Raw genomic sequence first — 72,089 nt, 5'->3', positions numbered from 1 at the left:
TGCAATATACAATATGCATGCACTGAAAAATATGGAGCATTAAATACAAACACAATAATATATTTAAAAGATGTTCGTGCTTCCATCTTATGTACACAATTGCACACGTTTCCCTCTAAAAGTATCTTTAATTAAGATGGTCGCTGCAGCAAGGCCTTTGCACGGCTACTTTACTTTTATTGGGCCACATATTTCATCGGGAAAAAAAGACTCTGTTTACCTTTAACTTATTATCGAGTATCAATCAAGAGCCTTTTAAATTTCCTGGAAATTTGGCTTAAAATTTTATTTTATCGTTTATTTAAGCAAACCATTTTTTAACCCATTGGCCAATCAGACAAAAGCATGGAATAGATAGTATTTTATTAAAATAATAATATAAAATTTATTCAATAAAATTTTATTAAATTAATTAACGGAAATTGTAAATAAATACAAATAATAAATATCTAGAAGTGTTTAATAAATTTTATTAGAGAAGAAACTTTTTGAAAAAACCTTATTTATATTTTAAAATTTGATATATAAAGACTTTAAAAGCAGGTTCTACATAAAGCTGTAAAGATCGCTTTAATTATAAGTCTATATAATTATTTGTGTAAAGTTTTTGTTAACTTGTTGATAGGTTGAATTGATTATTAAAGTTTTAGCTGACGGATCCAATTTTCAGATATAAAATTTACAGACTTAAATTTTATTTTTCAACCAAGCTAATTTAAAAAGCTTTTTAATCCGACCCGGGTAAATCTTTATCCGAAACAGTTTATGTATATTGCTGGCATTTTCTTAATATTCAGCCTCGTAAATTCCATGCTAATTGTTTACTTTAAGATTCTTAAACATGTTTACTTTTAAATGCAGGCTAATTAAATACTTTCGCTATCTTTGTACACTCACTGCGACCTAGTAAAAGTTTTTGTTTGGATGCATTTCCGTTGATGTAACTGCAAATACAACATCCACAACAACATCAACAACCACAACAACAACGACAACCAATCTGATGTATAAATAAACAGCAGTGAACCGAACTTAAACAAACCATTTGTCGACGTTCGCCCAATCGCCGTTCAATGTGACGACGCATTGATTACAGGCCTCAGTTATTTGCCCCTCGCTGCAGCAGCCAGAGTCACAGCTCGTAGACTTAAATAAAAAAAAGAGTGACTTCTATGACTGAATTTCCTGGATAAGATCGCGTACATAACTCATTACAGTGTAGGCGATATGATAGAAGACGCACTCGAGAGGTCTCTACGAAATCGAAAATCAGTTCAAAACTGTGAAACAACTGCAAAATAAAACGGGGCGTTGTTTTTATACACTACCCATGGATAATTATTAATTATTATTAATTCTCTAGAGTAGTAAGTAAAACGAATAACTGTTTTATATTTACTAGTAAAATAATCAATTTTATTTATTATGATATTTTTTGTTATACATTAAAACATAAAAACTCTCTCTGTTTTTAATTTAATTCGAATTTATATATATATATTCTGGCATGTTATATATATTTTTTTATTATTGGGTATAGTTATTTATTATATTCTATATATTTATTTATATTTTAATAATTAACCAAGAAAAAAATATTTCCCTTTTTCAGATATGACATATTTTTTATTTAATGAAATTTAATTTAATGGAATTAACCAACATTGGCAGACTTGGGTAAGAGTATTTAATATTATATTTTATATATTTTTTAATTATTAATTGTTCAATAAATAGAATTCATTTTTCAAATATCTTTAACCTTTATCTATAATATTTAAAATTACTTATGTAAATTATTTTTCAATGTTAGAATTTCTTCCCTATGTGCAGTTGGAGTATTTCACATTCGTTGTGACAGAGTCCTATTTTCCTGTTTGTTGTCAAATGCATTGGGGATTTGTGGTTGTTGTTGCATGTTGTTGTCCGCTGGCAGCTGATAATATGATTCGTGTCCAATGCGATGTGAAGCGTCCCATTGACAGCCCTGCAATCTGCGGCGCTGCGGCTCGCGCTTCGATTCCACACGCCGTTGCTGGCTGCAGTGTTTGTTGTTGTTGTTTTGTCACATTGCATTTGTTTGTGTTGTCACACAGATACAGATATATACATACATAAATACAAGCGCACGCGTTAAGCACACAACTACGCAGACAGTCAGGCATTTGGAATTTGCTGGTTTTGGTTCTTGGTCTGCTTATGGGTCTGCGTCTGGGCACATGGGCCTACTAGCACTGTCGTTTCCGACAGCTCCATTTTACACCGAAATTAGATAAACAAATAATAGAGCGTAGGGCCGAATTCAATAAACAAACACAATACTTTGATTGCACTGCACATACTCGAAGTTTACTACACACGGCACGACGACAAATCAAGTCTTATGTGGAAGACAACGCTGACAACAACTTGTTCGCAGCTTTTGAAATGCACTTATAAAGGGTATTGACAATTTGTAATGGAATATGTAATGCATTAAGCATATTCATAAATTTATAATTTTATTTAAAAATGAACAAATATGTATCTTTAAAAGGTACAAGAAATCGATTAATCTGAACTGATTATAAACAGTTCGAATATATATATGATTGTTATTTATAATTTAAATTATTTCCATTTATTTAATTTTATTTTACTTTTCTTGATTTATTTTCTCTCACTTCGCCGTATGTTTAATAATAAATATGGGATGTCAAATATTTAATATATTTACCAATTGCTTAGCCTAAAATAATTTATAAAGAGTATTAAATGTTCGTTTGATTTGATTTTTCTGGCTGACTTAATGACTCAATTTCACTTGCATGAGAAAATTTTAGTGGAGAAAATTTGATGACTGCTTGCTAATATGCAAAATCAATAGCAATAACAAACGAGAGCTCACATGCGTGTCTATGCGGCTATATAAAAGTATTAGTATGTATGTGTGTGTATATATATATATATATATATACATATATATGAGTAGAGCTATTGAATTTCTCATGTGAGAGGTGTTATTGGAGCTCTCGGCTGCCACTTGAATTTCATTTGCCGCACACTTAAATGAATAATTAATACCGTTCGATTATCGTTTGCAAAAAGGTAATTAGCTAACTAAATAAATCAATAATTTTTGGAGAGGGTGCAAAAGAATGCTAAGAATTGTTGACAGTTATTGCAATAAATTCATAAATTCATGGCACTGCATAAATTTTAATATAATAGCCAAATGGAATTTAGAGTTGCGGTTAGGCCAGATAATAAATGGGAAATTAATAAATAAGTGTGAATAAATGAAATATGTATAAAGATATTTTTTCTTTCTTTTTTTTTTTTGTAACTATAATTTAATTATTTACCTTATATAAATATAATAGGTAATAAATATCTTGTAAAGCCAGTTGAGTTCTTTATCAATAAGTGTCGACCCATATTTATTTTATTGCTAGATTATCACTCCGTTTACATATATTCTGTTATTTGTTATTTTGTTATCAGTTTTTCACACTTATCACTTGAGTACGTGCCACAGATCCTCTTGATAACTTACACACAACATAAATAAATGCTTAGTGAGAGGCCTCTTCTAAATGTGCGCTTGTAAATTCACAGCTCAATAACAAATTATGTTTTAAATCTTAACAAGATCTTTAGGTGAAAGTTTTTGGCTATACACAAAACCTAATATATACGGTGTATAACAAATATATATATTTATTATTAATATAAACAGAATATATGTTTATTTTAAATACATAGAGAAGGGACTCTGGTTTGCATGCTGTAGTTTTTTTTTTGCTGTTCGACGCTTGTAATTATAAACAAGTTAATGCTTCGATAAGTTGACAGGGTAATGCCTGAGATGAATATTATTTATATGAACAATAATCGATATTAACCTCGAGCAGGACAGCTTAATATTGATAGTAATTGCGCATTATATTTAAATATAAATTAAATAGTATTTGCGATGCAATGACAGAAGTTTTTTAAATTTAAATCGAATTAAACTGCTTTTAGATACGTCATATCTTCTACTTTGCTGCTTAATTTATTTTAAATGTTTAATTTTTACAGGGTATCATATACTATACTTTAAGCTGACAATTATTGCATCATATAATCTGTAAAAATGCGAATCAAATCTTACGCAAAACTATAACAATTGCAATTGCATTCAATAACTTTTGCAATCATAATGAAAAAAAGAACAACATCTACCAACCAACTGCAATACAAATCGAATGGCTAAAATGTGGTTGTTGTTGTTGTTGGCCTGAGTCGAAGTATCTATGAAATCGCCATTTGAATAGATTGCTAGTTGATGGCTAGCACCATGGGTGGCCTTCAAATGGGTGGGCGGTTTCGACTTACTAAAAACTGTAAAACGATAAATATTTAAAGATCCAAAGCACCGTGGGCGTGGTAGACTAAAGAGAGCTCCAATCTCCCAAGGAGTCTGACTCTTTTTGTCTGTGTGTGTTGGCAATTTAGATAAGTATTATGACATATTTGACACCCTCTTTCATATGACCGAACGATTTCGTGTTTATTTACTGAGTAATGAAAATGAAAATTGTGCAAAAGGCCGGCCCAGACAGTTGGCAGCTTAAAGGAAAAATCAATGAAATGCAATTACGGCAAATGCATTGTCAGACAGTTGGGCAGCGAGGCGTTGTTAGATTGCGTCCGAGACGGGAAAGGGTGCATTGCGACTTGACTTTAGCTCGCTTATATTGCAATGCATATAAGTACATTATAATAACAATTGTTGTTATTGTTATTGATGTAAAGGGCGGGCGTGTGTGTGTGTGTGTGTGTGTGGCGATGTAGCTGCATGCACGCACCACACACTGCTGATTTCTCTAAGCCATAAGCATAACTGATAAGCTGCAATTACCTGCATTGATAATTCAGAATGTATTTTCATATAGCAACAACAACAATTATCATAATATTGTGCCACAAAAGCCAAATGACATCTGTCGTTTCCGTCGGTCCTGCCTGTGACCCCCGCCATAGTAAGCCCCAAAGCCCAACCTAAACTCTCCTGCCTGTGTGTGTGTGTGTGCCCTGGGCGCACCCATAATTGAATAGCTGTTCGCGCATGTGTGTGTGTGAGATTGCGGGTGTTTGCTTTGGTTTTCATTTTGACTGGGTTTGGTTTTTGGTTTTGGGTCCTCTGTCTGTGGCTCTGTCTCTGCCTGCCTGTCTGTCTGTCGTAGCTATCAGTCCGATTGTCTCCTCCCTCCCGCCCCACACACACACACACACACACACACACACACACACACTGAACGCCTTTGCTATGTCTCCTTTTCAGTTGCTGTTGCATGTTGCATGTTTGCTGCGACTCATGACACCAGCGATAAACGTTAACCCAGCGCTCACGTGTCTTTCTAATTTGTAAGAGTTTAATTTGATTATCCTCTTAATGACAGCCAGCGCAGCAGCGTCTATACGAATATTCTATACAAATTGTAATTTGAGTTTGGCAGAATATGAAAAAGAGTTTATTGAACTTGATAGGCCAAAGGCAGTAAAAGGCGAAAATAATCGCCAGATATGGAAAAACTTCTTAAGAACTTTAAAATTGATTTTTAAAATAATTTGTTGTGCTTTTTTGATAAAAATTTTATTCCATTTTACTAAAGTTCGAAATGAGTTTTAAGAAAAATTATTTTATTTTAAAAATCATAATTTTTATCTTTACCATATTAATAAATAATAGTTGTAAAAAGTTGGTAACCTGCTTTTTATTTTCTAAACATTTTTCAGTTAGTCCGACTCTTTATTCTATATTTTATGTATTGTTGTTAAGACACAATCAATTTATCTTTTTCCTGAAATGTATTTCAATTTTTTTTTTTTGCAAAAGTAATCATTTAAAAATGGATCATCAGCTTTCCCAGTTTTGTCAGTTTTAGCCTACATTTTTAATTAATAATTAAATACAAATTTGTTTTCACTAACGACCCTTTTCTCTGGGGTCAGTTTTTATTGACAACATACCACAATTTATGCATATTAATAAAAGCGTTTGAATAATTATAATTATTGAATAATACAAAAACTTGTGCTCAGAAATTATTTATAATCGATCTTCAATCTTGATGCTTCTTTCCCGCATTCTCTCATCTCTTATTCATGTGATGTCACATCTGAAAACTTGCATTTAATTTCCTCAGCACAACATGTACACTTCCTATCGATTTCCCAACTCTCTATAGTCTTTTTTTTTTTTTATTTGTACTTTTCTGTATTTGTTCATATCTCATAAGGTTACATTTTTGGGTCTTTGCTGATCGTAGATAATTTTTTCAAATGAAAAAAAGAAAAATTAAGCGCCCAAAAAAAAATGTTGAGCCTCTCTCTCGTGCATTTTTGAGCAGCTGTGACAATCTTATCAAGCAACAAAAAATAACCCGAACTTCAACTACAACTGACTTGGAGTGTTATGAATTATTAATAATAAATTACAAATTACTGTGTGTGGTGGTGGATGGAATGAGAGAGGGGAGGTGCGTGGATACTGCATAGACAACGCTAATGAAATTTCAATTAGCTTGTCAGATCTCTACGGAAGTGACTGCAATGGCTATGCAACATTTATCTGTGACTGGCAGCCCGAGAGTTCCATTCGAATCTTTTGAAATCTTAACCCATTTTATATTGACAAGTGTAATTATGCGCACGACACAATTGCCATGTCAAATATTATCAAATAATTGTTAAGCCACATGTAAAGCTGTGCGTTATGCAAGATACACACGTATACACACACGTATACACGCACACACATGCACAATAGACGCCCACGTGCAGCAACTGCAAGCACGGTCACGTTGCACTTTTGTCATCCTTTTCTATACATGCCACAACCTGAGTCAGAGCTACCATTCAGTCAGGGACACTGGCACAGGCGGGGCATTCCTAATGACATAAAGACGTGTGCTGGTGGTCCTTTTTGGACAATTAGTGCCTGGTGACCCGGAGCCTCATACCATGAGGCACCTGTAACAACCTGCTGTACATTGTACATGCATAATTTATTTCATATTTTCAGTTCTATGCAACTGGGCAAATCGATTTTATTGTGAGCTCTGACCATGTGGAATATGGGAAAATATACAGCTAAAGAGGTTGCAGTGAACGTGGAGAACAGATTGAAAATGCGTATGAAAATGTTTGATAAAGAACAGAGTTACTAATAAATTGACCATGGAGGATAATCTAATAGATATTCAAATACTGCAAGAACAAGAAAATTACACTTCAGGTTTAAGTTAACTCAGAAAATCTCGCAAGACAAAAGTAACCAAAAGACAGTGTTAACTAGTCGTAAAAATTGAGGACAAGCACAAATTGAATAACTATAGAGGAAACAAATAAAGGAACCATCGATGATATTTTTCTTAAAAATTCTTTAACTGATATCTGAAATACAGAGAGATAAAAGGACAGGGAGATATAAAATAACCACGGAAAGACAGACAAGAAGTAAAAATTGAGCTAAAGTTATGCTGGATAATCAAGTGGCCCTGGAGGACACACAAGAATAGAGTCGTCAAATGGCAGTATCAATAAGAGCATCGACTAGTCGTTCTTCTCGTACACTAAATTTTCACTATACATATTTGATTTTGTCTTATGCGACACTGCTTACAATTTTAGTCATTGATTGGGCAGAGTTCGTTAGTAATTTTTGATTGGAAAAAATTATTTATGACTCGAACTATTTGTAAATGCAAACACACGCACACACACTTAAGAATTGATGCTTTTCTCTTGTTGTTGTTTTTGTTTTTTTTTTTTTTTATATATTTTTTGCCTAATTGGAATTCATGCAACGGACATTTGCATATTGCTTTGTTGGCCCAGGCACTTGGCTGGTTTCGTAACTGTATTTTCGAGTGCCTAGAAAGGTTCTGCTTAATTGTGGCCACAACTCAAACTTAATCATAAAACAGCCAGTCTGCCCCTGTACTGTGCGTGTGTGTGTGTGTGTGCGGGACAGAACTTGGGGCAAGAGACGCGTTGCTACCCAATCAAGCATGCGCGTGAGTCGTACCATCTTTTTGCGTTCGAACTGGCTGCTAACTGAATTCAATTACCAAAGTGCCTACTATATGCAAATAAGCCACAAGTGCACTTGACAAAACGCAAACACACACACGCACACACACCCAGATATACACACGTACACACCAAATACGCATACAAACACTTGTATTTGCCCAGTGGCCACAGTTACAGATACAAATGCAGATTCATAGATATAGATACACAGCGCCAGTTGCTGGCTACAAATAAGTGAAGTTGTTGCACTCGAGCTACTGGCACTTGCCTCTAGCTGCTCCCCACTTCATGCCCCTGATCCCTTTGTCGCACACTGTGGCCATGTGAAAAGTCAGCGGCGTGCAGATAAAAACCTTAATATAAGCATAATTAAGTTGATGATTTGTACAAAAAAGGAGACGAGAGAAATGATAAACACAAGTGGCTGCTGCACGTGAGTGTGTGTGTGAGTGTGTGTGAGTGTGTGTGTGTGTGTGTGTGTGTGTGCTGCACAGTTTCCATATTGAAGCAATTCTAGTACAGTGAGAACTCGGTGCTTGCATAGAAATTCAAAAGTAAGCCAAATAGTCAATGGGTTTCATTGTTTAAAAAAAATTTTTTGGGAAACATTTTATGCCAAGAAAACACTTGAGCTCAGACACTTGAGAATTTGCCCTAAACTGTTCTTAAAACATATGAAATAATTATTATTTGTGAGCTTATCTTATTTAAAATAGTTCAATTAACATTCATTAGTCAGGAATTTGTACAACAATTGGAATATCTGAAGTAAAAGTGTTTAGCTTAGGTTAAAGGCGAAATTAACCGAAATGAAATAATATAAAAATTGACACAAATATAAGTAATGGTTATTGAGAATATTTTATTATACAATAATAATAATACACAAAGAATTGTAATTAAAAAAAATTAAGCATAAGCATAATACTGTGAAATAAGAAGTTAAATAAAAGCAATTATTTTTAAAACATAATATATTATGTTATACTATTTTATACAAAAATAAAAGTACAAAAAATAGTCAAATGTAATAAAATATTGCTAATACGAAAAAAAATCATTTTGAATAGAAAACACAAAAATTTTATGTTAATTTTACAAAGATATTCCTTCTTCTATCTTCTAGGGATTTCGAATCCTCATATTATCATAATATCTTTTGTATAATATTATTTGTACCGAAGTTTAGTCCCCTATTCCCTTTTTCTTCAGTCTTTCCCCATGAGTTGTTACTGTGCACTTGAGGTTTCATTCTCATCATGAGTTTTCAGAGTCTCTCAAGTTCTACACAGTTATGATGGGTTGCTGATGATGGGCTTCTACGCTGGCCAAAACATTTTTGTCGATGACAACGCATCAAGTTCAATGGACTGTTTTGTTGTTGTTTTCGCTGCCTGGTGTTGGTATTTCCGTTAGTTCTAACAGCAATTGCATAACAATTAGCTGAGCAATTGCTGTAGTTCAACCCGAAAGAGCCACAAATAATAATTCACGAACATTTCGAGTCGATGTCTTCATTAGGCATTCGCTATGCCATATGTGGAGCTAAAACTGAAAACTGGAACTTTGTTGTTCGTGTTTGTGTGTGTGTGATGACACATTTGGCTTCCATGTTTGGATAGTCGCCCAATATTGTAAGTGTCTATATCGATAGCAAATTTATGCTTAATGAGCGTATCGCTCAGTTTGATAACTCATTATGTCGAGAAACTGAAAATGAGGCTAAATTTGTTCCACATCGTGTTTTACAGCTGCTGTTGCTGTTGATTTTGAAATTGTACACAAAAGTTCTCGTCTAGTGTTGATTATTGTTTCTTTCTTATATAGAGGGAGACTATCCATAAATAACTTAAGCCAGTTTCTAGTTTCTGACTTTTGCACAGATCCAAAACAGAATGAAATGAAAACAGCAACAAAACAACAACAACAAAATACGAAAAAATTAAGAAATTCTCTGACACACACTTTGGAGTTTATCATTGTAATGCAAATGAAGGAAGTGCGCATCGTTTCACCCCCGCTCCCTCGCTCTTCCACAAACACACATGCTACTCTTCGCCCTGTACGTGTGTGTTTTCCTTTTGAATAAAACAAGGTGAGGCTGCAGCAACAATTTGATGCCGTGGGAAATGCTTTGGCGCATGTGTTGCGAATCACTTCTTTTGGGCGGGGAATGGAGCAACTCTCATTCTGTCAGTCAGTCAGTCAGTCAGTCAGTCAGTCGGCGAGTGAATGGCATTGCGCCACACTCGCAAGAATCGCATCCAACAACAGCAACAACAACAAGTTATGAATATGAATAAATCATTTCACGCAGATTGCCAAAGCTAAGATAAAAATTCGCGCACTTTCGCACACATTGTACAGATGCATATTATATGTACATAATATATATATATATATATATGTATATATATACATGTGCATGTCTATAGAGTAAGCTCCTGCGTCTGCTGCCTTTTGACAATCAGCATCAAAGTGACGCAGCTTATTTGGCACGGGTTGGTTCGGGAGCGGGTCTGCCAATTCAAGTGCGAGAATATTTTGCCAAAAAGTTTTACAAGTTTATTGCGCAAAGTGACACAAATAATTTTGTTAAGTTTAACTGAATTTCCATAGCTGCTGTCAGTTTGTGTATACATTTTGTGGCCAGGCCCAATGCGCGCTTCTATTTATATTTATAGTTTCAGATTATAAGCTTTATAAAACATAGTTGGAAACTATTAAAAAGTCCCCAGAAAAAGTGAAACTATTTTACTAAAAGAAGATCAACGCAGGGCTTAAGTGTGCCGTCAATCTATCTATTCATTGTGGCTAGTAACAAGCTTAAGAACATGAAAAAACAACCTTTTTTTCTAGTTCGACGCATTTTCCTAACAAAAATAAACAACAGCCCCCAATTTTATTTAACTATTCCCTTTTAGTTTTGATTTCTTCGTTGTGTATAATAAAAATGATGAAATAATACTAATTGGCGCTGAGTTTGAACTGGATGCTTTCCGTTTGCTAGTTCGATGCATCTTTACCTTAACTCGCAAAGACCACTTCTATGGCTATTTGTTTGATGTTTTTCGTGTCTTTCCAGAATTTCCAAATTTCAGTCAGTGATCATTGTCGGCTTACCAGATCACTCGGTCAGTCTGTCTGTTATTTTCTAATATTTGTATGGCATTTAGTTTTAGATTTTGTCTTCATGTGCATAATTATTATTATTATTATTATTGTTATTATTATTCAGGGCCAGACTAACCAAAAAGTTGGTAGCCAAAACCAAAAATGCAAGTGGGCAGCAGCTCTGGCTAGTTTCACGCTGACCAAAAGAGAATAAAGCCAAGGCAAAAAAAAAAAAAAAAAAAATCGCAACAGCGCCAAACCGACGCAACTTGTTTTGCAGTTGTCTATTTATGCGCTTAGTGCGCCGCCCCTCCCGTCCACGCCCCACCCAGCGCCCTCATCCTATTTGCTTGCCCGTATGCAAATATTAAGCTGCACACTTCCTGCTGCCCGCCGCCGCCTGCCCATAGACCGTTGCTGCCACACTGAACCAGTTTCTCGTATCGACCCAGAGAACCAACCCCTTGTTTGCATTTTTTATTAACAGACAGCCCAAAAAAACAACAGCAACAAAAAATATCACAAAATACCAACAACAACAAAAAAGGGTATGCAAAATATTTGCTATAAATGAACACAAAAAATAGAAAACCCTTGCAATGTAGGCGGGGTCGTTTACAAGCGTACAACACGGCGATAAGCCAAAAAGGGGTTGTTGTACCAAGCCCCTCCCCCCCCCCCCCCCTCCCATTCACTATGCTATTTGTTGTTGTTGTTGTTGTGTGTGTAGCTACAGCGATATAGCATGCATAATCGTTGTTGTTTTAGTGTATTAATTTTGGTTTTTAATAAAGCATAAATATTTGTGTTTTCGCTTTAGATACCCCTCCCGGTTGACCCTCGAGCGTTGGCCGCCCGCTTTTATTGAAGTTTACCAAATCAAAAGTTCTTATTGAGAAACCGACACCCAGTCGCCCCTCATAGCCCCCAGGCAATTCATGTAAAATGTGTTATTAGCTTTTATATGCATATGTTGGGGATTTCTCTCTAAATATTTATATATATATATATATGTGTGTGTGTATGAGTGTTTAGTTATATCGGCTTTAGGTAGCCCCCGGTGTCTCATTGTTGCATGCCTGTTAAACTATGCGAGGCGTTTATCTAACGCTGTCAAGCGTCATTAATTGCAAATTCCTGTATGACACACAGGCAACGGACTGGACTCCATTGCACACAATATACCCTGTATATTCGAGCTGGTTGCCTTTTATGGCGCTCGCAATTTGCCTTACATATGCGGCTTGCATGTTTTAATTATTAAACAAATCAATTTGCCAGCGTCGAGACATACAGCTTAATGGCATTTTGCGCCATTTGTCAGCGCTTTGCTTACAGTGTCTTATGCAAGCGCTCGGCCCAGTTAATTAAATTTGCATAAATGCATTTTTAATAATGCGCAATCATCTACTTGGGGAGTTAACTATTACTGAGATTTTTTGCGAGCTACTTTTGAAGCGGATATATTCAATTAAAGTTTACATATCTAACCAAATATAAAATGCTGATTTTAATGAAAGTTTCTTTGAAAACAGAATATTTTGCAATATTTTGCAATATATCTTTAAAACTGAGAGACTAATTGGCATAGACACAGACAGACGGATGGACAGACTGTATAGAATATTTTGTCTCTATATAGTCGGAGTCCTTTAACGACAGAATTGTAATACCCTCTTCAAGGGCATACAAATGTTAAAAGAGCTCTATTAATTTTGACAGCTATACGTGGAAATGTTACTGAAGCCTTCCTTTAGATCCAAAGTGGAGGATTTGACCTCTTAATGGCTTAAAAAGGTGTTCAAAGTTACATGAAATGCATAAACAACAAACATCACGGCATGGGTCTGTATGGCTTGGGTGTCAGAGAGTTGGACTGGCAAGCGTCAGGTCGCCGGCTCAAAGCGGATTTTCTATAAATATTTTCGGTATTATCCCCTAGCATAACATACATTTATTATAAATATCTATATTTTTGTTTCTTTAGTTTGCTCAAGGTCAAGTTCATGTCTTAATAGATTTTAGTTAATCTGTGACTGGCTTTTGTACGCATATTTAATATCAGCTGGAAGCCAGCCGCATGTGTTATATAGTATTTTAGTTTGTTTTTATTTTATTTGATTTTTTTTTATCGATTTCACAGCATTCGCTGCGCTTCATCTGTCTCGCAGCGCTAGAGGTCAAGATACGCAACTAGCTAGAGCTAAGTCCCCTCAGCCGCCCCTCAAGCTCTGGTGCCAATGACCTATTGTAACGCCTGTTAAGTGTACGTGTATCACAGCTGTTTTTCAGTTTTTGCCATTAAATTTACTATACGCATACTTTTTATTCTCTTTCTATTTTGTTTTGCCGGCTACTTATTGATTTTCAATTAGTTTGTTTCGTTTTCCGCTCGCAACTTTGGCTTTGGTACTGGCTTTTACAGTTTGCGATTTTGGTTCGTTTGTGTTTGTCTTGTTGCTTTTCGCATTTTCCACAGCAAATTGACATACTTAATTTGCTATCGATGCCAGTCGAGTGTGTGTGTGTGTGTGTGTGCGGTGTGTTGTGTGTGTGTGTGTATGACATGAGAAAAAGTTTTGTACTCATAAAATATGCAATTTGCTGTTTGTTTTGGCAAAGCGCATCGCAACGATTTGGCCAGCGATTGCAATTGCAATTGGTGCTCGACTTTGGCAAGAGCTCTTGGCAACTCCAGGCAACTGCCAAAAAAATGTCAGGGTTAGACCAGAAATAGACACATGCCAATATGCTGGGTCCATAAACAAGCCAAAAGTCATGCTAAATGCGGGGAGCTCAGCCGGCTACGACTCGCTGTCTGTCGATTTAGTGGTTGGAATTGAAATCCCTTTGAAAGTTTTAAATTACACTTGACGCATTAGTCGAGGGGTTGTTTAAGAAATACTTGAGACTTCCGAGCTAAACTTTCGAAGAAAGCAGTTAGGAGAAAGTAAAAAAAAGAGTCCAGCAATTGAACACCTAACCAAAGTACTGTTAGTTAATCGTTTACGGATATAGCAGAAAGAAGAATGGGAATCTTATTTAATATCTTATGTTAACGCGAAAGTGAAAAGTTTATATTATTGTGTTTTGCCAGTTGAGCGTTTACGAATGCCGCACAAGGAGGAAATGCAAATTGAAATGCGTTCTCTGAAGCTGGCTTTGTGTAGATTAGGCGACTTTAGGTTATAATACAAGAAGTTGATTGACGTCTCGAATAAATCGATAACGAATATGGTACAAAGCATGATTGGTAGTCAAAGCAAGTATTTAAAGCCATAACGAGAACTAAAGTTGTTAAACCACCTACCGCCTCCTCATTTCATTTAATTGTCTATGCTCTTTTAAAATGAAGCTAATTACATTGAAAAGTTTTTGCAACAGTTGGACTGAATGCTGGTAATTAATTTATAAAATTACTCATGCGGCTAAATAATGGATTTAGTTTTTAGTGTGTTTCCATTTCTAATTGCTGTTGCTTTTCTGATGCCCTTTTGCATGGCTAGTTGATGTAGTTACCGAGGCTTTTTTGTTGTTGTTGCTTTTTTGTGCTGCGGTTTGTCGGGGCATAAAAATGAAATTTATGCGCGAGTTAAATAAACGCGAAAAATGCATTTTGTGTATTTCGTGCCGAATTTTAATTTCACTTTCACAAATAATAATTTACATATACAGATGCAAAAATATATTTGTGAAACTATTCTGTTTGCTCGAGTGCATTTTCTATTAATTTATTTATAAATAATTATTTACAAGCAATTAACTTTATGCGTACTTTTCATTTCATTATTTAGTTAGTTATGCATTTTAGGTTTTTGTTGTGAACAAAAAAAATAAATATCATCTCACTCGGCATTTGTGGTTTACACGTAATGCGCAAAGTGCCAATTAATTTGTATAACAAAATGCAAATTTTAAACTCGTTTCCATGTTGTTAAATAATATTTTTGATTAGCGTGTGGCAAATTTGACAACAAATTCAAATATAATCTGGCCGAAATTGTGTTAAACAATGCCACGCATTTAAATATTTTGTAATTTGTTATTTAAACATGATTTTTTTTTAAATTTCTGTTATGTTGTTCTTAAAATCCCTCTTCGCCTGTAAGTCGCTGTAAAATTGTAAAGCTTGCAAATAAAGAAAGAGGCGTTTTAATTTGTTCTTTTTAATTTTTGTATATATTTTATAATAGTTTTTTTATATGTGTTTTTGTTTATTTTTCTCATATATAGTTTTTCTTGCGATTTTGTAATTGTAATAATTAATTTAATAATACATTTCTTTTAGTTAATTTAATTAATTTAGTTGTTGTTTTTTTATTATCATAATACATAAATACATTAAGTGCGCTAAATAATTTCTATGCTTGGATCTCTTTCTATATACACATATATATATATATATAATAATAGTAATTATAATAATAATAATAATTATTTAGTTATTAAGATTACTGAAATCTTGTTATGAATGTTTTGCTTCCTCTTCTATATATATTCATATATATACTAATGTGTGTTTTAGGCCAGGCTAGAAACTAATGGCTACAAATTACAGTTTTTGCATTAGTCATATTTTCAATATATATGTCGGAACAGAGAAATCACTTTCTTTGCAATTAGGCATACTGGCAGTACAGCAAGTCCCGAGTGTCGTTATAGTCACAAAATAATTATATTTTTAGGAGCGAGCACGTCTGTTCTCTATGACTTCCACTTTTAGAATGAATAATTTTCATCGTCCTCGAGCATACTACTCATGCTCTTGTCATTCTATATTCTTCTCTGACTTTTAGTACTGTTAGTGAACATTCAACACTATAGCAAACTGGACGTTATACAACACACTCGGGCCATGCTCGGCAGAGACTATCTTTTTTTGTCTCACACCATGCTTTCAGTAGCAACCCTAATACAAGTAGGACAGTTATGTTAAATAGCAGTACCTTCTGTCAAATTCTCTGATTCTTACTAACACTTAATCGTTAGCATTCAAAATAATACTCACAATAATTTATTGGATACACGACACGGCCTTCCTGACATTTCACACGTCCTCGTGTGTACATTTCGCTTAGATCATGCCATAGTCAAAATTGTTGGGTAAAATTTATTAGTCATTACTTTACTTTAAGAATAGCTTTACAAACAGCAGTATCATCGGTCATTGTAGGTTTTATTTTTTTTTATTTTTTTTTTTTTTTTTTTTTTTTTTTTGTTGTTGTTCTGTCATCACACGTCTATAGGCTCTTGCTGCGCAGCAACGATAATATGGAGCGGATCCATACAGGTCTTTCAACCTCTGACCCCCGCCATAATATCACCCGCTTCAGCACGCCATGATCGAGCACTTGTGCACGGCGTGAGTATTATGGTGCGGTCTTAGCCATCGTGTATGAGCCCAACCGCACTCTCTCTTAGTGCCACAGTGTCTTGAGCAATGTCCTCAACATTGTCACACTCATCATCTCTCAAATCTATCAACTCCTCCGATACATTGTTGCTTGGAAAAGCTCGCAAATACTCATGTGCATACTTAAACGTGCGCTTACTCGTCAATGACTTTAATAAATATCTGTCTCCATCAAGTATTTCGATTATCTCAAAAGGTCCCTTAAACTTGGGATCTAACTTCGTTTGATTTCGTTCTTCCCTCTTGAGTAGGACATGATCACCAAGCTTATATTTTACAATTTTTGCTTTATTTTTATCAAACCTAGCCTTATCATATTTAGCGTTATTCACCATGTTATCTTTCGCTTGTGCTCTTATTAAATCTTTATCAATTGTTTTTTCATCTGATATTGTTATCATTCCTAACGGCCTTGCCTCTTTACCGATTAGCAATTCTAACGGACTATATTTCGTTACACGATTTGTCGTGCAATTTATTGCCAGCTGTATGTCTTTTAAAGCGTCTTGCCAGGATCGCTGACTACTCTCAACCGCTGTGAGCATGCTCTTCAAGGTGCTCATGACACGCTCTACTTGGCCGTTTGCTCGACTGGCGCCCGTCGCAATCAGGTGTAAACCTATCTTCTGCGAAGAACAAAATTCCCTAAACCTTGTGCTAGCAAAACATTTACCCTGATCAGCTATGATGCGTGCCGGCACTCCGAATAGTGCAACAGTTTCTTTGACTGCCTTAATGCAGTTTTCCGTATTAAGGTTCAGCGTATGTTGAAGGTGAACAAATTTTGTGAATGCATCAACTTGAACTATGATGTACTCTTTTAAGTCGTTTTTGCCACTTAATTTTCCGGTTATATCAATATGCACAGTGTGCCAGGGTATGTCATCTTTAGGAATCGGGTGCATTTCTATTTGTAGCTTACCAGATGGTGGTTTTGACACTCTACAGGTAATGCAATTTTCTACAAACTTTTTCACATACTTAGACATCTTCTCGAACCAGTAGTTGGCATACATTTTGTCTAGAGTTTTCTTCCACCCTAAATGCATTATGGCTTCGTGAACATTGTTAATGACTGACCATCTAAAGGCTCTAGGTATTACAGGCAAACATTTTGTGCTGCCATTTCTTTGAATCCTTCGATATAATACTCCTGCTCTCAATTCGTACGACGCTGAGATAGCTTCTCCCATCTTATGGTTTCGCAATTTTAAGGTTATGGAAGCAATGTCAGAATCTCGTTGCTGTTCGGCTAGAAGCCAATCGTCGGTTATCTCAGCTAGGTTTATGTGCATTTCAACCGTTTTCGCTGAGGATTTATAATCAGTAGGCAACGGATTGCGCGAGAAAAAATCAGCATGTAACATGCGTTCTCCCTTCCTGTATTCAATGCTGAAATCAAATGATTGCAGATATGCCCACCATCTATGTACCCTTGGGGTAAGGTTAATTTTTTTGATACTTGCTTTCAGGGAGTTGCAATCTGTATGCACAATAAATTTTTGACCATGTAAATAATGGCGGAAGTGTCTTACTGCGTTGTAAACTGCGAGGGTCTCAAGCTCGTATGAATGATATTTTGCTTCAGCCATTGTCGTACATTTGCTGTAATATTCAATGACTCTGGGTCTATTTTCTATCTTGTGCATTAATATAGCACCATATCCAATAGAACTTGCGTCTGTATGTAATTCAATTGGCTTTAGTGGATCGAAAATTGTCAAAACGGAGTCATTAGTCAAAATTGATACGATTTTTTGACGAATTTCCTCATATTCCGGCTTCCAGACAAATTTATTATTCTTGGAGGTGAGATTATATAAAGCTTTCATCTGCTCAGAAAATTTTGGTACGAATTGCCTAAAATACGAGGCTAGGCCTATGAATTGTCGCACCTGCGTTACTGACTGCGGTGACGGCAATTCGGCCAACGCTTGTATCTTGCGTGGATTTGGTCGAATTTGACCCGCTTCAACCAAGTATCCTAAATATTCTATGCTTGTTTTCAAGAACGAGCATTTTGTAATGTTAAATGAGAATCCAGCTCTAGATAAGTTTTCCAAGACCGTTTGTAGCCTTTCAAGTGCCTCTTCCTTTGTCTTCGCTAGAATTAACACGTCATCTATATAGACGATGGCATACGTTTGAGCCAAATCACCCAATGCTCTCACGATTGCGCGCTGGAAAATCGAGGAAGCATTTTTTAATCCAAAAGGCATGGCCAAAAATTCATACTGTCCTTCTGGCGTGACAAAAGCAGTGCGCTCGATAGAGTCTGGGTGTATTGGAACTTGGTAAAAACCACTTGCCATGTCTAAACTGGAGAAATATTTGCCTTCACTCAGTCTATTAATTTGATCAGAAATCAAAGGCAGCGGATATTTGTCAGCGACCGTATTAGCATTCAGTTCCCGATAATCGACACATAGTCGATCGGTTCCATTTTTCTTTCTTACCATCAGCATTGGGCTTGCAAATGGAGAGCAACTAGGACGTATAACGTTTGCGTCTAACAATTCTTTTACTTTATTTCGCACGACTTCTTTTTCTTCTATGCTTAACCTATACGGACGCCTTTGTACAGTTTTATTTGGGTCAAGCAGGCGGATTTCAAGTTCACCCGTAGTCACTCGCGTTTGAGGAATACCCTCAATAAATTTATCAGCATAGTTTTGCAATAATTCTAGCAGACGATTCTTATCAGTGTTGCTTAATGCTCTATCGTTATTCAGATGCTCTACGTAACTTATATCTGGCACTTTTATTAGTACATCAACAGTTTTGGTTTTGTACATTTCAAATTTGTCGGCCTCGATGGAGACTCCAAAGCCTAATCCGAGTATATCACGGCCTATCAATACATCGTATTTCAAAAACTTATCCATTATTACATGAAATAATATTTCTAAGGAGTACTGATCAATTTTAACAGTAGCCAGGATTTGCATAGTGCTATACACAGGATTTTCTCCAATACCCCTCAAAACTATCAAATTATTAATTCTTTTTCCGGAAAATTTCTCGGCACAACTCTCTCTGATGAGCGTACATTCCGCTCCAGAGTCAAAACAAAATGGAACGAGCTCACCAGATTGACGCAGGATTCCTTTTGGCTCGGACACACAACAGATGTTTATACGCTTGTCATGTGATCCAACACCGCTCGTAGAGACTCCTTTCGTACATGAAGACGCAATGTGGCCAGCATCGCCACATTTGAAGCAGGTAACGGCAGATCGAACTTTAGGTAATGCTGAGTTTTTTGACACGTTGCCTTCTTCATACTTCCTCTTGCGACATTCGACCATTTTGTGTCCGAGGTTTCCACAATGATGACATTTAATGCCATATGTTTTCGATCTCTTGCGATCTGGTTCCATTGGGATATTTGGCTGTAGACCTCCATTTGACCTTCCATAAGCATAGGCCTTCAGATGCTGTTGCATCTCGTCTTGACTTTTAATATTAGTCGTATATAACATACGTTGCAGACTTTTGTCGATTTTCGATGTATGTGCCAAAACAACTGAGACTGCAATTTCCTCCATGTTCGCTGTCTTCCATTTGGATAAAAGTGAGGTCACAAGACGGCTCGCATATACGGAGAGGCATTCGCCATCATTCGGTCGGCCATTAAAAATGTTCATTAAAGTTGCCGCCGATGTTTCCATTCCCACGAAACGTTGCAAAAACAATTCCTTAAAATTTTGCCAGTTCATTCCAGTATAGCATATTTGAGAAAGCCAGGGCGAGGCGCTTCCTTCTAGGGAGTCGCTGAGGGTCATCACCAGTGTACTGCCCTCAATAGGATTATCGTCAAGTATTATGTCCACAGTTTTGCACCAGGCATTTGCATCTGCGCCTGCAATGTCCGGGTTGAACTTTGGCAACGAGATGCTCTTCTTTGTTGAGGATGCTGAATTTGACATCTGCATTGCTTTAATAATCTCAAGAATATTTCGATTTTGAGATTCCAAAAGCTGACGCCACGAATCGTCAGAATTGCCTCGTGGAGGGGCATCGCCTAATCCCACTTCTGATGTCGGAACAGAGAAATCACTTTCTTTGCAATTAGGCATACTGGCAGTACAGCAAGTCCCGAGTGTCGTTATAGTCACAAAATAATTATATTTTTAGGAGCGAGCACGTCTGTTCTCTATGACTTCCACTTTTAGAATGAATAATTTTCATCGTCCTCGAGCATACTACTCATGCTCTTGTCATTCTATATTCTTCTCTGACTTTTAGTACTGTTAGTGAACATTCAACACTATAGCAAACTGGACGTTATACAACACACTCGGGCCATGCTCGGCAGAGACTATCTTTTTTTGTCTCACACCATGCTTTCAGTAGCAACCCTAATACAAGTAGGACAGTTATGTTAAATAGCAGTACCTTCTGTCAAATTCTCTGATTCTTACTAACACTTAATCGTTAGCATTCAAAATAATACTCACAATAATTTATTGGATACACGACATATATATATAATATATATATATCTTTTAATTAATATATCACATTGAATTTGAAAGTGTTTTTGCAACATTTCTAGTAAATATGTTTGTTTTTTTTTTTGCTTTAGTAGTTAAATTTTAATAATAAGCTTAGAGTTAAATGTGTGTGTGTGTGTAGGTATGTGTATGCGTGTGTGTGTGTGTGTGTGTGTGTGCGTGTTTGTGTTGGTTGTGCGAGACAACTACAAAACAACAACAACAACAACAACAACATCAACACGTGAACACCGAAGGCGCATGCGAATAGAAATGCCTACGAAAAAGTCTTTTAATTTATATATATATGTATGTATATATATTCTATGTGTGAGTGTGTGTGCTTTTTTTTTGTATGCCTGACGCGCAAGCGAGCGAGCAGCTTCAAGATGGCCGCCCCTGCGCAGGAACCCTATTGAGCGTATGTGCGTGCGAGTGTGAGAGGGACAGCTTATACCAGAAAAGCTTGGCCGCCGTTTTTATTGGTGGTGCTGCCCGCGTCGCTGCCGGCACCAGCTGCCTGCTGCTGCTGCTGCTGTTGTTGTTGTTGTTGTTGTTGCTGTTGCTGTTGCGCGGCTGCAGCGGAAGTGGATGCTTGTGCTGTGGACTGCGTACTATTGCTGGCCTGACTGAGTCCGCTGCCGCTGCGCAAATGCACGGGCGCAGACGCAGACGCTGACGTCGACGCTGCTGCTGCTGTTGTTGTTGCTGGGTGCTGTGCGCGATACTGGGGCTGCAGCAAGCGCTGCTGCTGCTGCTGGCGTGCCAACTGCTGCAGCTGATGCGCCTGCAATTGATGTTGCTGCTGCTGGTGCTGCTGATGCGAATGATGCAGCAGCGCACTGGGCATCATGGAGAGCGCCTCATGCTGATCGTAGGCACTGTATTCCGACTCGATGCTATGATAAATATGCTCCGAGGGCGGACGCATGGCCAAGGATTCGACAACGGGTCGCATTGGACGCGGTGAGGGCGTGGCCGTGGTAGCCGACGAATAATTGGCCTCCATATCCTCGGTGCAGTAGTAGGCGGGCGGCGGTGGCGCCTGCCGGAATATCAAGCCCGGCGAAACGGGCTGCTTGAAGCGCTCGTGATGATCCAGCGTGTAGTTATTGCCCCTCGGCGACAGCTCAATGGGTATGGCATAGCGAAGCTTCTCCCAGAAATAACGATCGCAGGTGAGCAGCCGATTCGAGGGCACAGATTTCAAATAGGGCGCCAGTTCGGCAACATCCTCGGCCTCGCTGGAAACGCTCGTCTCCTCGATGATGACCAGCTTCTGGGCCAGACCACGCAGCGCCTCATGGAATGCATTGCGAAACTCGACGCGCTGCCATTCCGTGGCCAGCAGATGACGTGTTAGCACCAAAATAATCTTCCTCGATGCCCGGGCCGCCTCCACCAGCTGCCCTCCGCTGGCCTGCGGTGGCAAGTCGCGCTGTTGTATGCACAGGCGAAAGGGCGGACGACCATGCTCCAGCTCGGCGGCAATATTGCGGCACACAAACTCATAATCCTTCTCCGAGTGCAATATGATGGCATCGTAGAGCTTGCCGGCATCCTCAAAGCGTGGCTCACAAACACGCACGCCATAGTGGGCAAAGAGCCACATGCGAACGCTCTCGCGGAAGACGAACACAATGATGAGCACCACGACCAGAAAGATGAGCACCAGAACTGCGGCCAATAAGGGCAAACGATAGCCCTGGGCGAGATCCGGTGTGGAGCTTATATTGCTGGCACTAGCATCCAACAGTTCCGAGCAGTCCGCCGTGGGCAGCTTATCCTGTCCCAAGAGCTCCAATTCGCGCTTAATGCCCGCATCCACGCAATATATATCCGGCGTGTCTCGAATGACCAGCGCATTGTCCGCCACAAATTGTACCAATTCGCGCAGCTGCTGGCAGCGACAGCTCCAGCTATTCCTGCCCAGTGTCAGACCCTGCAGATTGTTGCGATATTGCAGATTCGCGAGCTGCTGCAGCGGCAGCGCTGTCAGACGATTGTTGTCCAGGCGGAGCAACTGAAGCGAGACGAGCGGCTCAAAGGTGGCATTCGCAATATGCGCCAGCTGATTGCCATGCAAATGCAGCTCTCGCAGCAGGCTAAGTGAACGGAAGCTGTCCTGATCCAGACTGGTCAGCTTGTTGTGCTCCAAGTGCAGCACGCGAAGCTGTGGCAGCTGCGAGAGGCTGCCATTGGCCAAGGCAACCAGATTGGAGGCATTTAAGTACAAGGTGTGGAGGCTGCGTTGTCCGGCCAGATGATTCGCTTGGAGCACTGGCAAATTGTTGCCATCCAAATAGAGCACATTCACGTCCTGTGGCAAGCGCGGCGGCAGACTCAACAAATCCTGTTTGCCGCAGTCCACAATATTGTTCGACCATGTGGCATCATGGAAGCAGCTACAATTGTTGGGGCATATCAGCTCACACTCGCAGCTCTCGTACTCGCAACAGTGGCACGTGGCCGGGCAGTGTGTATCGTATTTGCAGAGGAAATCCGCGGAGCTCAGGCTGGACAGGGGACGCAGTGGCGCCTGGCGGCTGTGCGGCATCAGGCACTCAATGTTGGCCAGATCGACGACACGCGGATGCTGGCGTGTGGTTAGATTATTGATGCGCTGCAGCCACTCCAAGGAGCAGTCGCATTCGAAGGGATTGCCGCCCAAATAGAATTCCGGTTGGGGCTTATCCAGCGCCACCGGCGCCACACGTAACGCATTCAGCGACAGCTTGGACAGCACATTCGCATAGAGATCGACGCGTGCCAGCCGTGTCTTATCCACAAAGCTGTTCGGCTGCAGCTGGCTAATGATGTTATTGTTAATGAACAGCAGCTCAATCGAGTTGGGCACAGAATTCGGTGTGATCTCCGTGATGCGATTGTGACTGGCATCCAGTGTGCTCACGCGCAGCTCCTCCTGCAGCTTGTAATAGTTGCCCAGCGCCTCAATGTAGTTGCCATGTATATCCAACCATTTCAGGTTTGAGGGTATAAATGCATAGTCGAACCAGACCAAATGATTCTCGGAGAGATTCAGCCAGAGCAGCGAGGCGAGCGTGGCAAAGATGCCATTGATGTCGGTCAGGAAATTCTTATCCAAGCGTATGGCCTCAATCTCTGTATTCCTATCGAAGGCACCACGCTCAATGCTCTGTATGCGATTCTTGGCCAGATTCAGTACGCTCAGCCGTGGCAGCTGCTGGAACATGCCCACGGTAATGTTTCCAATGCGATTGTCGATGAGCCGCAAGCCCGTCAATTGATTCAGATTGTTGAATGTGCCATTTTTGAAGTCCGAAATTTGATTCTCGCCCAGATCCAAAGTCTTGAGCATGCTCAAATCCTGCACAGCTTCGGGCACCTCCAGCAGCTGATTTGAGCTTAAGTCCAATTCTTTGAGATCGGAACAATTGCGAAAAGCCTGCGTCTCCACAATGCTGATCAGATTATTGTTCAACGTTAGCTTGGTCAAGACATAAAGTCCATTGAAGATGCGATTATCCAGCGTATGCAAACGATTCTCGGCCAGATTGAGAGTGTGCAGATTGTAGAGCGGCAAAAAGGCGCCCTCCTCGATGTGACCAATGGAATTGTTGCGCATGTCCAGTATTTGCAGGAAATACAGCTCCTTAAAGGTTTTGGCGCCGATGCGGGTCAGCGCATTGTTCGACAGATTCAGTACAATCAACCGGATCAGGCCCGCAAAGGTGTTGTTGTCCACATGATGGCTGGTCAGCTGGTTGGCGCTCAGATCGAGCACCAGCAGCTGCTCCAAACGATGCAGCAGACCCTTGGGCAAATCGTAAAGATCATTGTGATGCAAATGCAGCTCGCGCAGCTCCTTGTTGCCAGCAAATGCGGCAGCTGGCAGCGATTCCAAATGATTGTGCGACAGATTCAGCACACGCAAAGAGCTCAGACCAGCCAGAGCGCTGGGCGCCAAGGCGCTCAGATTATTGTGCTGCAGACTGAGCGTTTGGAGACGCCTCAAACGCGAGGCGCCCCACGCATCGGGCAGAGCGCGCAGCTCGTTGTGCGACAAGTCCAGCAGCTGCAGTTCAGCGCCGCCGCTCAGCTGATTGGGCAGCGACGCCTGGCCCAGGCAGAGCTTCTCCGAGAAGCCCAAGTACTCTGCAGCGCGTATGCGATTCTGCGTTAGATTCAACAGCTGCAGTCCGGGCATGCTGCACCAGATGCCCTCCGGCAATTGCCGCAAATTGTTATCGCCCAAATGCAGTTCGCTCAGCTCGCGCAGACCCTGGAATGCCTGTGGATGCAGCTCGAGCGTGCGTCCGGGTCCCCACATTGCGTTGTGCGTCTCCAGCTGCAGTCGCTTCAGCGAGTGCAGACCCTCGAACGCATTCGCTGGGACGCGCTGCAGCTTGCAACCATCCACGCGCAGCTCGGCGAGCTTTTGCAGTTTGCGGAATAGACCGCTGCTCAGTTCGCTGGCGTGCAACAAATCTGTGCTGCACTGCAGCTCGAAGCGATTCGCCGTTTCGGCCACCTGTAAGTCCAGCGCGGTGGCGCCCTGGTCCAATGCGCGTACATTGCATTTGATGTCCATGGTGGTGCGCACAAATTCCCAGGCGCACTGCTGCGCATGCGTCGCTGTTGGCAGCGCAGCCGTCAGCAGCAGCACCAGCAGCAACAGGCAGCTTCTCGTTGTTGTTGTTGTTGTTGTTGTTGTTGTTGACATGTTGCTTCAAAATGTTGTGCGTTGTTATTTTTAGCGTTAAAAATTCCCAACTTTTATGTTATTTAATTAATTTTATTTTTTTGGTGGGTTTGGGGTAAATTTTTTTTTGTAACTTTTCACTTTCTGGTTTTCATATTTGAGCGCTTTTTTGTTGTGTGTGACGCGTAACCGTAATCCTTGTGTGTATTGTGTTGTGGTTGTGTGTGTGTGTGTGTGTGTGGGTGGCGTTTAATTTTGCTCAGCACTTGTAAATATTTTTTAGCCTCATCTAAATAACATTTGATATTTCGTTGTTTTGAGACTTTAACATTGGCACTTGGTACAAATTTCGCGTTTGCGTTTCTTTTTATTTGACTTTTCTCTTATTTCTGTGTTGCTTTGCGTTGGCCGGAGCTCGTTTTCTTAAAACATGTTAACCGCCTCGCGTTTCAACTCAAACTGATTGCTGAAGTTGCACGCAGGCGACTCCGTTGGCTCGTTGAAAATGTTTTTACGAGCGACGACGGCAACGAACACACACACACACACACACATACAGCGCACAGCACAGAGCACAGACAGAGGCAGCGAGACAGCAAAAGGCAGACAGACAAAAGTGGCTGTGTGTGTGTGCGTGTGAGTTCGTGCTCTGCTGATGCGACTGCTGTTGCTGCTGCTGCTGCTGCTGCACTCACACACAACACACATGCACATGCACATGCACATGCACACATGTACATGCAGAGCACAACTCGCTCTCACATACGCTGCGCTCTTTGCGCTGCTCACACCATTCACAGCATAGGCAGCGACGCTGACGTTGACGTTGACGTCGTCGTCCATTGCAGTTTCTTCATGTAAGCAAAACCATATGCAGTTTAGCAACATGCATGTGCGCGCTCTCACTCACTCACACATACACACGGCTCACATGTACACACGTGTGTGTGTGTGTGTGTGCTCGCTAACTGGCGCTCTCGCTCTCACCAAAAGTAGGGGAAATGTTGCTTGCAGAGACACTCACACACACACAGTGCCTAAAAATCTCTCGTCTTGTTGCTGCTGAGACTCAGCTGCAAAAAGATCGTTCAGAAATTATAAATTTCAAATATTTTTCTCTCTCTACAACGATCGATCTGTATATGAGCTATAAAAAATATAATTATTAAGCTGAGATTAGCTAAGTTGAAGCTTATCAGCGTCTGGGGAGCAATCGATGTGCTTCCTTATTTGTTTAAATAAGCATGTTATAAAGAAATGTGTGTATTTTATGTATGCACATTTATAAATATATATATATATATATATATATATATATATATATATTTGTTTTTATTGAGTTTCGTATCAGGCGTCAGAAATGTCAATTTTTTTGATATTTAATGAGTTATTATGAAAAAAGTATTTGAATTTATTGCGCTATAAAATAATTATTACAAAAGATTATGCATTGCATTTATATATACATATTTATATATACATGTATGTATATACATATATATATATACGTACTTACATGTGTATGAAATACATTAATATATTAAAAATTTCATTAAAGACATACACAAAATGTTGTGACCTATTTATTTTAAATAATTTCAATTTTTTGATATAATTGTATTCATAATTTTATTTTTATTAATTATATTCTGTACACATGTTGCAATCTTTGTACTTTATATTAAAGTCTTATTATATAAAAAGTATAATAATAATATAGTACTCCCCTGCGTTACCCGTAGGGTTAAACATTTCGCACAATCAAACACACACACAGATACACACACACGCACACAACTTTCTCGCTAACCGGCGGCAGTCAACAGGCTGTCTTGCAACATTTCGTGTGCATGTGTCGTCGGCTGTTGCCCACTCGCACGCCCCTTTTTTATCCTTTCGAACTCGTTGCATGCATCGTGTTGCAATACGAGTCTGACCCCCACATTCAGTATGTTGCTATTGCCATGTTGCATGCCGCACGGCTTTAGACCGACTTCACTTCTTCAGTTAAGTTTGAAGTTTAACCCATAAAATGTTCTTTCTATTGTCGTATGTCCAATATTCTCGTATATTTTAGAAACCCTTTTCTTATATACGCTGCGAAATTCTGGCATTTCTTTGAACTCTTTCTGGTGCAGCCGCGCAACACTTTCTCGTTTGCAATTTGGCAAATGGCTTTCATTTTTGGCGCACAGTATTTTATTAAGGGCTGACTTGAATGGCTTGGAATTAGGATATATAAGCTGAAAAATGGGCTTATAATTAATAATAAATCACAGTTAAGTGCATTTAACTTGCAAATATTGTGTCTGTATAAATGTACATTCAGGTATGTCTACAAGCAATATTGTTTTATTTTATTATATATGAATTAAAAAGACTAAAACATTGCTTTAAATGCTAATTATTAAGCATTTAGCACCAATAAAAGTTAACAATTCATTTCTTAGAAAGTTAAACTCTAAAATAATCGAGTATAACTTCGATAAAGTGTATCGAGGTGCATCAGAAATAACTGGAAGTATTTGCTGGTCGATTTGTCATGATCCTTCTGATAATTATATTTTCATATTTAAATGATGAATATATAAATTGATGTTGTTTCACAAAGTATGAGACATATAGTTTTAATAGGAATAAATATTTGACTAGTTTTTATTAAGAAATTTAAAAAACAAACGTAAGCTTAAAATAAATTAACCTTTTTCTATTAGTATATTTATTAAAGTTATAAATAGAATATATTCAGCTCATGTTTACTTATATATTTGCAATAAATACATACTCGTGCTTTTCAGAGTCAGATAAGTATTAACATTATTGAGACACGCCCACTAGGTGTCAATTGAGCCCCGAAAATATATATCTCCTTCAGATTTAAAGCTGAAGTCAACAAGTTGTCGAGTTAGACCACTGATGACCTCTAAAAATTGACCTTGAATTTAACGTCCATTCGGTCCCCATTAAAAATTGACCTTGAGCTTTTTCAAGCTTTTTCAGTCCTTCAATTGAAATAATTAGTTTCAAAACTGGGATGACCAAATTTGATTACTTGAGGTTATATCTCGATATCTCCTCCTACTCGACAAACACAAACGTACTTCTTTATAGCTAAATTTCTTGAAGATCATACCATATTCTACTCTTTATAAATGTATTCTTTACCGCCTACAAATTGCCACCGAATTCTTAACCAACTCTTTCTCTTTAATCTGCAAGTTTATAATGTTTTTTTGCGTGTCTGCTCACTTTCCTGGCTGTATGTACAGATGTGCCTGTGTGTTCGTAGTCGTAATATTCATGTTGCATTTAGGCATTAGGCGATGTGCCCCATCATTTTGGTGCTTAGCTGCGCGCGAGAATTATAGAAATGTGTTCGCTTTGCGAGTAGTCAGCAAATTTACGAGTTGCTACCGTGTGCCCATTTATGTCATATGCGAACAACTGCCGCACAGCTCAACAATCTTTCAGATACACTAGCTACCCAACCCCCTCGTACCCTTGGCATAACTGCAAAGCTTAAAATATTGCATATGAATGTTGCATGCGACGCCAGCAACAAACATTAACGAGCAGCAGCAGCGGCAGCAGACAGCAGCAACATCATCGCTGCCGACATCGACGCTGACGTCAACTGCGACAGCAGCAACATCGTCGTCGTCGTCGTCCTCTGCTAGCAACATTACGGTTTGAATGCTATTATTATGCCATTTTTAATGCCTTTTACATTCACGCGCGCAACAAGCGGCCAGCGTTGACTGCGTTGACTGCGCTGCCAGCGTCGCTGCTTTGTGGGCCACGATTTTATGCTCTGCTTCGCCTTAGCAAATGTTTTTTCTATGCCCTCTAGTCTTGTCGTGCACATGGGTATACTCGGCGTTGAGGACAAGTGGAAACTTCTTCATTCACAAAAGATATAAAAACAAGCTTTCTTTTGTCCATGTTAGATTATATATGTAAAGAAAAGCTTCTTAGCATATGTGAAAAGTTATCTCACAATAGAACGCATGGCGACACATTTTCTAGCGTTTAGTTTTTCATATAGCGAAGTTTTCTTGGAGGTAAGTTATATCACAAATATATATGTATATATATATAATTGATTTAATCAATGGAAATATCTCGTTATTTAATTAATTAATTTATTGAGTAATTATTAAGTTATATTAGAAGTTAAAATTACATAATTTATTTATTGTTAAGAAACATTAAAAATAATTATTCAGTTGTAAAACCAATTTTTGTAATTTTCCGATAGGTTATTTGAATAATGAAAATTTTGAAGTAGTAAAAAATGTTTTATTAATTAGACAAAATTAGTTTTAATAAAGTAAAACAATTATGTTCAATTTCAGTTTAAAAAATATTTTTAAAAATTAAAGTATCTCTGAGTCGAGCACTCTCTGTGCCATTTCTTTTGCTACAAATTTAGTTACTGGCTATTTAATGTCGTTTTTAGTTATCATAACTGAGCTAATTTTAGTGTGTTGATTTTTGTAATATTATTTTTTGCTGCACTGAAATCAAAAAAATACCAAACGTTAACTTAATTTGCAATAATGCATGTAATGCTTGTTGTTGTTGCTGCATGTAAATGTCAGGCCCAGCGCACGCCCACCTGTCATATGTGCATGCCTGTGTGTGCGTGTGTGTGTGTGTGTGTGTGTACTTATGTTTTTTGGCTGTCGACTTATGCCACTTAAAATTACATTAAAAAACTTCTGTCGACTGCCAAGCCTGCCCAGCACATAATACAACCCGCCCACCGCCCACTCATCTTACATTCCAACTCACACATACACTCGCAGGCTGCTCACTCCCTCTTGTTCCTTTATTCACTAATTCACCCCCCTTTTGCTCAGCCCATGGCTAGTGCAAACTTTGCACAGCTTTTCGGAGTTTACGTTTCTGCCTTTGCTGCTGCTGCTACTATTTTAGTTTTCATACTCTTCCAAAGGGTACTATAAATTGTTCAGGAAAAGTGTTGCATTTTGCAGGAGTCAACTTCGAGTATTTTTTACTTTTAACAAGTTTACTTACAGCCTAACCTTAGGTAAATACCAGGATTCTTGTATTTATTCCCGGTTTTCCTTTCTGTGTATATGTATATACTCTTGCTCCAGCTATCCACATGAACTAAGCTCCCTCGAGAAAGGATCGTATCGGTATGTCTTATAGGTGATAAAGGAAATATCGATGAAAGATAAGTTCTTTTGTTTGTCTTATGTTTTAAATGTCTGAAACTTGCGATAGTTGCGACCTCTGTAATATGTTTGCCTGTAAGGGTATTTTATCTTCGTTGTAGCAAGTCTCTTTTCTGTAACTCTTTTTTGTCGTGTTGTTTTGCGGCGCTGCAAATATGAAACTTTTGTTACTTAATTATTTTGTTTGTTGTTCTTGTTAATGTTGCTGCTATGAGTTGCTGCTGCTGCGAGCTGCTGCGAGTTGCAGTTGCTGCTATATTGTTATTAATTAATTGAGTTACACTTGCACTGCAATTGTTGTTGCTGTTGTTGTTGTTGCCTGTTGTTTGTTTAGTGGTGCGAATATTTTATGAATTTTTAAATTTCATTATCGTGGCATGTGCCGACAACGTTGTCGTCGCCGTCGTCTTCGCTGCTGCTGCTGTTGTTCTTGTTCCTGTTGTCACATGTCGACGACCCCCTGCAGTCAAGTGTGTGCAGCTATTAGGCACACCACACACAGGCAAACACACATACATTTGTCGGCTTGCTCGCCTCCAAGAAGTAAATCAAAAATTCTGAACTCTAATTCTGGGGCACAGCATTGCGGTGGAAACAAAATTACTTGAGCCCGGTGTAAAAAATGTGTGTCCAAAGTTGCATTTCCCTGAAAATCAAAAATATTTCTTTAATGTATGCAGAATTTCAGACTATATATTTCTTAGTAATTGCATTGTCTAAATATTTTAGGCTTTAGTTCAGATTTCCAAGAACTATGTCGTGGTTTGATATATTTAAAGGAATGTTGTTAGATCGATTAGATTATTATTATTATTTATAAAGAATGTCAAGCTAACTAAACAGAAAACAATCTCAGAAACGAGTAAATAGTTAATTGCCATGCCAAATATCAGGGCAATCGTTAAAGTTATTACTGTGTTACCCACAAATAATCTATAAATCCTTGGATCAACTTTAGGCACACAGCAGCATATACCCTATATTTCATGCTTATCGCTGCGTTAGCCAATGGCCAAGTAGCTACAGCCATACACAATTCAAGTTAAGTCCAAGTAGAATCCAAGTTGGCAGTTGTCGCCCCATTGGAGCAGGCAAAGCTTAAATATTATTCATACGCCGCGTTTGCCACGGCAACAGCATGAAATGCCAGCTGAATGCTGCGAGTTGGGAGTTGGAAGCTAAGAGTTGGGAGTTGCAAATGTTGCAAGTCGCACAGCTTTCATTTCGCTGCGCATAACTATGTCAAATTAGTGTCTGACTTTGCGGCGGATGCACTCTAAGCTGGCTGGCCCCCATTGGTGGTGGTGGTGCTGCTGCAGCGGCTTTCCCAGTGGTGCATTTAGGCAGGCAACTTTCCCGGCTGCTCAACTCCTTGGGAAATTGTATTCAAATGCGCAAACGAAACATTTTTTCCATATTTTTTTTTCTACTTCTACTTCTGCTTCTTCAGTTTTTTTTTTAATTGAATTAGAAAATGGCAATGGGTCAGCAGCACGTTTGTAATGCATAATTTATTTGTTTTGGATTGTTTCTCGTCGTTGTCGTCTGCTTGGCTTTCGTCGGGTTCAAGTTTCTTTTTGCCAACTGAAACTGATTTCAGCTTCCTTCAAATTTTTCCAGGCCAAAATTTTCATAATCTTTTGGCAAAACTAGAGAGAATTGTGTGCAGCGGCAGCAGCGTGCACAAATTATGAATATCTCATTGCATGGACATTAATGAATGAGGTCTACAGTGAAAATTCGCTGCCAATGCCCAAGACAAGAACAACTTCGATTTGGTTTATTGTATATGAAATGCGGTTGTTGCTACTGCTGTTGTTGTTGTTGTTCCTGTTGCTTTATTTGCTTGGCATGCAACGAGTATAGAAGGATAGAAGCAGAAGTGCGTGTGACAGGAGCAACTCCTTGGCAAGTCCCTGGCAGCTGTCAAGCGCACTTGCATTACATTACGATTACACTGGCTAACACAAACTGAAATCAATGCAAATATAAGATGGATTCTCTAAAAACATTTGATACTAGTTTGTCCAATTTTATCTGAAATTTATACCTGAAACTTCCTTTAAAAAAATCCAGTTCTTAAAAAGGGATATAAATGTACTTGGCAAATCTGCGTAGCTGGCGTGTCTGAGCGTCGAAGCAGCGAATGAGAGGTTGCCGTTTCTAATTCAACAGTATTTGTCCATTCTTTATTTAGTTATTCAAAAAAAGAAAACAATATTTTATATTCACTAAAGCATTCCTGCGTGTCCTTAAAATGCAAATGCCGAACTGTAGCATAGTGTGATTTGATATTGAGCTGCAATATAGTATTGTTGTTGTTGTTGTTGTTGTTGCTGTTGTTTGTATCAGGCTCATTTGATATGCGGGCTCAGCAATGCGCCCACACGATGCCGCTGAAACAATGCGAGGCATTTTTGCCTTGTTTTATGCGATACCTATATACTAACATGCCACGCCATATTTTATATATATTATGCATATTATATTATATTTTATATTTATATACAAATATATATGGGAACTATAGGACTATGTGACTATGTATGGTAAAGCACGCATATTGAGCGAACGAGTGAGTAACGAGCGCGCTGGCATCGACCGCTCAAGTGCATCTTAAAGATACTTTGGTTGTATTGTGCAGTGTCGCGCTTAGCTGAAAGTTGAGTGCAGAGTGGTGCAGTGGAGTGTTGTAGAGTGGATCAAAGTGGTTGCCTATTGTTTGTTTGTGTGTGTGTGTGTCTGTGTGTCTTGCCCAATCTCCCTATCCCTAACGCTGCTTATGGGGGTTGATATATGAGCTATAATGTGCATTTACTCTTGTGCCATATTTTCGGATGCTGCCAGACGTGCCGCAAAATGGGGTTAATTACGCGTTTATGCCACGCTCGGCCGCAAATATTTATTGGTCGCCTTTGATTTATGTGCTCTTGGCCATGTGTGTCTCACTAGCAACAAAACTTGTGGCATTCCCAAAAGCTCTGGCTGGATACGGCAGCTAAAGCCTTTTAGGCTACCTGCTGTGTCTAAAGACCGAAACATGTGTGCCAAGAGATTAGTTTACGACTGTGACTAACCAATATGAAGTGAACTTTTGGAGAGTTTATGAATTGCTTTCTTTTAAGCATGGCTATGTTATATAAAACCTTTTCAGCTGTGTAAGTTGCCCAACGCTGTGTAATTGTCTTCAATTGTTGGGCATTATAACTAGAGGATTTTTTTTTATTTAAATTTATAATCATATTTGGAAGGGAAGTATATTAGATACAATTCTCAAGGTCATAGTCATTCATAGGGGGTTTTAGATTAGGGAGAAGTAAAAGAGCAAAGGCTCACTTTTCTTTAATATGCAAACCCTGTATATATTTAATTTAAAATTCCTTTTTGTTTTATTTAAATGTTATATTATTTTGAAAAAAATTAAAACAAAATTAAAAAGTATACAAACTTATTGATATAAGTATATTTACTTAAATTAATATTTACAAACATTTATTTATAGACCATTTTATTCATAACATTTTTTTGTTTCATTTTCTTATTGTAAACTATTGTTATTTCTGATCTATGGTGGCAACTGCTAGAAATACATTTCAATTAGGTTGTAGCACTTCCCTTAGCCCCAGGCAGCTTGTTCTACAATTTAAGCCGAGTTTTATTACAGCCATGCTCAATTGGAGACTTCCTGAACTGAATTTGCATGTCCAAAAACTATATGACCCTTTTAAATATATAATAATACACTTCCTATAATTTAAATATTTTCATAATTGACGGCGAATATTTCCGAAATCAGCAAAGTCGGACAAAAAATGTACACAAAAATTACCAAAAATAAATTCATATTGTATATATATATATATATATATATATATATATATAAGAAAAAAAGAAGATAAGTTAAGAGCGCGCATAACCCATAATCATGGTTAAGCGCAAAAAGCCAAGCAGACAATTCTAATTGTCAGACGCTCAGTCGCCCATTTCATTTCATTTTCGGCTTATTTTGCTGCCTTTTTTTTTGGTTTGGTTTTTTGGCTTGGCAATTTTTCAGCATTTTGCTAATACCCACTTTGAGAGGCCGAACGATGTTCGCGGCAGATCGAAGATATTTTATCAGAACCCTTCATTAAACACACGCAGACTGACGACTCATGTTTATAAATTGGTCTATAATTTATATTTTTACAGCTTACAACTTCCACTACACATACATTTCTTTATGTTTTTATTATTATTATTTTTCTGCTAAAGAGCAGAAAATTTTTGTATTTGTTCAGCCTCGGTTGAGGGATCTTTAAAAGGTGGCCTCTCAAATACCTTGGCAGGCCTTCCAGCTAATTGCCAAAAATAAGTGAAAATTACTTGCGGAATAAAGGGGAAAATAAATATTTTCTTCGCCTGCGTCTTGTTGTTTCAGTAAACAGTTTAAGATAGACAGTACTGAGCCCTTGTCTAAGCCGGGGCATGTCTAGCTGGTAGATACAGATACTTTTGCAGGTAGCTAGAACTGTTTGCGTCCGCTCTCGCTTGCTCTCTTTTTCTCTTTCGTGCTCTCTGCTCAATTTGGAGGGGTAATGCACTAACACAGCTGCAAATTTGCGCTCTCACTAATACACTGACAATTGATCTTGCTCTCTCTCGCTCTCCGGCACTCTGCCGACGCATGCTTGCTCCCTCCTGTTGCCTGCTTTTGTATCTTGCCTTGCGCTCGCACATTTCTTGCTGCCTTTGCTGGACTTGCTTGTGTTGGTGCCGCTCTCACGCATACTCTGACATCGTTCGCTCTCGTTCGCTCTCCGACTTACTCTCTGGCTATGCTCTCACTCTCAGTTGTGCTCTTGCTCTTTTACCGCCTGTCATTGACACGCTCAGCGGCAGGTTTGCCCGAAGGCAATTATGTATCTTGTATCTGTAACTCGCTTGTGCTGTGTATCTGTATCTTCAGGTCTAGCTCTAGTTGTATCTGTATCTGCATCTCTAGCTGCTGCTTCAAATGCTTCACATTTTGCTCTATCACTTGCAATTTTTGCATTATTGACAGCCTTTTCGCATTCTTTTTTATGCAGTCGCGCCTGCGCATTGGCTGCATATCAAAATACAGCGCGAAAAAGATTTACAAAATTTGTATGAAATTAAGCAAAAAACTTAAAATAAAATATAAAAAAAAGTTGCCACTTCGCTGCATTTTGTGGTGTGAATTTCTTGTGCATGAAAATCCCGTAGCTGATTGAGACAATATCGTAAAAAAACGAACTGAAATACCAAACCTCGACGTATGTGAAATTCGATCTTTGGTTCGAACACCCGCTCCACCATATTTCCATGCCACAAAGCTTGATGCGGCGTCATAGTAAAATTTTGTTGCCTTTGTCGCTCTGCCGTTTATTGCCTGTCGCTCGGGTTCTGCTTAACTTGTTTTACCACACACACACAAACGCTCTCATTTGGCCAACTCTTTTGCCATTTTACAATGTACTTTTTGCCGTTCTCGTTGTTGTTGTTGTTGTTGTTGCTGTTGCTGTTCGCTTGGCTTAAATGAAACTAAATGAGCCGGTAATCAAGTTGTGTTCCAAGCGTCGCCGCTGCTGTCCGTTATAGCCGGCACCTCTTTGCGGTATTTTCGTTTCTGTTGCTCATTTCTTTAAGCTGTCTGTTTTTTAATTTTTTGTTTTGTTTTTGTTTCTGTATTTTTTATGCCTCTTGTGGTTTACAGCAAATTTCACACTTGCATGAGGTGAGGAAGTATGAAGGAAGTCTGCAAAAGCGTAAACGCCACAAAAAATTAACTCTTTTAGCTTTTTTTTTTGTTGGCCATGCAACAACTTTTCAACGCTGATTGATTTTTTAATGTGTAGCAAACGGTATAGGCGAGGGGGGACGGGGCACTGCTGTTCGAGAGCTGGCAACTTCATATGTGGGCTGCAGAGACAGCAAATTAACTCATGTAATGAAAATTGGCTGATTGGATTTTTCGACTGGGCCTGCAAAAGAGACGAGCAGACCGCCAGAAAATGTGCCGCATGTGCAGGGTATTCGTCGGAGAGTTTGAATTAGGATCTGGAATTCTAAAAAGCGCAGCAGAAAATTTAAGTGAATTGTAAAGGTTTCTAAGGGTTAACCCAGTAGGTATTCAAGATATATAAATGCACAAATTAATATATTACTAATCGAAATACTGTAATAGTCTTCTTAGTTTTGTGATGTAAGATGTTGTGTGTATCTCAAGCACATTCACTGACATCCGTGTTCAATCCACTCTCCTCCCATTTTGACTCTTTTCCACCTTTTTCAACACTGGCAAGATAGTCTTAAGTAAAAATCAGCTAACTGGCAACTGGCTCAACCTATAGTAATGTCTATATTGTACTGGATTATGCTGCCTATTACAGCACGATTAAATTATATTCATTACTAGAGATAAACAATAAATGGTTCATTGTTATTTATTTATTTTAAAATATTTCCGCTCAATATATTGCAAATCTTTCAATGTAATGTACTCTTGCGCTATAACTATATCTAGATGAATTTCTAGCTACTGCAATTTGTTGTTCTGCTCAGTGGATCAACCCACACACACAAATGGCTTTCACTCAAGTTCTTCGCTCACTTGACAAATTCATTTCAATATTTTCGTTACACTTGAGAGCAGCATCCAGCAGCATCCGAAATCATCCAGCATCATCCAACAGCTACCATCCTGAGCACTTCACATGCGTATATATATATGTATGTATATATATGTTTACTGTATATTGTTCCTCAACGTATTTATATTTTTTATTTATTTTTGTATTTTTGTTTTTTTCGTTAACTGGCCAATGGAGCCACTGTAGCCACTCAAAGCCCACTACAAATTCAGCAGACCAGGCCATGACTTAATTAAGAGACGCACGTTTATTGTGCTTACCTGCGTAGTTTATTTTTATTCGGTTTTTGTTTTTTACAACTTTTTTTAGCTTTTGTTTTTGTTGAACTTACACTTTTTATTATTGTTATTATTGTTGTTGGTTTTAGTTTTTTGTTTTTGTTGAAACGTCATCATAAATTGCAATTAATTTCAACAGTTGCCGGACGAAGCATATAATAAACATTTTTTATATTTTTTTAAACCATTTTGTTGGCCTTTTTTGATATTTTGATTGTGTTTAGCCTGTAGGTGTTTCATTAAACTTAGCCTTGATTTTTAGCAGCGATCGTTTCGTCTCTCGTATATTAAATTATTTTCACACCTAAAAAACGCCAAACCACTTAAAATTATGCCAATCACGAGCAGCTTGCCATTGTTTTTTATTGTTTCAAGTGTACTTCATAGGCGAAGGCAACTGTATTGCTGCTACATCATGATCTAGTATTCACTGTTTATATATATATGTATATATATTAGTACTATTTATAGGAACGACCTCTGAATCTTGAGATAACAAATTGATGAAAATTTACATATTCTGTCGTTTGTTTTATTGCCTAATTTGTGGAGCCTTTCGGTAGATAATTTTTTTTTTTTAGATCAAAAGTGCCGAAATTTTTGGTTAGACGTCGCCTATTATCAGTGTGGGGCCTCTGCGCATGGCCGCATTGAAAAGCCATAAAAAATGAGTAAAAGGCGCGCGCGTAGTGCTTAATTTTTGCCTTTTACGATGGCAAACCAAATGTCAATTGATATGAAATTTTAGTTTTACAGCTGCAGCTCGCGTGTGAGTTAAGTCGCAGCTGAGGCCAAATGCAATTGGCTATTGTCATAAAAAACACTTTGTGAAAGAGTTTTGTGCGGTTTGCTCTGTGTTTACTGTAATGGTGGTTGTTCTTGTTGTTGTTGGACCTTTTTTATGCATCGTCGAGCAGAAAGTGTAGCAGTTATCTGTTACACGAACCGGCGTCTGACTACTCGAGGATACGCAGGAGACAATCGCGCTGCACTGTGAGAAAATTATAGGTTTAAATAACTAAACGTTAAGTTCTGGGCGCCTATTAAAGTCGAGCTATTAAATTAATGGCGTGCTGATATTTATATTTTCCATTGTAGTAAGATTGAAGACACATTGAAGCGATCTACTCCAACGATGTCTCCACTTAGAGAAACATACATTATTTAATTAGAAAATTGAATACATTTTTAATTAAATACTTATTGTTATATATTGTTATAGTGCAACTTTTCTTTAAATACTTTTTCACTTATACGAGACTACAACGATCTATACTTTTGCTCTTCTTTTGCACCTTCGCAACACTGTCACGTTGAATAGTTTTGCTTAGTACCCGTATATATTATAGTATCTCGGAACATCTCAAGAGCTCAACTCATTAGTTACATACATTCCATTAAAAAAATAAAAAACGAAACAAAACAAAACGAGCTTCCCAAGAAGCACTTTCAGCATAATTTGCATATCTGAATTAGTTAGTTCATTTCTACGTAGTGCTCCTATCTATGCCCAAGTTTCTCGTACAGTGTACGTGGCCATTACAATAACCACAACATAAAAATAAAAAAATATAACAAAAAAGGAAAGAAAAAAAGTAAGTAAAATAAAGGATATGCCTTGGCTACTGGCTACTGGGCTGCCTTTAAAACTTTGTAGTTCTATTCCACGCCCCATTTTTATTATCGCCGGCTAAGTCGGCGCTCGACTTAAGGGACGGCACATAAAAACCAGCAGCAGCAACAACAACAACAACAACAACACGAAGAATTGTTAGCCTAGGCCATTAGACGAGAGGCTAGGGTAAGTGCAGTCGCCTATCTTGGCATGCCAAGGATAACAGGGCTGGGCGCAGAGGGAGGGAGAGCCGCACTCTCTTCGAGTCTAGTGTAGAAAAAGGTGCTACCACTAAAAGTTGACCCAAATTTTATCATCAATGTGACAGAAAGTAGCGATTAGATGATGCCTTTTATGTGCAACTGGCTGCTGGCTGCTGGGAATAGGGTTCCTCTTCATTTTGCTTCCCATTTTTATTCAGTTGTCGCTCGTTTCTTATTTTTATTATTTTTTTTTTCTATGTGGCTTAGCCGACCAAAAGGTGCCACTGTGCTCGCGGTATATGTTCTGCTGAATGGATTTCCTATGAGCGTAAAGCGTCGCCTGATATCTTAATTTGCCGCATCTATCGTAGTGCAACCACTTGAGTGTCCAAGTCCAGACGCCACTCAAATTGTTGCAGCTGCACTTGTTTGAATTTCCATTGGGGCACATACCCACCAAACACGTATCCGGCCTCTGTTGACGTCGAACGGTCGGCATCAGGCGCCGTCAGAGCAAATACGCGCATCCTGTTAGGCACTTGAGAACCGTATACCCAGTAAAGGCAGTTGCCCGGGGTATACACAAATAGATAAAGACAAAATATATATGCTCTTTTTTAACGTTGGATCAGCTCTTTTACAGTGTTCGAAATTGTTAAATAATATTTCAGTATATTTTTAATTTAATTCAAGTTTATCTTGTTTTTATACATATTATATGATTCGGATGCTATATACATCGGCCATTGGTTTAAAATTTTATTAAAGCCTTCCTTTAACTTTACTTCTTAAGGAAATTGACATATTATGCTTTTACCTATTTTTATTTAACTATTTTATTTAATTTTCGTATATATTTACTTATTTTATTTCTGTTAAATAGTTCAGCTGCTATTTAAAAACATATTTATAAGACAGTATTGTAAAGTGCTTAATTTAGAGAAAAATCCATTCTAAAGCGGATGTAATAGTACAATATTCATTGAGATAATAAACATGAATTAGTTGAAGGCCTGCATTGCAGGGTATAAAATAGTCGACTAGTACACATTTGTATTGCTGCTCTTTTCGGTAAATGATGCAGAAAATCGCAGCCTAGACAGCAGCTGAGGCATTTGATTTTTGTTTGTTATGCCATGTAGGTCGCTTCAACTATGCATGAAATGTCCAGGAGCCTATCGGAAGTTGATAGCATTTTCGGTTTTTTGGCCCTTTTTGGTAACTCTAGACGTTGCTTCCTTTGATCTCCACACTGTGTCGCCTGGCCTGGTGGTTGCTGATAAAACGTTTGATAATCCAATTTTTTTTTTAAATGCAAATCTCAGCTGCCCATTTCGACCAAAGAAAGCCGCCTTATACAAAGCCGCTGCATTTGCTCATTAATATTTATGAGCGCCTAAAAGGCTGTCAGGTCTTGCAAATATAATTTGCTGGCGCCTTTTCACACAAAAAATAGCCTCCCATGTGGGACATAAATGGGACCTTATGAAATTATGAGACCACAGGAAATGCTTAGAATTTATATCAATAATGCCGTTAGTCGTGGACACTCACTAGCTGCCTGGTTATTTATTTAAGCCAACTTAACAAGCCGTCGCCATATTTTTAATCTTTCAACAAGTTTTCCATGCCTCACATTTTTCCTGTGTCCAATATTTTCCTGGGCCCCGAACGCATTTGACACGCAACTTGAACCTGGTGCCGCTTTCCTTTGCCGTTGCCGTTGCCCTCGTCTCGTGCACTTTGTGGGCCACCTCAGAATCAACTGCTAACATGGCATAACTTATGGGCCAAGCATGCAAATTTGGTTTCTTGGCTCCGTTATGGTTCGCCTGTAGGCTGTAGAGAGGGACGAGAGTCGTCCCTTGAAGTTTAAGGCAAAAGTTATTGGCACTTTGTCAAAGTAGGCAACTATATATGACTTGCAGAGCGGTTTACACGTGCAGCTAAATGTTCTTTAATAGGTTTTAAGTGAATAAAATTGAGCGATTTTATGACTTTAAAATAATTATAATGTATATTATATTATATTTAATGGATTAAGAGTGGTATAAAGGATGAAAAATAGAAAAACATTTAGATAAACTAAGAATATGACCTCAGCTGCTAAAAAGAGTTTGTTATGTAAATTAAAATATTTATTGTTCCTTAATAACGCTAATATCGTATTTTAAAGCTTCCGCCTTTTTTCATTTTTCCAATTTTCCTATGAAAACATATTTTTTTATTTTTCATGTCAACAAAAAAATTATATATCGATTTTAAATGATTTTAAAGTGCATAAAATATTATTTATTTATTAATTATTAATTTATTTATTTAATCCTTTTTTTTAGGAAAAAGGGAAAAATCAGCTTAGCATACAATTTCTTTGCTTGGTAAGTTAATATATAATTTAAAAAATGAAAGAAAAATATATAAATTGTCTTTTATCGTTCAGCATGATCTAAAATTTAATTAAATTATGCCCAATATTTACAAATTATATTGAAAATCGCTATGAATTATTTCTAACAAATAATAATAAATTTAAAATACTCTATTATCCGACATCCACAAATATGACACATTGCCGTGAGGCTTTTCATAGCAGTCATGGCATGAACGAAAGGACTGCAAGGGTCCTTAACTATTTGCGTGTAAGGAGTGCATATTGTAATCGCAGTTACCCATTGCTCCAAATACTTCATACACATGTCTGGCCATTGTAGAATTGTTGCCGTATATCTGGCCATGTATACACACTCGGGGCCAGAACGATAATTGACCAGGCTAATTTACCTATTTAACTAGATTTGTAGCGCAGGCGGAACCCCAAACATGCGAATCGAGCGCAAACAAGTGCGCACTCTGTTTGCTTGGCCAAAATACTTGAAGCCAATTTTCGTAGAAAACGCTTTCCCAAAACAAAAAAAAAAAAAAAAACAGGAACAATATCAGCTAAGATGAAAGTAGTTTTTTGTTTTGACATTAGTGTTAAGTGCAGTTGGGCACGAAACCTAATTAATTGGGATGTGTTTGAACAAGAGTTGCACAATTACGATGACTTCTGCTGCTTTTCTCCAGAGAAAGACAACCTAATCTGGCAGCGCTTGTCAATATTTGTTGGATTGTGCAATTACAACTGTGGAAGTTGTAACTGTATTATTGTCATATAATTGGGTCTGTATAAAAACAAGATACAAAATCTTTTATCTAATCTGTGTGCCACTTAGAGGGCTACCGCAAAATGCGACTTGGCTGCTTTGTGTGTGGCAACTCTTAAATGTGTGTTTGTGTAAGTGTGTGGCATGTGCAACAAAAATGCAAATTGCATTAATAAATGAGCAGAGATTGAAGGGGAGCGGTGGCCTTAATGGCTTTCTACTCCCTACGGCTTGGGCCATATTTATTTAGTCCCCTGCCCGTCATTCAATTAGAAATAAAAACACAAAAACAAAAATTTCTGTTTAAATTTTGACTTTGCCTCCGTGCATAAAAGGCCAAAAGTAAAGCAACAACAAAAATATTTAGAAAGTAAAGAAAGAAGCAACAACAAGTACAATAAGAACAACAATGGAACGACATATGTAGCAAAGGTAATTGTCAAGTAGAGCAGAGATAGGCAGACAGACAGACGCAGACGCGGACGTGGCACGAACTGCCACCAAAAACCACCAGACCAACAACAGTCAGCCAAGAAAAACAAATACCGAATCCGAGTCAGAGTCAGTTACAGAGTCAGAGTCTGGGCCTGGGTCTGAGGCAAAGGCAAAGGCAAATGCAGATAGTTCGGGTAGCTACGGCTACTGCGCACACATATTAACCCATTGCAGCCCCCACCTACAAATGACACACAAAAATTGTAACAAAAACAATGGAGCGAGCTTTACAAAACTATGCGAATTGCAGATACTCTGACAAGACAATCTAAGAGCCTATCTTTTTAGCAGCTAAAGTCAAATGGGTGCCGTTAAGTGAACATTTTCACATAATTTTTTTTTTTAACATAAACTTAATCATAGGCGAATTAAAGTTAAAAGTAATTCTAATTTAAGCAATTTAAAAAAGGCAATAACAAATTAAATCATTCAAAAAATTGATCAAATTAAAATAAAAATATAATTAAAGCAATATATGTACATTTTTTATACATACATTTTTGAAGTAGCTTTCTATTTAACTCTCATATGCCCGTAAAATTTAGTGTATAACAAGCAACAGTAGTAGTTGTTTCTTATGTGTACTCATGTATATTTGTAGGTGTGTGTGTGTGTTTGTGTGTATATTTTCTGGTCTGGCATAGCTGCAAAACACTTTTGGTAACATTCTTGTGGTTTTGGCTTCTCAATAGACCCAAAAATATGCGCAACAGCGGCTGAGGTCTGCCTGTGGCCTGGGTCGTCGGGGGTTAGACATATGCGTGACAATTAATATAAGACTCGTCGCTGTGCGGCTGTGTTGTGTGTGTTCTCTGTTGTGTGTGTTGTTGCTGGGCAGAGGGTGGTCGGTGGGGGTGTGGGCATGGGGTCGCTGACATAGGTACACAAAACGGAACTGCAGACATTGCGCCTAAGACACGGCCGCTGCAAGCAGTTGGAGCTCGTGTTTGTCTAGTCTTTTCGACTGCAACAAACGCTCGACAGCAGCAACTTTGTCTCCGGTCGTGTCTTTGGTGGCATATGCGAGCCCAAGCGACAGCGATGTGGCGTCTAAGTGACAGCGGCAAGTCGCTGCCATGACTCTGTGCGGGTGTGCGGCTAGGTGTGTGTGTGTGTGTGTGTGTGTGTGAGTGTGTGGATTGCTCCGTCTGAGCTGGACACGGCACCTGCCAGAGCTGAAACCAATTTGCGGGGCATAAAACAAACTGTACAACGGAGCAACCTGTGCCGCCGGCCAGCCGCCTGGACTCTGGCCCGGTCGCGTGTCGCTTATCAGACTGCTTTATCAGCCCCGCCAGCCAAGAGTCCAGTCCACTTCCAGACCAGGCAAAAACTTCGTTAGCGTTTTGTGGCGTCTTGAGCTATTTGCTACTTGTTTTCATTTCTCGCTGTTGCACGGGGCCCTTGTGTTGCATTATTATTGTTTTTTCGTTCTATACCCTGTGCCCATTGAAAATGGCTGAAAAGGGGTATATTCGTATGCAACAGTCTGGCAACTTCAGGCCTATTAAGTCAATAAGTTTTTGATAGCAACAATAGCTGCGCCGACTATAGATATTTTAAATGTTGGACTCACCATGTTTGTAATTCAGTTGCTCATATTTGCTATATTTGATGTAATTTTATTGGTAACTTTCATTGCCTTATTTTGTAAAAAATTGCCAGTTAATAATGCAAGTCGACTTCCATTCGAACCGATTTAAACTTGAAAGTAAAGTTTGTTTGTTTTTATGAGCCGAACCTTGCACCAAATCAGTTGCTTTACAACGCGAAGCCAAAACTCGGAACTGAACCCTATTTAAAATGGCTTCGTATAAAGTGAAAAGGACAACTATTTATTTTAATTTAAAATGTTACATTAATGCTCTAAAAATATTTGACACACCAAAGTATGCACCACAACCTGGGCTTATGAATGTTTAGATGGAATCGAACCACTGACAATATATTTTAACTCGAAGCTAAATACAGGGTAATCCCTAGACGGGAGCATTCAAATAAGAACTAAAATACTTATGCTTGTTTTTGCTAGCCCGTTGCATATTTTAAGTCTGCGTTGCTGCTGTTTTCATTATACAGCGAAATATAAACGTATACATACATACATATATATACATATATCCATTGGTAGCTTAGGTTTTGTATGCATGTGCGGATATTGTGAAAATGCATTTCCACTTAGATCCTAACTGATTGCGCCTTTGACAGGGCGTGGCATTGTGTAGACTTAAAAAGCCATTTTAGTTACGAATATGTGGGAACAGACCGGGTTTCACTTGAAAGGAATTGCCTACGTCTGGTGTGGGCAATGGATAAATACCAAAATGCGATATATGAAATATTTAAGGGAAAGGGTTAACCATGTTGTGAGCCGACTAGGGGAATGTTTACTTAAAGTTGGTAGCGTATGTGTCAAAGGAGAGTGTCAGGTATTGCTCACTCGAATGGAATTGAAGGTTTAATTATATTCGCGTGTTTAAAATGCAGAGGAATTAAATGGTATACGGTTCGCTTATGTTGGGTTAGGTTATGTTTGATTAGGTTAAAAAATTAAGGTTCGTTTCGTTTATATTCTGTTAGGTTAGACAAAGTTACATAAGATATGTAAGGTTGGGTTCGGTAGCACTGGGTTACTTTAGATTTAGGTTAGTAAAACAGGTTAGTCTACTCGATCAGGGTCATCTCCATCGAGAGGCCTATTGAATAATTGTATTGTTGCCTTTGGAAAAGGAAATCTTGACAGGAATCAAACTTATTTTTCAGGCTGATCAGTTACCCAAATGATTTTGATGCAGTGGAGCTTAGTAACGAGCTGGCCTAGTAAATTATGTTGCCCTTTTGAGTTGAGAAGATGGTCGATTTGAACAAGCAATCGGGCACTTCCAGATATTGATCAGTTAAGCAGTTTGTCAGACTGCATAAATCTCTGCTTGACTTAATTTTAAGGATGCAAGCAATTCCCTTACAGGCTTCGGCTAGTTGCTTGGCTTGAATTGCTCCCAAATGAGCAACTAAAAATCGATTTTAAGTACTTTTATGCAGAAACAGCGGAAACGATGCTTGAGGCAGCGGAAACAATTCGGTAGGCACAATTCAAGCAACTCCATTATTCAAGTGGGATTTAAACACTTGCCTTCGGCATTTGATCTTTGGCAAATGCGTGAAATAGATACTTAAATGCAGGGCCAGGACAGCTGCAGGATATGTGTGGATGCATTCTTATTTTGGAAGAGCTCCACATAAAATAACTCAATTTGTTGCAACAAATTGACAGAAATATGAGCCACAACAAGAAGAGAGACCTAAAAACTCATTGAAAGTCATAAATTTGTCATCGATTGCATGTGAAATTCGAGTCCGCAGACTGAGTCGCAGCGCTGTCAGCTGCAGCATCTGATCTGACTCAGAGAGAGATATGAAGACTGTGAGAGAGAGATAGAGAGAGAGAGGCAGGGTAAGAGAGGTCCCCGCCAGGCTCCTCTGCTTGTGTTTTTGTTTTGAGTATCTGTTTGTTATCCTTAAGGACAGTTTATTGCTTTATTATGTTTCTGGGCGTCTTCATTGTGTCACTGTCTGTCTGTCGTTTTTATTATTGCTATGTGATTTTTTTGCTTTTGTTGAATTTTTTTACGAGTTCTAAGTAATCTGCGTGATTTCTGGAGCTGCAATTTATGCAGGCGGAACTCTAGAACTCTTTTAAAAAAAATAACATTTATTTTTGCATCGTCTTTAAACGTTGCTCTCGAAGTTGACGCTCTCTACCTATATTAAATTACATTTTTTTTGCCAGCCTAAGCATTTCATTTTCATTTTTTTAGCTGCTCAAAGTGCAGTTAAAGAGTGAAGGATCTAAAGAGCATGCGCGACTAGTAGATGCGCTACAATAAAGAAAATAAAGTTTGATGAGTTTTAGACGAATCTTTTTAAAGACTATGCAAGTTTTTTTTTTTTAGATAGATAAATGTTGCTTTCTGTTTAAGCTGTCTTTAATGTTCTCTGCGATTTCTGTGTGATTTGCAAATTTGTAGACTCTTTCTTATAGGCAGCTTCAATTTGTGTCCTACTTTATGATAGCCCTTTTTTCTGCTCCCTTCCAAGGGCCTTAGAAATATTGCTCAAGATAAAATGTGACTGGCCAAAGTGAATGGAGTGAATGTGTGATAGAGAGGGGAGGGGAGCTATGCAAGGAGTTGCGCCTTTGCTTTGTTGCTCACTTAACTGGAATAATTGACATGAACGATTCCTTGGCCCAACTCTTTTGTGGTTTCATATTTTACTAGACGCCTCTTCAAGCTGGAGTACACAAGTAAGCCCAGAGACCGCATGCCCCCTTGGTCCTTGGTTTGTCAACGCCTGCTCCTGCGGCTGTTCCTTGCTGCTGCCTCTGCTGCTGCTGCTGCTGCTGCTGTTGCATGCTCGGTTGAGTAGCTGCGTTCAAGCTGCAACAGTTTATATTGCATTATTCTGCTTGAATGGCATTTGCACTTGGAAGCAAATAAAAAAAAAGAAGAGAATATAAGAAAAAATTTAAATAAAAGGAATTGCCTTGCCCAAAAAAAACAAAGCGAATTTCATTATGGCCGCAGCCCGGACACGCTCAATTTGAATTATGAAAATCACGAGCTGTTGCATGGGGCGTGGGCGTAGTTTTGGGCGTTGACTTTTGAATGAATCTCACTCAATTCCATCTTTGCCGGTGAAGCGTGAAATTTATCGCAGCTGTTGTCAGTTGCACGGCGTTTTTCGCTCTCAATATCATTTGTGCCGCATATTTGATGAGGCGCCGCCGCCGCCGTCGCCGCCTTCGCCTTGGCCACCGCTTCAGGTGGTGCCCCATATGCTGCTGCTTATTGTAATGTGGTGTGGCAATATTAAAATCTGAAAGCCACACAAGCGTGAGCGGCGGGCACACCAACGCTGACAAGTGACCGTGAGAGCGAGTTAAGTGAGTGGCGTGTAATATGGGAAATCTGCAAGTTCACAGGATTTCTTTTTTTCTGATGTTTTTATTCTCACTCCAGACTAAGTCCGGAGTTGGCAGAACCAGCTGAGGCTGTGTGCGGGCTGCAAATGCACGATTTATTGAATATATTAGGTATTTAATATGTGTGCATACATAATTTATTGAGGCATGCTGTCGTTATTGTATGCTTCATTCTAAAAGCTTAGGCAAGTGCGTTGCACAAAGTTTGGGGCTCGAAGCTCCGATACCTAATCTCAATTCAGCTGCTTGTACATATTGTACATAAAGCACAGTTAAGTTTACAATTAAGCTGTGGAAATTTTCACGAATTAACACACATTTTCCCATTTCCACCATAATAAGTGGATAACTCAATTTAACTGACTATATCCTAGATTTTATTGCGTTAGACTTTTAAGTCATATAGCCATGCAAAAAACTCGGAAAGGTTCTTTAGATTAATCTGTGGTTCGCTCTTTGTAAGCTCGCAGTTTTCTTTGATCTCGTCTTAAAGATCTGAGCTGCCCCACACACAAACCATGTCAGAGACACGGACTCCAGGTCCAAGCGCAATTTCCAGTCAGACTCGGAGGCAACAGAACTAAAGCAAGACAACAGAATTTGTCATGGCTTGATCATGATTGTGGCCCATAAGAGCCTGAATGGTACGGGAAGACCTCTCCTCCAGCAGTGTCCAAATTCTCTCAGCCCCTGTTGTCGACCCGTGCGTGCTAATGGCCCACAATGTAACCCACATGCCAGCCAAAAAAATAAAAAAAGTAAAACAAAAAAATCAAACAAAAGTGTGGCAACACTTTTGTCACACGTAGGTGTTCGCCATCCAACTCATACACAATATATAACAGACAAACAGAGTGTTGCGGCCAGTTTGACGGACAGACAACGGAGCCAGCCGCTTTCTTTACCCAGAACGATGGCATCTCGAACGCAACGGAACCGACCGCTGTCCACAGAACGCGCTGCCCTGCCCGGTCTGCCTGCCTTGGTCCATGGTTCGCGTTTCCAGGCATATAATATCTATTTGCAGTCTGCTTATTTTTCACTTTGAGTATGGACCAAACAGTTTATGCAAAAACGTAACAAGCTGCTGCTAAGCTTAACCAGCAGAGAATTTCTACGTTTCTTTTGTATACCCTGTTTTTTTTTAATGAGGCACATGGGGTTAAATAGGCTTAACAGTTTCTTTCGATCTTAAAGTTATAGAAATTAAATTTCAATTTTAGTTTTTATATGGCAATCTTGGCAATCTACATGATCATATTTTACTAAAACCATACACTTAAGCTGTCAATTACAGAGTATCTTGTCTTCGTTCATTGGTTTAGCTGTATCTTTTTGCATTGTGATCTAATCGTTTGTCTCTTTCGAGTTGCAGTTGGGGCAGCTGAATGTTGCTTAGTGGCAGTCGTCGCCGTTGCCCACGCTCATGTATTTTTATTATTATTGGTTTTAAGCATTTACGAGATATTTCGAGCTGCCATTTGGATTTCTTATTACCGCGAATTGTCATTCAGACGCGGCCACAAACTTGAATGCTCTCCTCGGCCTCGGGCAACGTCGATAATGTGTGAAGATCGGAGCAGAGTCTTGCACTTTCGAGGCGTATAAAATGAATTGCTTTGCTGATTTGGCGCTAGACAAAGGAAATATTTGTGTATAGCAGGAAGGGGACACGAGGGTGGGTGGTAAGCAGCAAATTTGTACGTGATTTGCGGCCTGGCGAATTTATGTGGCCCCAAGGTTCAAGTCGTGTGCACCAGGCGGTCAGTCTGACCTTGCTTACAACTTAATAGGAAGTTGCATGCCCCGCCAATCCAGTTCATGCTCTGCCCGACGGGCTGCTCTTTTTGATCAGTCAGCTGGGATTAGTCAACGGCTTTGACTAGCGCGCTTCCTTTTGTACTCCAGTCTAGCTAAAGCTCATGCTCGTCGTTTATAATTAACTCGAATAGAGTGGCTCATGTGGGAAACCGGGCTTGTCACGCGTGCCCGTCACAGAGAGAGGGAGAGAGAGATAGAGAAAGATGGAGAGAGCGAGGTGGCTATACTGATTCGGAACTCTCAACTTCATAGCCGCTGTGCCTGTCTATGGCCTTTGATAAACGAGCACATCAGAAATGTGGCTTGTCATAAATTTGCCTGCGTGGCCATTACTCATGTGTCATGTGGAGCGACGGGGCAAATGCAGCCGCTTGCAGCAGAAGCAGCAGCGGCAACAACAGCGTCCTGTTCATATACCTGCCCCACAATCCACATGCCACATGCCTCTGCCAGGGGTACCTGTGCCATCGCAGCTTCGACAATATGCCAAGCATATGAAGTAATCGCCGTTATCAACTTTTGTGACATGATCAGCCAGTGCTCCACATACGCCAGCCCCACCAACCACCAACCAGACAGCAGTCAGCCCATACCAACAGTTCTCTACCAAGTTGTGGCTGTTGTTGGTATAGCTGCTGCTCTTATAGACTTGTTTGGCTTATTATAGGCCCTCATCGATCTGAGTCGCTTCTTGGCATCTGTTTCGTTCATTAACTTATGGACAAAAGACAAATTCCAATGGCATGATCAGAGCACACAGAAGCGTCTCAATGATTTTAATTGAGTGCTTAAAAATTTGCAGCGTTATATAATATGACTAAATATATCTGTATATTTATGCCTATTCTTTTTATTATATTTATATATTTATAACTTTTGAGTTCTAAATAATGTTTGCTGAAGAGGATCAGATACTCCGGCGCTTGGTTAGGTGGGGATCGTGTATCTCTATATCTACGTCTGCCTATTATGTCTATACATTTTTACATATGTAGTATATCATATACTTTAAACTAGCTTGCGTTTTTCGGCTGATCAGCTTTCTCCAAAAATATTCTATAGATTTTATATATATCTATGATATTCATTCTTCGATTCGATTTTAAATAAATTCATTAAGCTAGCCAAACGGGTATTTTTCGATTTTCGTGTATTGTTATCTATCCATTTTCAACTGAGTTGCATTCGCACAGCTGTCCACTTCCTGCAGCCTTTTGGGGCCGTCTTTTGATCCCTCTCAGCCGGACAACAGTTGGGGGCAAGCTTAAGCTCATTAAGCCAAGCTATCTGGTTCTGTGCTGCGCTGTGCCACAAAATGAAGTCATTAAACAATCGGATGCAGCGCTGCATGCCATGGCTCTCAATGTTGTTGTTGTTGTTGTTGTTGTAGGTGCCACCTGTACAAATTTCTCAATAAATTGTTCACACTTAATTTTTCACGAAAACAATGCAAAGCCCAAGAAAAATGAAGCACTGACAACTCGTGCTGTGTGGCGTCGGCTGGCTAAGAACCCGAGAGCGACCCCAGCGGAACTTTTTTTTTTATTTTTCTTCTCATTTCTACTGCTGCCGCTCGACCTGCTGCTCCTCCTCTTGCCACTTCTGCGCCCCCATGCAGTGCGCTGCATAATAAACATAAGAGGCAACACAATTTTTCCACACCTCGCGGTAGGCGGCTGTGGCGCAACCTGCAGAGCGCATACATTAAAAATTTATTAATTGGTTTTTAAAAGCACTCGCACCCGTCGGGCCATTCATAATTTTTACTCTGCTCTACTGTCTGCCTCAACTCATAGTTCCTTTTTCGACTTCAATTTCCGCCTAATTTCATGCACTTTTATGCGGCTTTTGTGTGAATTACGCAGCGAAAAAAATGGCTTTTAAAGCGAAGCGGAAAAAGATCTCCGAAAAAAAGAAATATTTGCTGGGAAATACACTTTATAATTGAGCATGTTATTTATTTTCTAATTTGACAGACGTTATGTAGAGCAGCAATAGAAAGGCAAAAGGCCTTTCAAATCCGCCAATTTGACACACATTTCACATGCCTTCCATCTTTCAGATACTTTGTGAAGCTGCAAAATCGTCTTATAAAGATTTTAATATTTGAAGATTGATGTATTTATTGGAATTTTACAATGTTTATCAATATATCATTTTGCTTGATCTTTTCTATCTTCTAATCTTTCCTCTTCGCATATCCTCGTCTAGCTTTTGATATTTTCATAAAATCGATCTATATCGGCTGGTTGCAAGTTTCTTCACTATATTAGGAATATCTCAGGTTTCGTACATCTCAACATATTTTTCCTTATTTTTTTAAGGTAGAGCCTCGTGCCTTGGTATATAACTACTTTTTTAAGTCCTAGAGATTTCATAAAAATCGGAAAATAAATACCGAGTTTTCTCTGTGATAAATATGGTAAATTTTCCTACAAAATTTGATTTTCAAATCTTAAAGATGCAATATTTAAAGGAAACACATGTATATTACAAAAGTTAAAGTTAAGCAAGTTACTGCTTTTAATAAGTGAGAAGCTTGGGAGATGAGCTTATCGTGGAATTATCAAGAATATTTTAATACAAACATTTTTTTATTTTATTGTTTTTAGTTAAAAATTGTAATAATTGATTTCAATGTCATAATTGAAAGATCCATTGATATTGTGTATTGTTGTTTGTTCCAACGCGGTTTACTGCTATCAATTGCAATTTCCATTTTATTTTATTTTATTTTTATTTTCGGGCTCTTTCACTTTGTGGTTACATTTGTCTTGACTGCCACGCCTCCTGCCCCTCTGATCAGTATAGAGTTCGGTCAAATAGTTCAGCATTGGCAAGAAATTTAATTAATGATTCTGCATTGTTCGTACAATTGCCACCACCGCTCAAAATTCTATTGTGGCTAGACAATGGTTGAAGAAAAGATTATATATATACACACACATATTTTTCGTATCTTATTCGTTTGAAATTGTTTGTAGTTGTTAGTGTTGGCTTTTATTATTGTTGTTGTTGTTTTTTGGGGCTGTCGGTGAATGCAGGCAGTCGAAATTCGTAACGCCATCATCATTAGAGGGGGACCACGCACAGACACTGAAATCTCGGAACGCGGTTGCTTCGATTGTTGCTGCCAGTCTATCGAAATTAATTTGACTATTCTCTCGCCTCTTGCTGCTGTGGTGCCTAATAAGCCATAGGCAATTAAGCAAAACACTTACTCATGCCGCCTTGGACTTGGACTTTGAGAATTGGACACGCGAATCTTTGTGGCCGCGGCCACAGAAACTACTTCATCAGCCCGAGCGGCGCAGCGGGCGGCGTCGATCGAAAATAAAAACAGCCGAACAAAATCCAAACCAAAGCAAAAGCCACTATACTATATCATACTTAACTATGCAATATATATGTATATATATATATATGTAAAAGCAATTCATTATGCCATATGAATATACATATAGTTATGAGAGTGGCCTTTGAATACGCTGTAGCCTCTACCAGCTGTGGGGTATCTGCAGCAAGGCAGATGTGCCAAGAATATAATAACATAGTTGTCTCGTCTTAAGTTCAGTTAATATGCTGACTGTTCTTTTGAATTTATCAATTGACTGTGGATACAGGAATTTCTTGGTACTTACATTTTACACAGTGTATCGGATGGCTCAATATACCTTAAATCTATTTTCCTATTTATTTTTAACATTGTAAGTGTTGTTGCTAACGTGTTTCTAGCATCAATAAATGTTCCACAAGCAGAGTTGCCATTGCTTCTACAAATGGTGCGGGTTCTGTTGAGGTAGCGCCCGGAGCTGTGAAATGTGTGCCAAAGTTTCAATCAGTTAATGCTAATTAATTGTTCCAATAACGCTACGCATAATGTTGCTTAGTAATCAAGCAAAAAAACAAAAAACCCTTTCAAAAAGCTGAAACTTACTTCATAGATCAACTTGGCCAAGTTGGTGCATTGAACCTGGCACAGGAAGTCTTGTTTAAACTTTAAGCCAACTCTAGGTGTTAACTATAAACAATACCCGAGCCGGCTTATTTACGACTTCCATGGCAAACACCACACACACACACACACACACTCAAACCAGACCCAAACTTGTTCCCTCTTCGCTTTGCCCCGTGCCAGTCTGTGGCGTAATTGCGCATGCGCTGGCAGCCGAGGAACATTTTTAAAATATTCGACTTTGCATCATTTTTCAGTGGCCCGCAAAACTCCATACAATTAACCGTGTAGAGGAGCAACTATCTTGTTACCTGACGCGTTTTTATGATTTCTGCATAAAATTAAAACGTTTTGCGGCGAACCGAGAACGCTGCACTCCACTCTGCGCCTATCCTTAACCATATGGCTATAGTTCTATATAGCTCTATCCCTCTCTCTGCGTATGTGTGTGTGTGTTTTTGTGTCTGTGAAGATGCAACAACAGGTTGATAACAAGTAACAGTACTCTAATCTGCGGCGATCAACCAGAATATACCCTGGGCTCAGTGCCCAGCTGCCATTAAAAACATTCTTCTAACTCGGATGCTTATTGTGCGATTTTAATGTCATTTGTAGCGTATATATATGACATTCAAATTTGTGTAAAGCCTTAATCAATAAGTTTTTCAAAATTTTGCGGGTAATAGGCGAGTGTATAGAAGCTTAATACGGTCGAAGATTCCTCCTGCTGCTGCTTGTACATACATATGCTCAAAACCAATATACCCGTCCCACAGATTTTCAATGGGTTCAGGGTATAACTAAGCAGAACTAGTTTGAGATACAATTCTTCTTCTGCTGCTGTTGCTTTGCAGTCTACTCGCTCATCTGTTGCCTTAATAATTTTTACTTTGCTTTAATTATAGTTTTGCGCTTAATAAATTTCACAGCCTGCCAGTCCAAGCTCATGGAAGTTCTATAAACTAAACGCGGCCCTCCGCTTCTCTTCTCACCAGCTCGCAGTTTTTCACTCTTTTTCTTGCAAATTTGCTGCAATTCTTCGTCAGTGAACGCATCGTCTAGGAAAAAAATAAGAAGGTATTACAAACTGCGTGAAAATTATTTTAAAATTTATAACTGCAAGTTCTTTGGCTTTAACTGGGCTTACACAAGTCTTAAGATGCTTAAGCTTGATGTAATAGTTAATAATATACATAGTTAATTGCATTTTCTGGTAAAAACAAAAGGAGTAGAGGCTTTCAGAGCACATAGAACTAATTATAGTGTATTTAAAATGTTAATATTTTATATATTTATGTAGATTATTTAACTGCTCAGAGGTGTTGGACTCTTAAATTGTTGGCAGTCTTAATTATATCTCTCATGCTGATGAGCAAAGGCTGGCAGTGAACCATTCTTAAAGTAAGATTACAAATTGTTAAGCTGTAAAAGTTAAATGGCAGAGCATACTTAAAAAAATCCTATTGTACATGAAATGTTGTTGATTTACGTTTGTTTAACATTTAATTTACACAAATATTACGCGCTTTTAATCCAATTAAAGTTGCCTTGGGTAAAATATTTTATTGTTACATGATTTTTAATATATTTTTGCATTTAAACAGCTTTAGATGGAGGTATAAAAATTTCAGTTAAGTTGACAGCGTGACGAACTGAAACTCATTTCAAGTTAACAGCATTTGCAATAAGTGCAGTAATTGAATTCTCTTTGTAATCTCTGAACAGTATTAAACTTGCCAGCCAATCGTACTGCATAAATTAATCAATATGCATTTTTTATTGTTGTATTAAATATTTTTATTATTACTGACAACACATCGCATATGTTGTGCGCAATTGTTTGTCTTGTTGGTTTTTTTTTTTTTTTGCTGAACCGCAGCTGTAGTCTGTTTTTTTACTCTGCCCTTATATATTTTTTTGCCACATTATTCATTGCACATTTTATGCTTCATTCACTTTTTCAATTAATTAATAATCATCATGCTAATAAGATTGTTTTTGTTATTCTTGTTGAAATGTTTGTTGCCACCTTTTGTAATTTTTGCTGCGTTCGCTCAAAAACAACAACAGCGAAAACCAGAGAATTACAAACGAGAATTGCACAATTTAATTTAATTTAATTGCGTGTCAATAGAATTTCTTTCAATATGTTAAGGGCAGCTTTTATATTTTAAATTTTTATTTTAATTTCTGCATTAATTTAATATATATTCATTTTTTGTTATGTGGCTTTATTTTAAATTGTAGATTCATTAAAAAATGGGTTGTTCGCTTGAGCAACAAAAGACAATTGCTAAAAATTAGCAATAATTTAATTAACAAAAATATAAACGTAGATTGAAATTAAATGCTGTATAATGTATTACAGTTTTTCATAAATAAATGTATAAGCTACAGGATTTAAATAAAATTTCCATGAATTTTGGACCTAGGAAGGTTGATTCTTATTAATTTATTTGTATATCTCAATGGAATTTATTCTCTAGGTGCCCGAGCTAGGACTTAAGCTAACAACTTTTTAGCTTACCAACTTAATTAATTAGCATTAATCATGAACTTTTATTTTAATTTTATATATATTTCTATATATAAAGAGCTCAATAAATTGTATTCTGAAGGTACCTGAGCTACGATGCCAGTTAATTAAGGCCCCACATGTTCGCCCGCGGCGGCTGCTGCTGCTGTGTGTTTAGGTCAAAGTGCATTAGCCTAAGATCGACCGACTGCGAAATGGTTGTAGAACATGTTTAGCTGCCTGTTTTTACGGCCACAGCTAGTTGTAACACTCAAACGCCAGACATGGCAAATAAAAAGCATTTAAATAGAGCATAAACTGCAACAACAACAACTCAAGTAATGCCCCGATCCAGATCCAGACGCAGAACCATGGACGTGACCAACTTGCTGCACGTTCTGCAGCTCAAAAAATAAAAAACCAACAACAACAAAAAAAGAGAAAACTATAACATGAGTAAAATGTGAAAAAAAAAATTAGAAGAAAAAAAATCGACACACTACACGAAAATTCTCATTGGAGTGCGAAACGACGGCGTTGGCGAGCGGCGCCTTTAGAAGTAAGCGCCGCTGCCCTAGCCTAGGAAGTTGCCACGAACTGAGCCTTAAAACTCGCCTTGCTTCCTGCTTTTCTATTTTTCTTCTCCTGCACTCACTAATTAACAGCAATAACAAAGCACATGTGCTGGCATTGTATTTGTTGCACTGTTCCGCCCCCAATTACAATTCATGAACTTTTACGCACATTTGTCAAGCACATCAGAGGCTGCTGCAAAGACCCTGCTGAAGGCTGTCTAATTGCAGTTATGCTAACGAGCAATGTGCCCAAAAGGGTTGAACCAGCTGGGTAGGGGGATTGGTTAGGAAGGCTGTACGAATAAGGCTGCATTTTCATGCGTGCCCTACGCACACGTATGGACTATATAAAAATCAGAAAAAATGCAGGTCATTTTAACCGAAGATCAAATGCACTTGCGTGCAAAGAATATATGATATAGTCAAGTATAATATAGTATATTATGATATACTCATGGATAACATAGTCAGGTGTGATATAATCATGTATGATATAGTTATTTATGTATGTATAGTTATTTAGTATGAGATGGACATGTCTGATAGAGTATGACCTAAAGAAATATCTTGTCAAGCATAAAAAATTGTGTGAAATTAGATTAAAAGATATGCGGGATATGTAACATAATTTCTCTAGATACTCAAACGTTAATGCGTTACACATTGCTTGACATTTAAATAATACCCTTTGCAAGGGTAGCAACAATTTTTTCTTAATTATTGCATTGATTTACATTGCAGCTTAAGGGTGCCAAGGGCCGCTCGAGTGTCCCATTGGGCTTACAGCCTGTCCCTGCCCTGCTTCATTCTGCCTCTTGCTGTCGTGTTGCAACAGCAACTGCATTTTGTCGCCAGTGCAACGCAGAGCTGTGAAGTGCACTCCGAACTTCAGGCCCGTTGACATTTCGCCAGTTTTGGGATGCAATCGACAAATTTTGTGCGTGCACGAGTTGTAGTTTGTGGTGGGTTGTCCCACTCGAACTGGCGGTGGCGGCCTCTTCAGTGGCTACGCATTGACAATAGCAAGAGCAGCAGTTGCAGCAGCAAACGCTGCCAGCTGGGCACGTTTGGTGGTTGAGTGGCCAAGCAAGCAATTCTGTCCGCTGCTCCTGCTACTCCCCAAACTCTTAAGCACTCGCCACTCGGAGCTCCTGCTCTCGACAAGTCCAACCCCTGCGTTGGCAATTTGCAGCAATATTTATGATTAAAGGCGAACGTTTGACTAAATTCCAAAGATTAACACATTTTCAGCGATGACACGCCATCGTTTTGGCCACCCGGTCAGGGAACTTCTAATGTGACCGTAGCACGTCAACAAAATCGATAAATTGAACAACAAAAAGAAAAAAAGTCACGGACCTTAACAAGGTGCTTTGAATGCTCTTAGGGATTGATCGAATGAAAGTAGGTAAAGTAGGTTCACAAAATTTTATCTTTAAAATATACTGGATATATTTATTTCCTTGCATTGCTTTATATAGATGTCCTTATATTCGATTAATATAAAAATAAAGTGTTTTGAAATACTTGGACACTAATTTTGTTCGAATCGAAATCATGTAAAGAAAATATTCCCTCAAATAGATCCATTGTGCAAGTATTTTCTTTAATTGAAAAATACATTTTAACTTAACAATATCTTTGACCACACGTTATATACCCTATATAACATGCATAAGCCGATTTTAAAATTCTAACCCTACGTTTATAATAGCCTTTTCATTTTTGTTGGAAGGGAGGCAATTAAAAAATAGCATTGAATGTTGCATGTTTGGTTTGTTCGTTAGGTACTCTAATATGAAAACTATAGAGTGTAATAATACCTGACATGAAACTGGTTCAAAGAACCGTCCTTTAAAATTGTGGCTGTTGCCTGAATTTATTTGAGAGCTGGTCAAAATACCAAACATAATTCACAACATGCCAAACGACAAGCGACAACAACAACAACACCAACAACAACAACAACAACAACAGCGACAACATGTTGCATTGTTAGCAGCTCATTGTGCCAATTGTTGTTGCCACCGTTCTGATTGTTGTTGTTGTTGCTGTTGCCGTTTCCATGGCATTTATGCAAATTTGTAGTGGGCCACAAAGCGCATACAATGCGAGTATTTTAGTTAAGCCCCGTCGGCGCCCAACAAAACAACAAATATGCTGCCCTTCTTTTCTGTTATTTTTTTTTTTTTTTTGAGCCCGGATTTTTGTAAAACCATATAACGTGGCAAATGTGACTAGAAACAACAACAATTATCAGATGTTTCAATTGCGAATTCTCTGGGCTTTAAAACACTTGTCAACATGTTGAATATTTGGAATTGGTTTTTGGTGTTTAGTATGCAATTTGCATGGGATTTTTCGTTGTGTTTAATAAAATTGCATAGACTCTGGCACATGTGTGTCAGAGTTGAATAAATAAACAATATTCAATGTAAATATAATTAACATTGCAATTTACTGTGGCAGCTGTGAAAATATCAACAAAATATGCATGCAAATTTCTATAACGAATATGTATATCAATTATATATAATTATTAAAATTGTCATACTTTAAAAGTTACCAAATTAACTAACATTGTAATATTGCTGAGCGTGGCCTGGCTGCTGATTCGCAGCTTTCCACTGGAATACGTTCCCAGTGTTTCCTTTAAAAAATACTATACTAATAAAATAAGAAAATAAAAGCAATTGCTTATAAGCAATTTATATAAGGTTTTATTTAGAGTAGTTTCCTATTTAAACCGAATGCAACAACTGAAGTCAGTTTCATTAAAGTTACTAAACATATAATAAATAGCTAAGGGTAAACTGATGGCAATTAAATATAATTCGATGATTTTGTGCCCTATAATAAATTATGATTAAACATCTATAATTCAGAGAAATTGTTATGCAAAATAAATTTATACTTTTATGTAGATCATATGTGTGGGCATTATTATTCATTCATTGCATTGTTGTTGTTGCTAGTGCCCCTTCGGCAAATGGCAGTTTTGCTGTCTTCGCTTTCGTTCGAACACATTCAAACACGCCCTCCCACTCCGCCCAGTCTCTAGACAACTCCCACTCTTATTGTCTTGCATAAAACTGCAGACGCCGAAAGCTGACGGAAGTGCAACAACAAATGCAACTAAACAATGCAGCAGCAACAACAACAACAACAACAACAACAAAAAGAAAAACAACAATGTAAAAGGCTTTGACGCATGCGCCAAATGGCCAATTTGCCTGGCATTTTGGCTGTCTGGCTTAGGCCACTTGGTGCATTTGGGCGCTGATTATCGACATTACTTTTGTAGTCGGCATGCATGCATGTTGTCTACCTGAAAATTAAGTGGAAAAATCAATCACTTTCACTAATTTTAAAACGATTTTCCCCCAAGCAAAGCGAGAAAATTGGGTCTGCCCCCAGCTTGTTATCGAGTGTTGAAACGAACGCCGAATGTGAGGAACCGACTCAAAAAAAAAAAAAGAAAAATAAAGACCTAAAATTGACTGCCAGCTAATGCAAAGACATTTATAAACAGCAGAAAATTTAAAGAGGTTTTTAACTAAGACAAATTTAATTTAAATGAATAAGTAAAAAGAAAATGAAATAAAATGGGATCTGGGTCGAGCGTGCCTGACTAGTAGATGCCCTCGGAAAGATATTAAAATGCCTCAAGACTGTGAAAAGAACTCGTCTTCGAAGGAAACACTAAAAAATGTAACATTTAACAACAATTTAAATTAAAATACAGCTAAGATTGGGCTGCAAAACCCTCATTTGTTACAATTATACAAGCTTTATATAATAATTTTTGATATGCCCATCAAATGTGTTGTCTACAGGGTATTGGCATAAAACAAAATCTAGGCAAAACTTAATTATCACCAAAGCTAAAGTGTAAACTGATTAATTGCTGACTTTAGTGGCAACTCGAGACGACATTTTTAATTTAATAGTAGTTAATTTTGGAAGCGTGATAAATCTTCTATGCCATACCAAATTCTAACGGTCTGTTATTTCCTTTAGCTTTGAATTGCGCGCAATATCGTTTTGGCCAAATCGCAAACGGAAGCTGCGCATGCGTCATGCAGTCTTCTACAGTCCCTCTGTGGGTCAAGCGCTTCCTTTTCTCTCTAACTCATGTATTTCGTGGCATTTGTCTCTGTTTTCTTCTCTGGTTTGTTCTTTCGGTCAGTCTTGGTGCGTGCTGGGCCCAAAAGAGCTGGCAACACTTTCGTGTCTGGCTGGGATTTCAGGCTCTGAAAATTTCTTATTTATTCTCATGTTAATTTTCCACTGCTGCGGCGGCGGCTGCTCGGCACTTGCGTGACTTGATCGTTTTGGCCAGATATTATTTTGTTACATTAAAAAATAATTACCGCGTTTGCCTTTGCGTTTTTTCTCATTCATCTGCTGCTCTCATCTGTCCCTCTACCGCATTCGCTCTTATTCCTCGCTTTCTGTGTCTTGCGTCCAACTTTCGTCTGGCTGTTGATTTGTAAATAACTTTCTGAAATTATTTTATTTATGTTTAAGCAAGCATTTGAAAATAGCTTTAAATGCACCTGCGAAGTGTGGTAATAACTATTACACCATGACACTCACTGTATTTCTTTTAAATTTATTTCTAATTTATTCTATCGAATTTGTGTGAATTCCTGACATTGATTAGAATTATATGCTAAAAAAATTGTTCGAAGATTTTTGTAGATTATAAAATTGGATTCGTTTTTATAATTCGGAGTTTTAACTTGAGTTAGATTATGTTTTAATGAAACAACAATTTTAAAGTCTAAGAAATATTAACAACTGTGCTAAGCCACAATAGCCTGATGACTTAATATTAAATAAACCCTATCTTAAATATTCCGCTTAAATATTAAAATATAAAATACTAATAAAGTCTTGAACTTTTTAAAAAACTCTTTGTCTTATCCTAAAGCTGTCTGTTAGCTGACTTTCAATTGTTTCGCACTCCGATTAATTGCAATTCTTTGATTTGTTCTTTTCTTGCGATTTGGTATTGAAAGCTTGAATGTGGGTGTGTGTGGCTTCTCACTGGTTGCATACTTGAAGCACTCAGTGTAAAACCAATAAAAAGTTTTGGTCACGATTTCTTAATTAAAACTTGGCATTGCCCTATGAAATGGAAAGCCCTTTTGACAATGTGTGGCCGTGTGGATGGGTGGGCAGCTGTCGTCTAGACAGCTCTCTTCCCTCTGTCTATGGTTTTTGAGAACTTAATAATATTTATTTTTACAACCGGACATGCTGCAAACTTTTTACAGTTACGTGCGAAAGTGAAACGCTTAAAAAGGCATCGAATGTCTTTATTATGCCACGCAAAAGCCAATCAACTCGCAGCAAACTGCAAAATCGAAACTGCAAACATTAAGCTTGGTGCTTGGGTTATAGTGAGGGGAGGCACTCACTGTTCGTGTGGAGTTTTTCCAGCAACGATGCTTGTCATCAAATTTTATTGTTATTTAAATGACGAGTCCGGGGCCTGGCAACTTCGACAGTGTAAGAAAATGTCAGCAAAGTGTGAGGCGTCGATGGAAGTCGCGTAATATTCTATAAAAACTTGATGCAAGAGGTGGTTTAGCTGTGAACCACTGCTGAAAGATGGCTGCGAATTGTAGCAAATGTAATGCATTGAAAGCAGTGCTGTGAAAATTAAATTGAGCAGTGTTGTAAACTAGAAAGGTTATCTAATTAATAATTTTAACTCTTAAATTTGTATTTATTAACCAATTACTTGTACTAAATTTTGTGCTCATGTTAACATACTAAGCTTCATCTTTATAATGCAGGGTATCATTTAGTAGAACTTATTACATTATATTTCTTTAACATTTTTTTTGTTTTATTTTTCTGCATTGTTGCCAATATGCGGCGCATGCCTTTGCCCGTATAAAGCCTGTCGAAGACCAGCCACCAGGCAAAGTCACTGGCACTTTGTATATGGCCCCCGTTTCAGGTGCACCCCTTGCACATTTCCCGCCTGTACCAACTGTATGCAGAAATATATATGTATATATATATATACATATATATTTATTGCGCCTCGTTTCAGTCAATGGTGACACTTGCTGCATTTTAAATGGGCGCGCGCCTGAACATTGCCGTTGTCACTTTGCACGCTTATGGGGCGCGGGGAGGTGGCAGTGGCCGGGGTAGCGTGTGGCAAAGCCAAAAGAGAAAAGAATGCAGAATGCAAAAGGTGCTTGGCAACACATTCCGCTAACTGCACAGTTGCTGCAAGAGTTTTGTTTGCTGTTGCTGCTGCAGCTCCCAACACGTTTTGTGGCCATCATTTTGCGCACTTTTCTCCATTAAAATCATCAAAATGTATAGCTGCCGAGTTTTATGTTTATGAAAAATTTGTCTCGCCAAGTTGCAAGCTGCCTCTGCCGTTGCAGGTGTTGCCAAGGACATGATTCACCAGAAACCAAAAGATGAGCAGGACTGGAATGTGTATAATATATATCAAGACCTTTAAGTGTAACAAGGTCTACAGTTAATTTCACCTGCAAGCGTGAAAGTTGATTGAAAAGCTGTATTCAAAACTTATTAAGCTTATCAATGGACTGGTTTTACATTCACGTTGAAAGACTATGTAGATGTAATAGTTTTTTATTTTTATCTTTATCTTTATGATTTCACAGCTTAGTACCAGAGCACATTTAATCATAGCCGTCTTTTATAAACTTTGCTCAAAAAGTGACTCTCATACTTTTTTTCAGCACTGTCAAACTAGTGATGAGTAAATAGCTAAGATTATTGACAGCGGACTAAGCCCTAACTCAATACTGGACGTACCAGCCTGTTACAAATATAATCTCAGGCGTACTTAAACGATATTTTTACAAATCCACCAGCATTGGCGAATTATGGGTAAAAAAAAAAACAGCTTAAATTAACAGATATTCACTTGACCCGCGCAAAGCCGCGTTATACCTGCTACTGCTAGCTGTCTGCTTTTTAGCTTCCTTACTTAGCTCTGCAACATTGGGTTGTCTGTATAAATTCATCAATAACTCGCTAAATTCTGTTCTTGGGAGGCCTTCAACTTTTTTGCTTGCACTTTTTCTATACAAGTGCGTCATGTTTGGGCTAGACTTTTTTACATGGTTAGGTTTAAGCCCATAAGCACAGACTAGGGTAACCGAAACTGCCTAAAGTAAATCCCTGGCATGCATTTCATAGAACTTTACGAGCGGCAGTTAGACTTTTTTTAGGGGCAAATTTTGCAAACTAACAAAAAACTCAAATGTCGAAGTAGTGTGCACAGGGTGTGTGTGTGTGTGTGTGTGTGTGTGTGTGTGTGTGTGTTGAGAGGGGGACCAGCCGGGTGCAGTGTTGGTCAATGTGTGAACAAAATGCACAGCATCGTTAGAGGATGCAAACAAGTTTCTCTATATACATATTTTTTTCAGTTCATCTCTGTGTCCCGCTGCTGCTTCTTCTTCTACTCGATGCTGTCATTGCAGTTGCCGACGCTTTGTTTGAAATGTTGCTGACAAACCACTTGAAAGTGTTGTAGTTGTTGTGCGAGTGTGTGTGTCTGCGCTGACGTACATATTTCATAAGAAAAGCAAGTGACAAGTTTTTCCCCCAGTCCCCCCGCTGCTTTATACAGTTGCCGAAATTATGCCGCCTAGAAAAGAAAAAAAGAAAGAAAGAAAAAAGGTTAAAGTGTAAGTGGGGAAAAACAAATTGTTGTTGGCCCGACCCAACCAGTTGTTGGCCCAGACTGGCTGACTAGCTGACCGACTAGCTGACTGCGGCTGGGTTCGGTTCGTCTGGATCTCAGACAGCAGCCTCCTCCTCAGCAAGTGTCGAAAACTGGCCTACTCGTGCGCCGGCCTTCGATAGAGCACACAAGCACAGAAACAGACACAGACCACAGAGAACTTTGCGTGCTTGAAGAAAAGTCTTTTATTTGAAACATTTTCCACGAAAAATGTTTTCGAGTGCTTGACAGCTGCGCGTTCGCTCGTTCGGCCTTTGTCGCTTTTTAATATACCATTTCATTTCAAGTTTTTCCTCATATTTTTCTGCCACTTCAATAACAGTTTGTAGGCTGCGTCTTGTTAAATTCTTATGAAAATATGCACATTTCATGCGGCTGGTTCTTCTTGTTTCTCCACTGCGTTCCAGCGAAAGTCTAGCCAGAAGATACAAAAAACACCAAATCTTAGCTACGCACTCCACTTTCTAATCAATTATTTTGCACTTATGTACATATATGCAAATTTTGCGCGCAAACAAATAAATCAATTGAATACGAAATCCCCAACCCCTACACACATGCCCCCTTATGCCCCAGGCAACGCGGGCTATTGGCCACAATGAACCAATTTGAGCAGCACCTTTCGCCTGTGAAATTGCGTTGTCAGCACTGGCGCCGCCGGTGAAGCCGGTGAGGTGTTTTTTTTTTATAATTTCTTTTTCTTTTCGGGTTTCTGCCTAGTTAACAGCTTTTTTTTTACATCTAGCTCTGCTTCTTCTGCTCGCACTCATTCGATTTCGCGCTTACAAAAAGCACGCGCAATGTGCTTGAAAAGCGCAAAATTTCGTGAATATCGAATTTCAAAAGTGGGCAAATCACGGAAGTGGGCAACGGCGACTGTCAAATGCGCTGCGGGCGGTCCTCTAGACAGTTATTAAGAGCCTTGCGTCATACTTAAATTATTGAAAGCTGTTGCAAATTCCATGCAGTTGCTAGCAAAAAGCTGAGACAATGAAAACTTAAATGATTCGACCAGTAACCAGTTCGATATTTAATTGTCCATTTACATAAAACTTTGTCCTGCCTTAAAGTTCACTTTTGTGAATCTTGTGATATTAAAGTCTAAATCTGACCTGATATAATTTTTAACGAAAAAGTAGTTTATTAAAGTCTTCTGATTGGATCCAACATATTATAAATGATTAAGACTTTCTGTGCCTAACCAACATTTGAATTCTAAATTATTGAAAGTTTTCAAGGTAATTTCAAGTATTTTTTCTCAACTCCATCAAAATGATTTCGAGAGAAGAAATATCTTTTTATTTTTAGTTTTTATTGGTTTTCAAAGCATATGTTTTTATTTCAAGCCAATTGAGCATAACTTAAATGCAAACATTTTTGGAATTTTAAGCATTCATCATTTTGAGTTTCTGACGAAGCGAATGAGTCAGCCGCATTTGGCAGCTGCATTAGCCAAATCCATAAGCCTTGGCTAATATGCAAACAAACATACAAGCTGTATGTATTTTTATATATAGAAAAATGCCAAATCATTCAATTTCAATTAAATGACAAAAATACAAAAATGTTTTGACGCCAAGTCAACAATTCGGAAATTTAATTTCGTGCTCTTTTGCTACGGTTTCACATTTCGCCTGCAAGCCAAATCCAAATCTCGTAGCTTTTGATTTTATTTTTCGGAAAGCTCGACAAATGAACGAGAATAAAATCTGCAAAAAAAAAATCGCGTTTCATTCATTGACGAAGCCCAAGATTGTTTTACACTCGTCGTCTGGTGTAAAACAAAGAGATTGTATTTTATATTTTTGTCGCGTGTTTCTGGAGCTGCAAACTTTTCGCCGAACGCTGTCTTTTTATTTTTTATTTTTGTAATAAGAGGCACAACTCATGTTGAACAATTTGAATAAGTACATATAATGATTATTTTTTTTTCGCTTAGCTCACTCTTGACAGATCCAGTACGGGCAGCCCGACAGACACGTCTGTGCACAACAATTTGATCTCTAGAGTTTTGGCACGAACTGTAATTGAAAATATTTCATATCCCAAAGCAAAACCAAAAACCGACAAACAAACAGTGCGCTTGACACTTGAAACACTTGGTTCGTGGCTTTGGTCTTTGGCAGGGCGGTTACGCGGGGGGTTTTTCACGGATCTCTTGCTGGCAGCTTTCTTGTCCGGTTATGTTACGTTACGTGAAATTTCAAATGTCATAATTTTGACAGTTTGATAGTCATACACATAGTTTCTTGCCAGCGTGTAGTGGGAAGCTGCAAGGCATTGGAGCGGTCCGTTGTGAAGTGTATTGCCCAACACTGTTACCGAAAAAGTAGCCAACAGCAAACAAAGTGACAACTTTGGCATATTATGAGTATAAGTCACGCACAGTGGTAACGAACAACAAATTGAAGCCATAAAAATATATAAAATTGTTTAAGATAAACAATATGCGATCTAATAACATTTAGGTGTAAATCGTTTTCTAGCAAATTCTTTAGCTTCTGGGTTCATAAGCCCAAAGCTTGATAAATATTAAGTTTTCCATGGTTAGCGGCTCTGGACTAACTTTGCTGACTCTAACTCTTAAAGTAATGAGGTCAATTCATTTTATCAATGTTTTGGAATATTTGTAATCAACTTTTTCTAAAAAGCAAATACAAGTATGGTTTTATTATAAGTTGGGGCAAATGCTTCTTGTTTGAGTATTTCTTTATGGAGTCCAGAACTGTATAGAAAATATAGTTAAATAATTATCATTTTAAAACAATATTCCAAGATCTGTAAACCACTTACAATTTTATTTTTTAGTACCTGTTATACCTTGATACCCTTCCTTAATTTTTATTTAGGTATTTCTGCTATTTGATTTTTTGCCGAACGAGACGCAACTCAGACCCGAATCGATACGTGTCCCACTCTTGTAGCTGGTTGAGATCTCAAAGACCACACATAGAGCTGGATTTTTAATGTAAAGTTGCACAACATGTAAAAATTCAGCTCGTGTTTTACAGCAAACAACAGCTGTAATCAGTTTTTAGCTATTTTCCGAGAAACAGTCGCCAGCGCGAGCTGCCAAATTAGGCATTGTCAGAGTCATATATGGATTGTAGGTACTATAACCCTAGCCTATACGATTATTTCTGAGCAGCTTAGGGCTTTGTGTAATATATCAAGTAACAAGACACAAAAAACATGTCTTTTTAAAAGAACTTGCTATCCCAACAGGTTAGAAAATGGGGACTCGAACAAAACTTGGGCCTCGTCAGCTTTTTGACATTGACGAAGTGGTTCTTCGAATGAAATTGTCATAATTTTTTCGGGTTTTCTACATGTCTTTTGATGCATACAAAGCGTTAATGTTGCCCACTTTGTCATACTTTGCGTTAGCCTCAACAATTGAACAATTGATAAAAAGGTAGACAAACTAACGGTCCATTTGAGGTATTGCCTCACACGTCTGGATCTGAACAATTGAACTTTGAGCATGACTCAGTTTCGTAGCTTGCAATTCCAGCTCAGATGCAATGCTATTGGGCGTGGCATAACCGGTTTCTATGCCTACGATATAGTTGCACTCTTCTATAAGCTATATGCCTTGACTTAAACACCTAATTGAGGCATATGGTAACCAGTTAAGGACTTTTAGGTGTAGCTCCACATCTGGATTGAAACATGGCTAACAACACATTTGAGTATGCATTGTTTTGACGTTCACTAATTTGTTTGAAATTTCACAGTTTTGCGTGTTTTAATCAATTGGTTCTGCTTGTTTTGAGTGTGCATAATGGCTTGTAATTTCAATTTGTTGCAGGCGTCATTGAGTAGTTGACTGACGGGCAAACTTCACTTATAAGACCATTCAATTTATTTTATTTTATTATTGAAGCATCAATATTGTATTAATAAACATCTCAGGGATTAACAGTGGATTTTCGCCAGTTAAGCTGAACATTTTATTACAAGACGGATAGACATGGATCAATGCGAAGAAAAAAAATTAATTCATTGAATAAGAAGAAACCGCACGAGAACTTTAATTTTTCTCAGCTTAAATAAAACTTTTATTAATATTAAATACCAGATATTTTGCTTATTTATCCAAACAGTTCATGTTCCATTCTTCAGACTAAATGTTATTATTTTCATTAGCTTCAGTTAAGCCCAATGAATGCCTTGGCCACGCCTCAAATTTTAAACGGTTCGTGTTAACACACTTCATGTGGAAGGCATAAGCAATTTTGAATTTGATTTAATCCATGCCAGCACGTCACATAAATTGAAATACTTATTTCAGCTGCAAAGCTGCCCACAACTATCTATAAATTAGTCCATAAATATGTCCGCGTCTTATACTAAGCTGCAGCAACAGCTCCAGGGCCAGCAACAAAGCCAGCCGCAATGAACGATTCCATAAGCAATTATTATATCGATTTATGACAAACCCAAGCAAAGTTTGTCTTGGGTGGGAGATTATGTCGGCCAAGCGGGGATTTGTGCCAAGGCGGCAATGGCTCAAGTTCCCAAACGCCCAAGACAAACTTTGCGCATTAAAAAAAGCGCATGAAATTTAAATCTCAAAATAATAAATACAAATTCTAACTGCTTGCTAGTAAAAAAGGCTAAACGAAATAAAAGAAAAACAAAAGTACAAAAATTACATTTCCGCCTGGTTATAAGAAATCGCTTACTGAGCAACAGGTAAACGGTGGCAACCAAAAAAAAAAAAAAAAATGAAAAAACTTGTGTGTAAAGTAAATCCAGGTAAGACCCAAGGCTGGGCCCAAGTAATATACCACCAGCCTCTGAGCGGGTTATAAAAACTGTCATGATTTACAGTTCGCACTTTTTACGATGCCGCGCTCTTCGCCAGGTTCTATGGCAGCGGCGGCTGTTCTATCGGCCAAGAATTATATGGAATTTAAGTAAGCGAGAAATATATATTTAAGCATAGTTTTTATTTGACGGAGCTATTTTTTTGTATTTTTTCTCTCTATTTTTATGTGGCTTTTATGTGCCAGTACGCAGTTCCCATACCAAAAAGAACTTTAAAGGCGGCTAATACAAATTCCTTTTTCCTTTTGTGGTAGCATCCAACTAACTGTTTGTAATTAAAATCATTTATTGGCGTTAAAAATCATGTATTTAAGCTTGATTTTTGCGCCGCTCACTCACGTATTCCACATAAAAACTCAAAGGCCTCAAAATCAAAGCTAAAACTAACTCATAAAACATAAAAAATAAAACGCACACACACAATTTCCCAGCGTGTTCTCACTGCGCACATCATGTAACGTTTTCACTTAAAATTCACACTTGATACACAACAACAACAGCAGCGCGAACATTTATCATTTCGCTTAGATCTCGCGCCTTTTAGAGCGGTACGAGGCCTAAAAGTGTCGCCTGTTTGTTTTTGTTTTCCTCAGTTTTTTTTTTGCATCTTTTGATTTATTCTCAAGTGCTTTGCTGCTGTCTTTCTCTTTGTTTTATTTCTGCGGCAACCTAAATATTGAGATAGGCATCTGCGGTCGGTCAGTGTCAACTGAAGCGGTTCAGCTAAGTTGAGTTTATTCCCTTGGCCTCTACCTACGATATATTACGTACGACGTCGCTTCATTAGAAGTGTCGTAAAAACGTAGCCAAGATCTGAGTTTTAGTTGAAATGGCCCCAGTTACTCTGAGATCTAAGTTAAATTGTGATCATGAGTAGATCTACGGCTGAAAATTTCATTCAGAACTTGCAGCTGAGTTGATACGAATACGTGCCTGGCATTAATAACTCATAGGTAAAAGTCAGTCACTAACTGGCAGTTGAGCTGTAATGATGTTAGCACAGCAAAGTCGTATTTTACGTACATTAATAAAATCTTTCTATTAGTTCTTAATGCCAGAATGTCAAATATATAATGAGGACGGCCTCATGAGAATCGCAGCGAAGGGCTCGAGGCATGAGAGGGCTTTCAAAAGATTTCTAGAATTATAAGTAGAGAGTATTGAGATCTAGCACATAATAGACAATCAAATATTTTACAATATTTTTAAAGCTTTAAATGTATTATCTTAAAACTTTAATACAAATATCTTATGCTTTAATAACTTATGCTTTGTAAAAGTTTATAATATTGTTAAGTTAGATAATTCTTAAAAATAATTTGCAGCAAAGTACACAGCGTAAACAGAATTATTTTTAATTTGAATTGCCTTAACTGTTTCTGTTCTATTTAAATATATTTCTATTTGCATCTCAGTGCTATTTGCTCTATAGCTTAAACTTATGGTTTTTTTGTAGCACTTCCTTTCATAATAGCTTTAAAATATTTATAAGAATACAAAGTAATTTTTCATAGCCACGCTGTTTTCGTACCGTTCACTTGATTTGCAAAGGCATTGTTAATGCTCAACGCTCTGATTTCAAATGTTTTACAAACTTTGAACACAATATTAATTACTGGCCATTAGCAGCATCACTCAATTTTAAGCATATGCAACAGCAGCAGCGACTGCACAGCGACGAGCAGTGCACAAAGGAAAAAAAAATAAAAGTGGAAACTATCTGGAAACTCATACATCAATGCCGCTAAATCCACTTGTCAGGGCAACAAACGTGAGAATCGTTCGAGTAAAAAAAAATACAAAACAACAAAAAAGATACAAAACAAAAGCCAAAGCAAGCGCAAACAGATCGAGCTACGAGAAAATATTGTCAGGGCAGCCGTTTAACCCGGTGTACGGTGTCCCTGCTCGGGCGCCCAAAAACCGTATGTTGTTCGCTTAACTTTGGACTCTATTAAAGATTTGTTGCTGCTGCTGCAACGACGACACCTGCAACATTTGAGGGCGAGCAGTGAAAGACTTTTTTATGCTAAATACCGCCGCATTTTATTGATGACGACAACAGCAACGAAAACAATGTGATATATCTTGCTCTTGCCCTACGCTCGCACACAAACACACATGTAACTTCGACAACAACAACAACAAATGAGTGACAAAACACCACAAGGAATTTTAATCCCAAAATGATTGATAATCATTTGCAAGCCGTAGAAGAAAAAGCTTTATCACGTTCCGTTTGCTAGGTGTAAAGTCTATGCGGTATTATAGCAACGCGTTCAGCATCATCT

The 72,089-nt window shown here is 38.3% G+C and overlaps 1 protein-coding gene across 1 annotated transcript; it reads right to left on the bottom strand.

Annotated features, from left to right (window-relative positions):
* Positions 1–16,352: 16,352 nt before the first annotated feature.
* On the bottom strand, positions 16,353–26,239 carry 18w (18 wheeler). Its single transcript, XM_002049059.4, has one exon. It carries the CDS (start codon positions 25,790–25,792, stop codon positions 21,539–21,541), a length of 4,254 nt encoding a protein of 1,417 aa, XP_002049095.1. The 5' UTR covers positions 25,793–26,239; the 3' UTR covers positions 16,353–21,538.
* Between the last annotated feature and the right edge of the window lie 45,850 nt (positions 26,240–72,089).

The sequence above is a fragment of the Drosophila virilis genome, chromosome 5 (genome assembly GCF_030788295.1).
Source record: "Drosophila virilis strain 15010-1051.87 chromosome 5, Dvir_AGI_RSII-ME, whole genome shotgun sequence".
Taxonomy (NCBI): Eukaryota; Metazoa; Arthropoda; class Insecta; order Diptera; family Drosophilidae; genus Drosophila; species Drosophila virilis.
This window is presented reverse-complemented; position numbering and strand designations above follow the sequence as displayed.

Coding starts and splice junctions, on each gene's coding strand:
- 18w (XM_002049059.4), bottom strand. CDS start 25,792: ATGTCAACAACAACAACAACAACAACAACAACAACGAGAAGCTGCCTG.